This window comes from Taurulus bubalis (genome assembly GCF_910589615.1).
Source record: "Taurulus bubalis genome assembly, chromosome: 14".
NCBI lineage: Eukaryota > Metazoa > Chordata > Actinopteri > Perciformes > Cottidae > Taurulus > Taurulus bubalis.
In genome coordinates, this window is record NC_136602.1 from 23,350,641 (window position 1) to 23,422,729 (window position 72,089).

At 42.4% G+C, this 72,089-nt stretch overlaps 2 protein-coding genes across 2 annotated transcripts in view; one reads left to right on the forward strand and one right to left on the reverse strand.

The window, feature by feature from the left end:
• Positions 1-23,502: 23,502 nt before the first annotated feature.
• LOC306746835 (uncharacterized protein) lies at positions 23,503-51,329 on the forward strand (the record flags this gene model as incomplete). The annotated part of the gene is made up of 6 exons (XM_079229814.1): positions 23,503-23,623; positions 34,384-35,180; positions 43,139-43,300; positions 46,047-46,179; positions 50,593-50,729; positions 51,204-51,329. Exons 1-6 carry the CDS (start codon positions 23,545-23,547, stop codon positions 51,327-51,329), a joined length of 1,434 nt encoding a protein of 477 aa, XP_079085940.1. The 5' UTR covers positions 23,503-23,544.
• Positions 51,330-60,481: 9,152 nt separating this feature from the next.
• Positions 60,482-72,089, reverse strand: part of prkg2l (protein kinase cGMP-dependent 2, like) — a 24,300-nt gene continuing 12,692 nt past the window's right edge. The window contains exons 10-20 of the mRNA XM_079230302.1: positions 71,040-71,108; positions 69,533-69,631; positions 69,131-69,266; positions 67,679-67,815; positions 65,100-65,189; positions 63,868-64,009; positions 63,607-63,770; positions 63,281-63,403; positions 62,815-62,877; positions 61,633-61,699; positions 60,482-60,599 (exon numbers count right to left, since the gene is read on the reverse strand). Of these exons, the coding sequence (XP_079086428.1) occupies positions 60,504-60,599; positions 61,633-61,699; positions 62,815-62,877; positions 63,281-63,403; positions 63,607-63,770; positions 63,868-64,009; positions 65,100-65,189; positions 67,679-67,815; positions 69,131-69,266; positions 69,533-69,631; positions 71,040-71,108 (1,186 nt within the window). The 3' untranslated portion in view covers positions 60,482-60,503. The remainder of the gene's footprint in view (positions 60,600-61,632; positions 61,700-62,814; positions 62,878-63,280; positions 63,404-63,606; positions 63,771-63,867; positions 64,010-65,099; positions 65,190-67,678; positions 67,816-69,130; positions 69,267-69,532; positions 69,632-71,039; positions 71,109-72,089) is intronic.

Here is a 72,089-nt window from a genome sequence, read left to right on the forward strand (position 1 = left end):
AGCTAACTATGTGCTGTAGCATTTAAGGGCTTTTAAGGGATTCCTGCACGGATTAAGAACTCTTTAAGAGGTCAAATATAATAATATATAAATATCAATATCAACCAGGTCGTCATTTAATTTGTACCTTTAATGTAAATCAATGGAGGTTCTGCTTTGGTGGTAAATTAAGAAAAGGAATATGATTTTTAATTGTTTTTGTTGACGATTTAAGAAGTGAAAAGCCCTTAACATTTATGCAAGAGCATGAAAAACATCCATAAGCTTCCACCATATATTATAACAATTGAGGCTCTTGAAAGGCATAACATAGAGAATTACGGTATTTTAATAGAAGCTTTGAGGGGATGAATAGATTAATAATAGATTGACATTTTAAACGAGTGTTTAGAGTTTTCTTGTATAAAGTCTCTGGTTCACACAGTGAACATGAAGTAGACATGAGAGGAATACGTGATGTAGGCTTCAGGTTCGGTGGGAGCTGTGGGACTTGTGATGTGATGATGTCATGTGATGTGATGATGTGATGTGATGATGTCATGTGCTCCATCAGATCCAACCCCTCTCCTCATCAGAGCTGTCGTCCTGCCGCTGACTCTGCTGCTGGTGAACACTGTCCTCTACTGCTTCTGGAAGGTATGACACCCTGTTGTTGAGCCCAGCGGCTGGAATGAAGCTCTCGTGTGTGTTTGTGAACTGAAGACAGAACTGTGCTGTCATGTCTCTCCAGGCCACCAGGGGGCAGAAGCCGAGCAGACGGAAGGACATCAAGCTGGATTATTATAACATGGGTGTTCCTGCTGCAGAAGAAGGAGCTCAGGGAGCAGAGTAGCTCCTCCAAGCAGCTCCTCTCCATCCAGATGATTCATACCACGACCACCAGCAGCTCGCTTTCATACGCATTGAAACCAGAAGGAATATGATATCACTCCATTACAGCCGGTCATCCTTCCTCTCAACAAGGGCTCTCCTCATAGGTTCTGACTTCCTGTCTGTGGCTCTCAGCTCCAAGCACATTGGTTCCTGCTGGAGAACCTTTAACAACACCACCTTTACTTATCTTACTAATCAAGTTTTATTTGTTTCACAAGAATCTTTCTTATTTTTGTACTTAAATTGAATTGATTTGACAACATTTTGTAATTATTTTTATATATTTAAAGATTCTACCTATTTCACAAGAATGTTGTTATTAAGGATTTTTCTTATTTCATAAGAACATTTAATTAATGATTTAGCATATTCCGTAATAAATAATAATAATAGTACTTAAGTCATAAGCATTTTGAGTAATTTTGTAATTAAGGAATTTATTTCATTTTATTCAAATTTGTGTACTTCATGAATTTATTTCATTTTGTCATCAAGAAATTATGTATTTATTATTATTTTTTATAATTAAGAACTTTGCTTATTTCATAAGAATGTTGTTATTAAGGATTTTGCTTGTTTTTTATAATGAAGGATTTTGCTTATTTCATAAGAATGTTGTTATTAAGGATTGTCCTTGTTTTTTATTATTAAGGATTTTGCTTATTTCATAAGAATGTTGTTATTAAGGATTTTCCTTGTTTTTCATTATTCGGGATTTTGCTTATTTCATAAGATTGTTGTTATTAAGGATTTTTCTTCTTTTTCATTATTTAGGGTTGTCCTTGGGGTCAAAATGACCCACGTCCGAGTGTATATGCATGTATGTACGCAGCCTGTTGTCCTGGGGTCAAAATGACCCGCGTCCGAGTGTACGTCTCCCCAACCCTAACTCTTGTCGCGGGCCGTCAACATGACCCAGAGTGTACGTCCACATCCTCTCGCGGTCCTGGGATCAAAATGACCCGCGTTCGAGAGTACGTCTCACATCCTCCCGTTGTCAAAATGACCCGTGTATACGCCTCGCTCGGGGATGCTCGTCACAAGCTTGAATGTCTCCTGGGGGCCCGTCACGCGAATGGGGCCGACCGTGCCCAAGGTGCGAGAAGACAACGATGAGGCTCGCCTCGGCCCCAGAAGGAGTGCAGCCCGGTGAACTGACGGAGCAGATGCATCTAGAGTACGACGTCGCTGTTCACGTGGACACGGACCTAGGTGGATACGCAGCTCTCGAGAGTCTGATCGTCTACAGAAGACGTCAGGAATCCCACGATTGTTGTACTCTGTGAAATAAAGCATGCTCTGTTGTAAACCGCTGATGTGTTTCAACAATTTCATTTTACGATGACGGGATATTCCCAGGATATACCGTGAAGATACAAATCGTGAAAGTTTAACACAAAACCTCTAGGTCACACGAAGCCTCGCGGGCCTCCCAATGATGGACACAGGACACGACCTTGTATTATTTGAAACAGTGATGTATTTGATTTTTTTAGCGACAACACGTGAAAACCCGGTTACACGGGTGCAAACGTCAGGCCGTCGAGAGTGCATTTGAGCACGTCGGTCAGGTCTGGTATTTTCCGGCAACGAGTCGTGATGCTCGGACATGCACCCACACATGTAACACCACGACCCTCATGCAGTGTCACGTATATCCCAACCATCAGCATCACCGAGGGCATATTTCCAGGGGCCGTGATCGCGTTCGGATGCGCGACGAAGTCTCTGCAGAATCTCTTTTGTCCGATCTCGATCTTCAGCTCCTCGGCAATGTAGGCCGCCTTCCGGTACGGACAATCTCCCTCGGTGAAGTAAGCGCGTTGATTCAGAAACGTGTCGTCCGGCACAAAGTGCCAGAATTCCAGGTCGCAGTCGGAACACCGGTTCATAATTATGAAGTCTCAAGTCTTCATATTATGAAAGTCTCAAGTCTTCATATTAAGTCTCAAATCTCAAGTCTTCATATTATGAAAACCTCATAATCCTTTGATAACCTCATAATCCTTTTTGAAAACCAAAAATGAGTATCGCCCTTTCATTCAGTCACGTCTGAGTCTGATCATTCCTGAGTGTCGGGTTTAATGAGTTTTATCATTTAATAAGTTTAACCTGAAACATTGAGCCTAAAAAAATAATTCCAGTGTTGAAGAGAAACCACAATCATATTGTGAGTTATTTTATAATGATGTCACAATCAGAATTTCAAAACATACAAACATAAATAATTAATAAATAAGACAAACGCATTCCGCCGGTAGAAAGCAGGACACAGAACACAGTAATAGCCAAACATCACAAATACAAATTTGCCTCGGAGGGCTTTACAATCTGTACACATAACATTCCTGTCCCAGGACCTCACATCGGATCAGGAAAAACTCCCCAAATAAAGATAGTAAAAACCCTTTCACAGGGAAAAAAGAGAAGAAACCTTCAGGAGAGCAACAGAGGAGGATCCCTCTTCCCGGATGCACAGAAGCAATAGATGTCATGTGGCCAGAATGAATAACGTAACAGAGTTACAGCACATTACATGAATATGACAGGAATGATTCATATAATGAGTAGTAGGCGTGGTCCATGATCCAGATAGCCACAATCTATTAAGCAGAAGGAGGTAGAGAGGAGGGGCATCAGCAGGGCCATGGCAGCAGGCAGGACCGGTTCCAGGCAGCCATGAATCCATGGAAAAAGAAAGTAGAGTTAGTAATGTGCATTGAAGAGACAAAAATGTATCCAGAAGGAGAGAAGGAAGATTGAAGATCACTGACTGACATTTATAGTAGTCCTGTCGTCTCTGCTCACACTCATGGTTTCCACACCCAGCAGGATTTACCACTACTGATCGCGATCTGTATTCACATTCATGGTTTGGATGTTGCTTGCAGGTTTTCAGGATATTCTGCCATTAATTTAATCCAGAACAGCGGCACTTGAAACGTACATTTAAGTTTCATTTTTGGGGTAACGTTATCACGTAGCCTCTTGACATGTGTCAAGACTAATGCCGTGTTCACACCAAAACAGTTGCGAAATATTCGCGCGTCCAGATTACATGTTAAATCCATGCAAATATTTCAACTACAGCGAATAATTCGCATGACGCGGAGTTGCGAAGGCCAATCAGCGTTGAGAAGCTCCGCCCGGCATCACCGCCGTTACTGAATCAAACTGCTGGTCAGCTGAAGGAGCGCTGGAAACGGCTTCATTCGGACACTCGTCCTGGAGGAGTCGGAGCTGTGTGCGACTACGGATAATGTTATGAACCCAGACACGGGGCGGTTGATGTTCCGACGAGTGTGGGACTTCCTCAACAAGTATAAAGCAGAACTAGAGGTTATTTCAATGCTGAATGGCGGAAATAGTAAATGCTTTCACAAACACGGAGATAGAAGCTCCGCCCGGCATCACCGCCGTCTTGCCGTTACTGAATCAAACTGCTGGTCCGCTGAAGGAGCGCTGGAAGCAGCTTCATTCCGACACTCGTCCTGGAGGAGTCGGAGCTGTGTGTGACTACGGATACTATTATGAACCCAGACACGGGGCGGTTGATGTTCCGACGTGTGTGGGTTGAGTTGTGGATACTCAACAAGTATAAAGCAGAACTAGTGGTTCTTTACCTGGTGGATGAAGGAAATAGTAAATGCTTTCAAGACACAGAGATAAGCCCCGCCCCCTTTCCTCAGCGATGGTTGCGAAAAAACGGATCAACCACAGAGCGAATTTTTCACCTGCGGCGTGATATAGGCGAAGTGGCGTTGCGAAAATTCGCAACTGTTTTGGTGTGAACACGACATAAGAGGCTCAGACGCACAGACGGATGTATCCGGTCATTCTTCAAAATAAAACATATTTTTCCATTATTATTATTTTTTTCATTCTTTCTGTGCGGCCCGGTACTAAGGGGATCTTGCGTCACTCGCTCGCAGACGAAGCCGCTTTTGAGTGTAATTCGACAGCATGACACCAACACGTAAATCCTTTAAAGGAGTATACTGATATTGTTTTTATTACCATGTGACTGCACCTAAGCCGGCAGAGTTAGTTTAGGTTTTGTTACTTAACTAATTGTTTTGTTATGCACCTTCAACATCCCTACACCCCTACACACACACACACACACACTGATGCCACTGATGTTCAGACCCCATCATATGTTCTGTTCTACAACACAGTTCATACTAATTCTACCCTCTGATTCCAGTTTCTTTATAGTGTGGTCTTTCTCTGCTGACGTTTATTCCTTAAGGCTCTGTGGTTATACGTATCATCTGATACTGGCCGAGAGTTAAGCATCTTCATCTAGCAAACTATACCTACCTTGGAGTGTTACAATAACCAGTATCATTTTATTTCATGTGTCCATCCAGGCAAATTGGTGGAGCCAAATGCACCAACGTATGTGGCTGCGTGCATGGCAAAATTTTGGTCACCCCCGACAAAATCTCACTCCAAGGTTTTTTGAAAAGTTGGCAGCTCTGCACACACACACACACACACACACACACACACACACACACACACACACGGCGACGCCGTCACACATAAACGATTCCAATTCATTTAGAAGTTACACTAAACACATGCTATGTATCAACTATATGAAGCCAAATGATTTATATCACAATTTAATGAGAAAATACTACATATTGGTAATATTAGTACCGTAAAAGTCGGGTTATACGCCGCTACTACCTTCGATCATTGTCAAATAAAGAGATTGTAAGTAATAACCGAAGACTTTAGTTTCATTTCCTGCTTAGTTTGAGACACTGAGATATGAATGTGACTAAAAAAAAAGATATTTAGTCAAAATATTAAGAGATTATGTCTGAATTATGAAAAACAATTTCATGAATGGGACAAGATGTTATCTTGGTATATTTGGACAGGGAAAAGACCCAGGCTCAAAACTTTACAACTACCTGAAGAAAGGGTAGAATGAGGCCTACATTCTCTTAGAGATTAATATTTTGCGGCATAGATGAGAGCTGCAATATGCTGGTGCAACCCATCGAATAAGGCTCAATGGAAAAACATTGAAGAGAAAATAACCTCCACCCCCATATAGGCAATCCTAGCTGATAACAACCTATAAAGCCACATAAATACTACTGAAAAAGGGGGAGGTGGACTCTTGAAGTATGGAAAACCATTATAAGAGAACACAAATTAGAGGGAGATATTGTAGCACTTAAATGGTGTGCGTATGATTCTGACTTCACACCAAATAAATTGGATACTTGATTTAGGGATTGGACAGCTACAGGAATAACAGCCATATGCAACATAATGAAAGGAGGCAGATTGCTAAGTTTTGAAACTCTTAAAGAGAAACACTCACTAGAAAAACAGGACTTCTATCGATACTTGCAGATGCGACACTTTGTGAATATGAAGATGAAAAATATGACAAAGAATACATACATATATATGATAGAACTGTTTAGAAAAGCATCTAACTCAAATATAGGCAGTACAATTATCTCATATATATATCAATATCTGTTGAATTTTAAAGCACATTCAATGTCTTATATTAAAACAAAATGGGAGGAGGAGGGCGGAATAACTATATCTGTGGAAGAATGGACTGTAATATGTAAAGTTCAATGGAAGTATACCAGATCGCAGACATGGAGAGAGTTTGGGTGGAGAAATGTGATACGGTATTTTTTTACACCCTCTCAGAAACGCCACTATGATGGTAACCCTCCCGTTTGCTGGAGGGGATCTAGGAATCAAAATGCAAACCATTATCATCTTTTCTGGGATTGCCCTGCTATCCCTGCTATCGTAGACCTGTACGGCAGCAGGGCCTCCCTAAAGGGGTTTCTCAGTGGAGGCCTGTATGGCAGCAGGGCCTCCCTAAAGGGGTTTCTCAGTGGAGGTCTGTACGGCAGCAGGGTCTCCACCGCTCTCCCCCCTCTGGGGACCGGATAAGGTGGGCCTTGGTTGAGAGCGGTTAAGTTCCAAAGCTCAAATTAACACCACCCACACCTCCACACGAGCCAGCAGTAAGCGGACGTGTTGTAGGTGTTGCGTTCAAGGTGTTGCATCGCAGGAAGCGGATGCGTTCAAGGAGCTGCATGTTATTAGCTGGAGGGTACACAACCTCAGAACCACCCGGAACACAGCGACATGAGAACGGAGAGCACAGAGGCTCTGATACAGACACCAGCTAGTGGCATGAGATGCCTGAGAGGGATCTGAGAGGGATCTGGAATATCTGTAACTACACTACTACGACACTTCCTGCATGAACAATCTATCACAGAACTCCAATTTGAGTGATTTGAGTGACGTAGCTGCTGGTGCGTAGAAGGAGGGAAGTGGGAAAATGGATGAGACGGAGACGGAGACAGGAGGGTTCAGCCAGTGGCAATATTCTCATTATTTTATTTTAACTTTGTTCTTCGAAAGGGTAAAACTATTAGTGTGAAATGCACTCTATGTCCAGGCGAGAGGTGTCCCAGGTAGCCAGCGGACTCGGCCGTATTGCGGCCGAGTGTCGGCTGACTCGGCTGTGTCCCGGCTCGATGCGGTCGAATGTGAGCTAGCTTTTGCCCAATTCATTGTTGCCATATCTGGCCCGGATGTAGCTGTTACGGACATGGGCCTATTCTTGCTGAGACATGGAAACCGGGTTCATGATGAACTTCATAGGATATAGTACACGTTCTGTTTATTTAGGCAATGATGAAGTGGATTTTCCGTTTATTTAATTGCATTTTCTGTTTCTATTTTTTTGGGTTAAGGACATTTCTGTTTCTATTTTATGGGGAAAAGCGCCATTTATTTTTCTATTTTTCTTAAACCACTACAATGTTTCCTATAACAAGCTGGTTTTGTGCATCTTTGCGGTTAATTTAAACATTTGCTTAAAAAAATGGAAAGTAAAGTAGTGGTGAAGTTACTTTTCAAATGCAGTAACTAGTAAAGTAATCTTGTTACAATTTTCAGAAGTAACTAGTAACTTGTAACTAGTTACTTTTTCTGAGTAACTACCCCAACACTGTCCGTAACTTAAACCTTTAGTCCAGTCTACTCCGTAACTTAGACCTTTAGTCCAGTCTACTCCGTAACTTAAACCTTTAGTCCAGTCTACTCTGTAACTTAAACCTTTAGTCCAGTCTACTCCGTAACTTAAACCTTTAGTCCAGTCTACTCCGTAACTTAAACCTTTAGTCCAGTCTACTCTGTAACTTAAACCATTAGTCCAGTCTACTCTGTAACTTAAACCATTAGTCCAGTCTACTCTGTAACTTAAACCTTTATGTCCAGTCTACTCTGTAACTTAAACCTTTATGTCCAGTCTACTCCTTAACTTAAACCTAATCCAATGAATGTGAATTATTCTGTCAACCCCCCCTCTCTAAATACCAATAACTTAAAAAAAGTGTATTTCTCTCAGACAATGTTTTTGTGTGGTAACCCTAAATCATTTGCACACCCACATACACATATCATCATTTATTCTACTTCTAAACTTTTTGCCATATTCAAGTCAACAATTCATGAATGTGTTTCTGTTCATGAATACCATCTTCCTATTTGATATTTAACCTTTGGCACTGCACAGATCATATTTTACTTAACTTTGTATTTGCTTGCAAAAAAGAAAGATGATTGGTCTAAAAATGAGTCCAAAATGTCATTCACGATTTGTCTAATAAACATGTTAAAATCGAATAAGTTTACTTGCTATTTTCCATCTATAGACGTCATATAAAACAAATTATTTTGAGGAAAACATGTCATTTTAAAGCAGTGTTAGCTGTAGTCCATGATCATGTTTTGTTAAGCTAATAGTAATGACTTGTTGTTATATTATAGTAAGTATAAGCAATTCTGTTTTCAAAGTTATAGATGGTGGTCTAAACTTTGTCATTTTATTCTTTGCCTTTGAGGTCGCTGGTTCCAAAATGATCTGGAAGTGTAAGTTGTGCGCAGCTTCTTTCACCTCCAGAATACAGTTATTTAGACACTATAGGCTGCAGCACAGCCACTATTCCAGAATCAGCCCTGTTCCATGCCTCTACACTGATTGCATTTGCACTTTTCAGACACTTAATGCACTGAGTGCTCATTTGTCAAGATATCATACAGCACAACCTAGCACGTGTACAGAGCAGAGTCAGGGGCCTGTGTTATTTAAATGACATTTATGCAAGTATTTTTTGGAAATTATTTTTTGTTCTATTTATTTTAATTTATAAATGTTTGTTATTTATTTTGTCTATTTAATTTTAATATTGCAGTGTGCATAAAAGGGAGCGGGCCAGAAAATACTGTTCAATAGCAGATTTTTAGATAAATTGAGTTAGTTAAACTCAATGTAATTAAGGCAATCGATTGCCACAAAAAATGTAAGTTTCGAGTGACATCTTTTTAAGTAAACAAACTGAACATATTTGACTAATGTGTACTTAAAACAATGGCAACACAAACTAATAAACATTGAGTTTGGTTAACATGAAATGGTGTGGTTGTGTACTTATTTGTCTGTGAACTTATTCCAGTGGTTTGAAAACTGTACATTTTAAGTCATATTAACTGCAAATATTTGAGTTGAGCTAAATGAGCACTTTAATTTAAATGTTATCAAAAGGTACAAGTAGCTATCCAACCTTTTAAGTTCTGGAAGATTTGACTTTTAAGTTAATCAATTTAAAAAAAGGGGGCAATCGATTGTCTTCTTTTTTTGGAGTTCTGGTAACTTATTCGGGTTTACAGTATATAAAATACTAAACTATCAATTTGGAACTTTGATTAATATTCTAAATATTCATTTAAACCAACAATGACCACATCATCAGTGAATGAAGTGAAGAAGAGTTCCTGACTAGTAGTGGTATAAGTCTCTGTAACTGCTGATGTGAACACATGGAAATGATGAGACTGACAGCATTAATCTACTGGATCATCTCTGCTGGTTGTCATGGAAACAGTTCTGTAATTAGCAATCAGTCAGGAAATTCTTGTCAAATTAGTCATGATTTGTGACTAAAGACAGCTTCCTCAACCCTTCCTTCAGGACGCTTTGCCTTAAGAATGAATAATTAAGCCTTCTTTCTTTAAGCCTTCTGTCTTCAAGCCTTCTGTCTCTAAGTCTTCTGTTTTTAAGCCTTCTGTCTATAAGCTTTCTTTCTGTCTTTAAGCCTTCTGTATTTGTCTTCTGTCTTTAAGCCTTCTGTCTTCTGTCTTTGTCTTCTGTCTTCAAGTCTTCTGTCTTCTGTCTTCAAGTCTTCTGTCTTTGTCTTCTGCCTTCTGTCTTCAAGTCTTCTGTCTTCAAGTCTTCTGTCTTTGTCTTCTGTCTTCAAGTCTTCTGTCTTCTGTCTTTAAGCCTTCTGTCTTCAAGTCTTCTGTCTTTGTCTTCAAGTCTTCTGTCTTTGTCTTTAAGTCTTCTGTTCTGGCTCTGGTTGTATAGAAGTCTATGTTCATGTGTTAAAGCTGCAAAGTTCATGTGTTTTTCGCCTGACTTTATTCGCTCAACTTTATGTGGTTCACTTTTTCGCAAACATTTGCTGGGGAAAGGGGGCGTGGCTTATCTCTGTAGCTTTACTCCATGAAAACAGTTACTATTTCCGCCATTCACTATTGAAATAACCACTAGTTCTGCTTTATACTTGTTGAGGAAGTCCCACAAACGTTGGAACATCAAACGCCCCGTGTCTGGGTTCATAATATTATCCGTAGTCGCACACAGCTCGACTCCTCCAGGACGAGTGTCTGAATGAAGCCGCTTCCAGCGCTCCTTCAGCGGACCAGCAGCAGTTTGATTCAGCGACAGCAGGACGGCGGTGACGACGGGCGCAGCTTCTCAACTGTAATTGGCTTTCGCAACTCCACGTCGGGCGAATTCTTATATTATTTCAACTCCGGCAAAAAAGCAAATATTTGCAACGCCTTATCACCTCTATCGCGGCGCGTCTATGCATTGACTTAACATGTAATTTACTCGCACGAATATTTCGCAACTCTTTGGTGTGAACACGGCATTAGACAAGTTAGAACCAATTAAATGTTAGATGCTCATGACGGAAAACCATGTATTAAAGAGACAATTTTCCGGCTGTTGGGTGTTTTCTGGACGGTCAACCTGCGTATTGACTGGACGACTCCCTGCTATCGCGATTACAGCACTTTTTACTTTGTTTGTGATCAAGGAAAATAAATTCAGCGAACGAGAAAAGTTGTTTGACTAAGTTCTTCCGGAGGCTACACCAGGCATCCAATAATTATGGGGTCGTCCATGTTGTCCATGTTTTCGTCTTAAAGCTTAAACCCTTTCACAGTGTGTTTTCACTTCATGAAAGTTAATTGGAAAATGTGGGCGCTGTAAAATGTCACAGAGTTACCTCAGTTCTGTGGTTCTTAGCTCCACCCTCTTGTGTCACTTCTTTTTGCAAAAAACAAAACAAGATGGGGACGGCCAAAATGACGAACTTGAGGCTTCAAAACTTCAAAGAAGGAAATGTGACGTGTCCTCCTGCATTGAGTCAACAGACTCTGCAGAGCTGCTCTGTCATTGGGATCCCTCCTCCTGGACTCTGTTGTTTAGGGAGCTCTTGCTGAAAACACACTTACTCAGACACCATTTAATGACAGGCTGCTGGGTCAAACAAGCTCACACATGTGAGCATGTGCTTTGCACCGATGTAGCGCTCATGTTCCTTTGATGTTCATCGCTTTTAAAGAGTGGTTATGTACGTGTAGTAGATGTTCCCAGGATACATTTAATTTGAGGTCTTAACTTAAAAGTGTAGCCAAATAGAAGCTTTGAAAGCTGGGACCTTGAAGCCTTCTTTGGTCTTTTTCTTTAGGGTTGTCAATTTGATTGAGTTTTCTTATTTCTATTTTTCCAACACACTTTAGTTATTGTTGAATCCAGAGAGTTAGGCTTTGTTTGTACTCGCGCTCGGCACCGCAGGCTCTCGAGCTCCGAACATGAACAGAGGCATTCATCCTCTGAGCTGTGCGCTGCATTATTCTCTGAAACACCAGATGACATACAAACAAAAAGACAACGAGTGTAACCCGAAAAAAAAAAAAAATCATAAATCAACCTCCACTATGCCGAGGAGGGAATGCAAGTATCTGTAAACTCATCTCATATTCATGGTCTACTTGTACGAGCCCTGTAAAGAAACAATTCACGTATGTATTACGTTAATTATAAAGAAACAAAGACTGCATATCCTGAAAACTATTTGGAAACAGGAAAGGTCTGAGAGAGAGAGAGAGAGAGAGAGAGAGAGAGAGAGAGAGAGAGAGAGAGAGAGAGAGAGAGAGAGAGAGAGAGAGAGAGAGAGAGAGAGAGAGAGAGAGAAGTGTGTTTTTAGCATTTGACACAACCCGACCAACAACAACCAATAATGTAATGGCCTACAATCAAGAAGTCATGTGAAAACAATGACAGCATTGTTATTGTGAATTGTTCACCATTGCCTCACTCAAGCACCACCGCTAGCATTCCACTCCAGACCGGATGCAGACAAACGTTGTATAGTATTTCAGTCAAGACGCATAATTCTAAATGTACCCATGCAGCCTATCACCATTCATTTAATGGTTGCTTTTGCATTATACTACAATATCAACATAAACATCTTAAATGATTTGATCCCTCCCGTTGTCATGAACTGTGGCGGATTTTTAAAAGGGAAGCATTTCTTCTTCTTTTTCATTGACAGTTTGACCCTCATGTGACAGCATTGTGAAAGCAGGACAGAATAAGACATACGGGGCTGGACGCGTAGCCTTATATAGTATTATTAGGGCAGTAATTATGTTATTGGGGCAATGGTTATGCTTTACAATTTTCATGAACTTGCGATTGCCCAACAGGTGGAATTCATCATATGGACGCTGGTCACTGACTCAGTTATCTGAAGTTAGAAGCGTTTGCTGAATCTGACCTGGATCACTTGTACAAGCCTGCCGAACGCAAAAAGGTTCATGCATGATCAGAATCAGAAACCGTTTATTACCAGGTTTTTATCAGATATGAGGAATTTGTCACCGCCAAGACAAATTCCTACATACATTACACAATAAAGAACAGTATCTTTGCTTTGGTGGCTCGACAAACATGTCTCACATGTCATTATCCGTAAGACCGCATCTCTATCTCTAATGTTGTTTCAAACTGTTAGAGACTGTGAGAGAAATGACATAGTCACAGGTCAATACCGGCAGAGAATGTTCCCATTCACATTTGGGAATACGTCTCTTGAAGAGCTTCCAAGCAGCACTGATAGTTTAACTGGCTCTGTCACACTGTATTTTACCCTTACAAGTGCCCTGGCCACAATGCTATTTATGTTGGCAGTCCTATGCATGGTCCAAGATCTGTGCTCTGACCACAACCCCAGATCAGGCCAGAAGGCATTTCTAAAGATGTCAGGAACATCTAACAGGTTTCTTCCTTTGTGAATTGAACTTTGGAAACGAGGCTGCATGGGGGTGTAGTGGCTGCATTGCCACCTCACCATGCCTTCGCCCAAAGTCAGCTGGGATCGGCTCCAGCCTCCCCTCGACCCTGAAGAGGATCAGGTGTTCGGAAAACGGAATGGAGTTTTGGTTTATCATTGGCAAGAAAAATACATCTATCCTCAGGATACATGTCTAAAAGAGTGTTGGTTGCACAATTCTTTCAGCTTTCAATATGTCCATGCAAGACAGTGCTATTCTGATTATCAAGAGGATTCAGATGTTCATTACAGCCACACATTATTCTTACCAGCGGATTGGTATATATCCAATGTGTCTTCACGTCTGTGCTGCTGAAGATAATCTCTTAGTGACCACAGTTACTTCATTCAAAGAAATACTAACATCTGCCAAAAGCAAACAACAACACCATTACTTTGCAAATAGCCGATCAAAATTGCAGCATGGCAACAGGCAATTGGCCCCACTTGGCATCAGATTCGTGCCGTGCCGGCGTGCCCAAAGCCTTCAGTGATGAAAGCCGTTTCATTACCAAAGGCTTTGGACTGTGTGGCTCTCCTCACATAGTGGCCTGTCAAGCTAGGCACATTTAAAACCCCATTTAAAAACATTTCTATCAGCCAAATTGTATAATCAGGATGAGTAACCAAGGATAATCCAGTATTATATTTATTTCTAAAGTCCTCAGTACCACTTAAACCACACTTTGCCCCCAGATGACACATCTCCTCTAGATGCTTGTGGGATTGAGTCAGACCAAACTACAGTTTGTGTGTTCATGGCATTGAAGGAACAAGTCACACCTAGTGCAAAAGTGACTACATTTACATGCACACTGACTATTATTCTCTTCCAAATGTGATATGGGTCATGTAAACAGTGTAATCCCTTTGGATTTTCTTAATTAGGCCTAATGGAGCATTTTCAAAATTAAGACATGTGGGATATTGCCAATACTATTCGGGTCATTAAAATCCGTCCATCAGATATTGATACAAGTGGAAATCTTGGCTTGATGGTGGTGTTAGAGCAGTGGTCACCAAATTTTTTAAGCCCAAGATCCCTGACCTCTGCCTTGGTAACAGGCAAGATCTACCTATTGAGGCGTTGAGAGAAAAAGACTGTCCAGCCTGGACTTACAACGTGAGGCTTTTTGTATGGCCTGATTGTAATTGAATGAAATCAGACACTTTGGTCCAGCTTTCAATGTGATGTGACCAAGAACACACTAAATGACTTAATTTCAGTACAACATAAAAAGGAAATTATTTGTTAACCGCACACCATATGAACAAGAAAAAACACATTTGCAAAGAGCAGGCTATGAACTACAATATTAACTGTTGTATTTATCAACTGTTGTATTTATCAACTGTTTGAGTTGAAGCATAAAAGTTAGAAATGATCCATTTGAAAGATACAAAATCAGTTCAGTTTTTACTTTGTAAAATATCTGAATTGGTAAAGTTAAGATATTTTTATTTGGATGTGGTCAGAAATGTCATGAACTCATAAATAGTCAGATATAATTACATTCATTATCTTTCCATTAACCCTCAAATTAAATAATACACTTCACGCACAATTGAGTTGTATTTTCTCTTTAACTCACTAGTTGAAGGTCACATGTTTTACTTAATGTGAATATAATTAATTTAATCTCATTTCCATATATGCTTGTATACGATTTGTCGATATCTTGTTTTGAAAACCGGATGTTGTGTCACGTGGATCTTTTCGCTAACTTCGCAAAAACCCTCGCTAGCTCTCGGTCTGGGTCGTTTGAATGTGTTTACCGTGAATGTCAGGAAAGAGGTGCAATGACATTTCAGTGTCTGCCGATTTAACTGCGGAGATCCGAGTGTCTGATGAGTTGACCGCCGTTCGCTTTCCACTTTGACATGATTTTAAATCAGTCTGGAGTTGCTTTCCCGTGGCCTGTGGAGTCTATTGATTGTGCACGCACACGTGTCTTCAGTTGCATGCCCTTATAAAGGAGCTGGCGGGGCGTTTCCGTATGCAAATCCAGGGGCACGAGAAATCCTGATTCGGGGAGCACAGCTGAGAACACTTCGGCTGTTTAAGAGCCAATTTTCAGCCATTCATGAATTAGGCAGAGATTTTTGCTGACGTTGGTCTTCCGAAGTCCGTAAGAAAACATTTCAGAATACATTTCAGAAAATGTTCGAGAATGAGGCCCAATGCGTTTCTGAATTTATTTTAATTTAGGAGAGCGACAGGGAAAGTCTCCGAGATCGACCGGGGTTGGCGACCACTGTGTTAGAGGGTCATGCAGGATGAATCCTCTGAGGACCTTGAATATTTTAAAGGCCACTCATTTCGAGTGTAGGTCTAGTTGACATTTTGACCTGATGGCTTCAGGGATGTTTTGGTTTGAGTGATATATCATGAAAGCTAGTGGAGGTTGCATGTTGCACATGGGTTGGATTGCCCTTTGTGTGTGTGCGTGTGTGTGTGTGTGTGTGTGTGTATCTTATTTATTCAGAAGTCTTATGGCCTGGGGGAATAAACTGTTCCTCAGTCTCAGAGATGGGCAAAAATACATCAAAATGTATTTTGTATCAAAATACCCCTCAAATAAATGTATATATATATATATAAAAAAAAACAAACATGTATTTTGTATTTAAAATACAGGAAATACTTATTTTCCGTTTTCTCACATTCACAATTTGGTTTAGCAGAGTGTTCAGGTTTGGGCTATATCATGTACACAAAACTCTGGTGAGCCCCAGAAAAAGGAAGAACAGTCACAGAATATCAATGCAACTAAGCAAAGCTATTAAAAGACAACAACTTGATTATATATATATATTTTTGTAAGCATTTATTTATTTATACATTTATTTAAGCATTTATGTATTCCTGTATTTATTCATGCATTTATTAGCCCTCTCACTCCACCAGAGTGAGAGGGGCCAGGCTCTGGCGGATCAGGCCGTGGTCCAGCAGGACTTGCCTAAAGGAATGCATCGATGTAGTACCACTCACAAGGAGTGAGTTGTATAGGAGTATTAGTTTCCACAACTTGCTTACCACATCTCTGGAGAATGCCGACACAGTCTCCTCCTCACCTGCTGGGCCACCAGTCTGGATAATGTGCGTATGCTTGGTTTTTACTTGCTCCCATGTCCTCTTGATGGCTGGGTTGCAATTACATGGGGGTTGAAAGCACTCATGACAGTGTTATTACTACACCATATATATCATTATTGTAGAAAATTATTAAGGTGGACCCGAGAGAATCACACACACAATTCATTTCACTGCTTCAATTGATTGAATTTCTGATTATGAATGATAAGATAAGTACCGCAGTGGGGAAATTGCAGGATTACAGCAGCAAGAGATAGTAGTAAAATAAAAAACTAATAAATTTAATCCACAATAGCACTATTATATATTATATATACAGACAGAATAAACTAGTATATACTGATCCGTCCATACACAGATTCGTACACAAATATTCAAACTCCTAGTTCTATATGGTAATCATACATGTACATAGACATATATAGTACATGATACATAAGCGCATACAGTACATATATCCTCATAGGTATCTAATAATTCGTATCAATTAGATACTCTTCGGGCTTGTTTTTATTCCATTAAAACTGCCAGCAGGCACATTTAAAGAAACATAAGATGATTGATTGGGGTGATGAGGCACTTAAAATTAGCCGATACATTTCCCCAACACTTACGCATTTCATTTGTCAGTGATTCTTTGCCACGCTTCCCGTCTTGCCCTCGCAGCGGTGGCGGTGTTCGATTTGGTCACGATTATGGTCTTAACTTCCTCATAAGCCGTCATGATGTTCTCCTGCTCCTCAGAGGATCTTATTTGCCATGTTGTAGCGTTAGAAGATCATTGTTTTATTGAGCGACGCTTCCCCCTTTTGAAGATATATTATGGTTCAAATTAAGGAGACTGTTTCATCCGCCTTTGAGAAACAGAGATAGCCTGCCGTCAATCACCGGGGTAATTTAAGCTGGGTAGTAGGACATTTGATCGACTTAGTTGAGTTCCTCAACTATTAAATACAAAACTACTGTCTCTGGCCATGACCTCAGTGTTTACCTACATTCCTATGCTTCTCTTTCTTCCTGGTGTCTCCTCCTCCCCTCCCAGTCACTGTGTCTGTGTCTTGGGGGCGCTAATTACGAATCATCCTCACCTGGCTTACCTGCACACCTGGCTGCAATCACCTCATCACCTCCAGCATGAAGCCTCCAGCGTTCCCGCCACTCGTAGAGTTCCGTCTCCCTCTGTAGTATTGTGGCTTTCGTCCTCTCAAGTATATCCCCAATGAGTTGTTGTGGTTTCCCCTAACGTCTGCTTCCTGTGCTTCGATCTCCGGTCCCTGCCCGGTCTACAGCCACTCTCAGTTCCTGTTGTCCTCAATCCACATTATCGTCACCCTGCATGCCTCCTGCCATCTCCCTTTTTCCTTCGTTACTCATTAAAAACTCTTCTTCATTCAGCCGCTGTTTTAATCCGTCTGCGTTCGGAGTCCAAAACGTAACAACTACTACTTAACCTATACAAAAAGTAATTGATAAATACTTGAAAATAACCCATAAACAAACTCAAATAAGAACCTAAAACCTTCAATTAAATGATGCAAAAGGTCACACTTTTGTTGAGCTCCTGGCATTTTTCTCCCAGTGCTATTTTGCATGAGCGCGATGACAATAATTGGTTTACATTTGTCCACTAACTGTCAGTCCAATACACATCACAAGTCCTTTTAGCTCAGGAAGGTTCTTAACTGAGTCAAATGTCCTAGTTAGGAACTGGGTCATGTTAAAAAGCAAAATATAACCAAACTGTTGAATCTACATTATTGCACAAAGGAAATGTTGATATTGAACAGTTCCATTGATATTGCTTGAGTCTCTACTGAAGCAGTGTTGATTGTTAAGTGTGACAGCAGCAGGAAGGAAGGACCTCTGGTTTCTCTCCTTCACACAATCAGCCTGTCACAGAAGGAGCTATTTATAAAGCCTGCATGCAATAATGGATTTATTTGGGATATGTTTTAGCTGTGCATTTTGTAGTTTGGCAGACCTCCGTCAGTGACATCCGACTTTGCATCGTTTCGTGAAAGCGGAGTAGGATTCTCTATGCACCGCAGTTGTCTTTTCCTAAATCCTCATGAATTCTCTGTTACACCTTTCCTTGACCCCATGACATTTTCCATCGAAGTCAAGGAAAAGTGGTTGCGAATAGACGTTATGAGTTAATTCTTGGACTTTCCGACCGCTGGTGACCTCGGCAAGATTTGAGCTAGTGCCCCCTGATCACAGCCAATTCCACCACCAATCATTTTGTTCATACACTCACACATTAATTGCTTCATGTCTTTTAAAATCAAGCTTAAAAGAAAAATCTCAAAATTATGACGAGGGTTTTTCCCCATACATGATCGCATCGCCGACCTGAGCCGCTACTGAGCTAGAGGCGCACAGCGTGGGACAACAGTTTGCTCACTCTTGTTGGACGGTGAGCTTTGCTAATGGCTAACGGCTAACGGGCTACCAGGACTGCTGGAGCTCTGCTATGCGGGCAGACAGCGTGGTGAGTTTTTATTTTGCTTTTGGTGTTATTGTATACCAAAAGTCTTGTACAATACCCGGTTGCCTGCATACATCGCCGCTTGTTTTTTGTGTGAATGAAATGTGTTTCTCGACGCCTTACACCCCATTGGTGTCTAGACGGGGGATTAGCCTTTTGTGTGTTGTATTCATTTAATTAGCTAACATTACTCTTGTCTAAAGTAAGCTAGTCTCACTCTGCTTCTACAGTAAGGTGATCGGGCCTTTTCCTCTGCAGCTCCGAGGCTGTGGAATACCCTCCCCGACCATCTGAGGGCCCCACAGACTGCAGAGGCTTTTAAACGTGACCTGAAAACTCACCTTTTTAAGAAGGCTTACTGCTAAAATATCTTTTATGGGCTTTGTTTTTAAATATGTTAAAAAATGTTCTTGTTCTATACTGCTCTGTAGCACTTTGAGATTGCTCAAATATAAAGTGCAATACAAATTCAATGTATTATTATTTATTATTATCACATTATCCCTGTCATGTGCATGACCCATTCTGTATGTCTGTACTGTAGTTGGCTGAAGGCAGACTGCCATTAACAGGCTATCAGGCAGGGGGACAGGAGGGAGACCTTTAGCTTCACAGGGATCGTAGAGAGCCGGTTGTGGGTGTGTCTGAATTCCATGACTTAGCTTTGTTTTTCTAGGTAGTGAAGTAAAAACAAGGTGATAATGTTTCAAAAATGCCAGGCAAGGGGATATCCAGGAAAGCGTCAATATTTGGAAGAAATGTGATATTGTACTAACATTGCTAATAGAAATACAGTACAGGACACTGAGGGAAGACAATGTTCAGACACACAGTTGGACCTTTTTTCATGTTTGTTTTCTAAAATGAAGTAATAATGACACTGTCGTGAAATCTTTATCACATCATCTGATACATACTCTGGTATTTCCTGAGTTAATTAAAGACAGCGTTGCTCACTTCCCTCTCGGCTCTGCAGTGTCAAGGCTTTCACTGATGCTGTCGGTCAGTGGTTCAGGAACCACGGACACCTGCAGAAGATAGAAAGCAAAGCTCTCTGCTCAACGCCCAGCCAGATTGTATTTCTGCAAGGGATTTAGCAGAAGGCATGACCTCAGCTTTCCCATAGTTTGAACTCCTAGATTACAGTTAATATTTTGGCTGATACCATTCTGAATAACCTCAGTTCAGATTGTGTATGTAATTATTATGTAACTTTGAAATGGTGTCAGTTATAGGAGGAGATGGTCCTTTAAAAGCTGCTTTGAAGGGAAAGACTTATCTCTTAAGAAATGAAGAGATAATCTCTGTTTCCTGCTAATTAGCAAATATTAGCACATTGGCATGTTCAGTTAAAATGACAAGTGTGAAGGACAATAGCTCACTTGTTGATTTAATGATTTACCAACGTTGGTAAATTATTAAATCCTACTGTATTTTCCTTCATACTTGTACTGACACCGTGGTCAGCACCTCTCCAACACTGGTGTGCGTTCTTACTCTCTCTTCCCAAAACAAGTTGACAATATAATGCCATATTACCCCACGAGGGCAGTACGCTCACTGAATGCAGGGTTACTTGTGGTTCCCAGAGTGTTAAAAAGTAGGTTGGGAGCTAGAGCTTTCAGTTATCGGGCTCCTCTTCTGTGGAATCAGCTTCCACTTTCAGTCCGGGGGGCAGACGGTCACCTCATTTAAGAGTAGACTTAAGACTTTCCTCTTTGATAGCGCTTATAGTTAGGGCTGTTTCAGGCGTATAGTTAGGGCTGGCTCAGGTTTGCCCTGGCCCAGCCCCTAGATATGCTGCTATAGGCCTAGACTGCTGGGGGACATTTTAAGATACACTGAGCTCCTCCTCTCCTTCTCTTCCTCTTTCGCTCCTCCTCTCCTCTTCACCTCTTCTTTCTCCTTCTGGATAAATTATTGTCTCTTCAATGCACATTACTAACTCTACTTTCTTTTTCCATGAATTCGTGGCTGACTGGAACCGGTCCTGCCTGCTGCCATGGCCCTGCTGATGCCCCTCCTCTCTACCTCCTTCTGCTTAATGGATCGTGGTTATCTGGATCATGGACCATGCCTACTACTCATTATTTGAATAATTTCTGTCATATTCATGTAATGTGCTGTAACTCCGTTACGTTATTCATTCTGGCCACATGACATCTATTGCTTCTGTGCATCCGGGGAGAGGGATCCTCCTCTGTTGCTCTCCCTCAGGTTTCTTCCCCGTTTTTCCCTGTGAAACAGATTGTAAAGCCCTCCGAGGCAAACTTGTATTTGTGATGTTGGGATATATAAAATAAACTGAATTGAATTGAATCATTAAGCAATATTATTATCACGAGCATGTTAGCATGCTAATGTTACCGTTTAGTTGAAAACACTGCTGTGTCTTGAAGAAGCATGTTAACACAGGATCCTCTCCAAGACCACTTCCATTCTATCCAGTAGGAATCTTGAGACATCATTTAATTTCCACATCTCTGAATGTGTACAGTTTACACAAATTATAGCTTCTCCAAAATGCAGCAATCAGACTCTTCACCAAAAAAAAAAAGAGAGCACATTATTTATTATCTTCTTTATCATTATATTTATTTTCGAACATTATTGATAACTTTTAAGACCTAATTAAATCTCTTATCTTCTGACTCCTTTTCCTCTCTGACATCCTTTTTAAAAACATATTTCTGTAAGTGTGATTTCACAGAGTGGAGTTTACTGCCATTACAACCGAACAAACGCCATCCACTGAAGAAGACCTAGTCATGTGGTCGAAAGCTCCTAGAGAGTTAGTAGAGGTGTTGAAGTTGTCAAACAACTACTTCAAGTCAAACAAACTGTTTACTGTTGAGGACAAAATGCCTCAAAACTAGATTTTAAAAATAAACTCAACCCTACGTGTTCTGTAAAAAACGTGTGTGGTTGTTTTGACCTATTTAACAATGCAAATGTCAATCATGTTATTGGTATAACATTGCTGTGTTTCTCACAGCTTTAGGGTGGTTCAACACACGAGTCGCTCCATGTGACTGTTTGAAGTTTGACGCTGTGAATCATTGAACCGTTCTTGCACTTCCTCCAACTCTGCAGAGGTTGAAAAATGTGGGATGCACTAGGCTACCCGTTTCAGCTGCATATATGCCCATTTAAAATGATCACATTTTATTACAATGCAAAACCATTAAAGTACCATATGTGTACTACTGAGCATTAACATGCATTTTATGGAGAGGAAGACATGATAACTAGTTGCCTATAAGTATTGTAATAGTGCAAAATAGGCGGCGGCTGCGGCGACTCCGACACAAACACTTAAAGCTGTGGTTCTCAAACTTTTTCTGTAAATAACATAATTGTGTGACTCATCTGTGCTTTTATAAATAACAGAATAAAGACAATTGCAATCACGTTCAAGTAAATCAGATTGCCCCATCAGACAATGTTTTGTGTAAGTTCTATCTGTGCAAAAAATTACTCATATTTAGTTACTACTAAATAGCTCATTGTGGAAAACAATAAGCTTTTAATTTTTTTTGCCAAACAAAACAGAATAAGTGCAGATATGTGAGCCATCACGTTGTATCAGTATTAATGGCTGCAGTGAGCTGCTTTCCTCGACACATGTTATAAACGGGGTTGTAGATTTGATACGGCCTCTCTCAATTCATGCTCAATATTGAGCTTAGATCTGTTTTTTTATTTTGAGTAACGCAACAGCAGGAAAAGACGAGCTCACGGAGCTCACGGCGTCGTGTCAAATCGCGCATGCGCAAGCGTAACCTGTTAACGGCGTACCGTAACCATTTACCCGAAAGTACAGGCATTTGTCCATGTATTTATTAATGACTTAGTTTTATATCCGTGTACTTTGTACTTTTGTAATATGTGAAGCCAGCAGCTCATTGTTGATAGAAGACACGAGCACTTTGGCTCGTTTCACCTGGAGCAGGAGAGCTGCTCCGGTGCGAGGAGAACTCTGGTTGCTCCTCACATGATTGTTACATGATTCTGTTGCCATTTTCACCCTGGGAGCTATTTTTAAAATGTAGAGAGTAGAAAGTACAGATATTTGCGTGAAAATGTAAGGAGTAGAAGTAAAAAGTCGTCTGAAAAATAAATACTCCAGTAAAGTATAGATACCTAAAATGTCTACTTAAGTAAAGTAACGAAGTATTTGTACTTCGTTACTTGACAGCTCTGGTCGCTCCCCGTTCGCCTTCAGGCTGGGTGTAAATCTCAGTCCTCGTCTGAGACTTTTCCCTGCTCTGCCTCTCTGCCTCCAGCCGGCTGCAGCTCCTCCTCTTCCTCCTCCTCCTCCTCCTCTCATCGCCAGCCCTCTTTAACTTTTCTCAGCTGGAGCTCTCTCACACACTCACACTTGGGCCGTCCAGCAGGCGAGGAGGCACAGGTATCATGACCCCGCTCGAGGACAACCTCCACACTGAATTCCCCAACAACAGACCGCTTTTCAACTGAACTTCAAGGCAACCTCTTGAAAAACATGAGGAATCTCTGAGGGGGGGTGCAGGGTGGAGGGGGATTTCATCTTTCTGCAACTTCACCACATTTGAATTGTCCTCAACCTCTGGGATTGTTACGGGAAGATGAGTGTGAAGAGGAAGAAGGCTGGGCTGGTCATCAGCTGGCAGAAGTCGTTCTCCATCCTGGCTCCATGGAGGAAAGGTACGCTCACCTTCTATCTGGTCTTTGCATGGCGGTACGTGTTGTCTAGCCCTCCCACCTGTCTCCTGTGAGATGACATGCAGCAGTCATTTCAGTCATAGGGTGTGTTTTTATTTTTATTTGACCTCTGATGCCATTTTAACGGAGAAGAGATGTGGATCAACCTTAGGAACTGACTTCGCTGTGTGTCTATGGGACACTTTGATGGGAAGCCAGTCTGCAGTTGGTTAAGTGAGACTAGCGGCTCCATCAGATGACTCAGTCTGTTTAATGAACATTTCATTGGATTCTCAGCCAATTCTCTTCTGCTTCTTAAGGGCTATAAACATATAGCTATAAACTTTTAATACCCAAGTCTTCATCTTCTCTGACACCTCGTCATAAAACTTTTTATTTCACTGAAAGACAGGATTTGAATGAAAACTGGGTTTTGTAAATACTGTGTCTGGTTGCCCCCCAACAACACAGACATTGACAACTCAGGTCTGTATACCTCCTCCTCCATCAGGAGACAACTTGAACTTATTGAGCTCCTGTTTCCATTAAAGAAGTGTGTATGTAGAGCTACATAACGTCATAACTGTTGCTGTAGTAGAATAACAAAACTATTCTGATAGTGTGATTCAGCATTTATTTAAAGGCAGCAGAACAAGCGGAAAACAAAATGCATACACCATAGAAGTTATTGGTGAATGTGTGCGTTGAGAGGGTGGACTCTCTCGCTGACGGACCGATTCAAACGCAACGCCAGAGTTCTCCTTCTCATCCCTCTTGCCGTCCTAATCTTGGTGTCAGGTTGCCCGGCATTCCACGAGCCTCTTTCAGATATCACTGTCAGCTCACCGACGGTACGCAGACACACCTGCCGAGCTGCGTTGTTGTTGGGTGTGTGTGTGTGTGTGTGTGTGCGATAAATCTGTTCATTGTTGCGGCGGCGAGGAAGCCCCTACGCTCTGCTTGACAGCGGTCACGTTGTTTGCATGTTACTCAGAGGAGGAAGAAGAGGACCATTGTTGAGATGACGTTACATTGGGCGCAGTGTTGCTGTTCAGGAGAGAGAGAGGAGCTGAAGCTGTGTGTTCTCCACACTAACAACAGAACCACCGGCTGGATGCTGGTGTCCTGCGTTTCATGAGAGTGAGAAAAGAACCCCAAAACATTTGAATAAATGGCCGCCCATGAAACTGCTCTCCCTCTAATCGTCATTTGGTGACTAATACCTGAAATGAGCAACACTGACGCACATTCAGTGGAATTCTTTAATAAGCAGCGTTACATTGTAGAGAGGTATTGTCAGATATTCAGAGATCAGGAATTTGAGTTACTGAGGTGAGTCAAGTAGTAAATATGCCATGTGTGACAGAGTAGGTTTCATCCTGGTGGACATGGAGGGTTGAGGACGTAGTTGAGGTGTTTGGGTTACTCTGCCCTGCATCACTTTTCTGAAGGCAGGGTCCGTGTAGCTGTTGAGCAACATGCTGCCATGTCCATCTGAGGGGCGTCGTGGACACGAGAGAGTTTCACATCCTGCAGGAAAGTTACTTTTGCTCTTGGAAACAGAAGTGTGACCAAAACTATTATGACTTTACATTCAGCACAAGGTGAGGTCATACTTTATCATAGCATATTAATTATCCTGTTTCTTGATATGAACACATGAAAATACCCAAAACTGGAACTCTGAGTCGGTACATTTCTTCATTAAATACTTTGAATGCAGGACTTTAATTGGAGTATCACATCACTGATCATTGTTATGCTTAGCCAACACATTCCCACACTATGACTCTACCTTCCCCTCCAGCCAGTTTCCTCTCGTTTCCCACACAGTCTTTTACTGGTTTGTAGTTCAGCACCTTGTGTCCATCGTAGTGACTGTGGTCGTCCCTCAGTCACGTGCCAGCAAACTAAGAAACATCCTCACCACTCAAACGGGTCAAACGCACTGTAGACCATTCCCTGAGCAAAACAAAAAAAAACATTATATTTTGAAGAGAACATTAATAGCACATTGTTTGCATCTTGCAATAAATATGTATATGTTCTTTATCACTTTGTGTCTATTTTCCTTTTCTGTTGGAGATAACTGAGACTTGTGTTAGCTTTGAGGCTGCTGGCCTTTCAATGTCATTTTAAAATGCTTTCTAAGGCATAGATAGTCCTCACAAAATACTTAACTAATGACTAGTAACTACTGAATTAATCATGACATTTATTAATGCTTTATAAAGCATAGATAGTCCTCACTTTAGATGAGGTCACAGAACATACTTAACTAATACTTAATTAACTGAATTAATCTTAAATTGCAGTATTAAAACACGTTTATAAAGCACATGTTAACCATTAGTGCATCATCTATATGTCCTTAATTGGTTTGTAATATATAATACTTAATTTACAAAGGGGGAATACATAAATTATAAAGTATGAAAGCCTAATCATGAAACGCATAATAGTCAAGCTTATTAATCAAGAATAAAACATTTATAACTGTTTATGAATTGCATACTTATGAGTGTTCGTGTTGGAACAATGCTTTATAAATGATGACTGCAGTGTTTACTCAACCAATGCTAAATAGCGTGTAGTTATTATGAAGTGTTGCCGACATGTAGCGTAAAGCACGTTGAGTTCTCCATTTAGTCCGTTTAGCATTCCCCTCCTCCTCGTGAGGACTTTATTGGTCTTGAGACTCCGTCACCGGACCTCCTTTACTCCCACCTTTACTCCCGCGGTAGAATATCATGGTTTGATGCGTATGTGCCACGGGCTGTGGCATTAATGCTGGCTGGCTCATTAAGCATGTGGAACTGCTGGATATGTTCACATTTTACTCCTTACAAGAATAACCGTAAGAGCTCTAGAGCTCCAGTAGAAGTCTTCATGTGGAAGCAGCTGGAGAGTGTTTTGTATACGTCTCACTGAGAAGACCATGAGGACATCGCTGCTTAAACCCCGTATGTCCTGTGTTTAGGAAGGATGGGAAGTCAAGCAAGAAACTGTCAGAGGAAATTAGTCAAAGGAGTTTTGACTTGAGTTACAGTGCTCCTGCACATTCTTGCCTTATCTTAATGGTTTCTGAGTTGGGGGGCCCCCGTTGGCGATGATAAAGAGGGAGTCTGGGTATTATCCTTAAGGTTGATGACGCCGCGGTCAAGAGGTGGAAAACAGAGCCGGCGTCCCAGCTGGGCCACGTGTTGAGAGACGAGTCCAGAGGAGCGCTGTCTCCTGGGTTAGAGGATGGAGATGGTTCGGTGCAGTATGTTCACCTCACACACGTCTTGTTCAAACTCCTCAGAGGGCACAACATGATGCTGCTGCAGAATAACCATGTGGTCTGAAAATGTATTTTACTGTAAAGATAAGACGAAAAGTGAAAAGAACACGTTACCTGGATCCTTTCCCTTAGCACGTTAAAGTTGGAAGAGTATCTGTTTGGGTCCTCATTATTAAGGAGTCTAAAGAGAGTCTGCATTGATTAACCACAAAAATATTTTAGATTAAAAATTGTGAAATTTTAACAGCACCCATGCCAACCCTCCCCTAACTGACCACTGGTTGACTCTTTTCTGCAGCCCGAGCACACTAGCGGTCAGTCTTGACCACTGACCACCCACAATGCTAACGGGGAAGTACCCATAACCCACCTGGACTGTAAAAATACCCGCCTGTTTATGGCCTCTGGTGCTCAGGAGCTGAGAGGCCCTTTCAGCCCGAGGGCTTCTGGAGGCGCTGCGTCCTGACATCCCTGTCCTGCAGTAAAAGGCCCAGGGAGACGCCTATATCTCCAAAACACATGGCAAGGGGTAACAGAGTGCTTTTCTGATACATGAGCTGTAATCCAGGTCACAAGCCCTCCTCTTAAAATGAATAGTTCCAGCACATGACTCATTAATATCTCATCATCAACTATCATCAACAGATCTAGAGGAGTGAAGTCTACCTGAGCAGAATGAAGTCTCTCCTTCTGTGTGTTGATATCAGAGCTTCTCTCTTTGTTCAGAGCCAAGTGTCCTTTAGTGCATGTGAGCGTGCATGTTGGTGCATGTGAGCGTGCATGTGAGCATGCCCCACTGGTTAGCTCATGGTCTCTTTTTTTTCAGGGCCGTATTGAAAACGTACAAAAAAAAGAGACGAATTTAAGACTCAAATAACATTTGGCTGGCCTTACCTCTATTCAGGATCAACAGGATTATTGCTGGCCTCCATGGCCGCCCCCTAGCAGCTGGACCCAGGAAGATCCCCTGCTCAGAAGTGGAGCTGGATTTGTGTATGATTTTTAAAAAAGTACCAAAATTGATGATGCAGAACGAGAGCTATCTTTTTTATTCAACACGTTCTTCTTTCCAGACAAAACCCAGCACCTAACCACAATGCACTGCGCCCACTGACAGACGGGTGGGAAATGCGAGTGTGTTATTCTGATGGTAGCACATCTAGCATTGAGTGTCTCGCTTCAAGCACAGAGGGGTTTGCTATGGAGCTCTGTGTTGTAGCCCCAGGATGTGGGCTGTGTTTTCCCTCCAGCCTTCCAGGCAGCTTAGAGCTTTGTCTCAAGGTGTCATTAGAGAGGCCAACAGGGCAACCACTTAACCCCTTGAGTCCTGACAACTCTGACTTTAGCAAGGTAAGGAATTCACTTGAATGACAATGCTCGCACCACCTGGAAGGCGAAATGAATATGATGGGAATTGTCTAAAGTAGGTTTTTAGACAGAAAAGAGGCTTTAAGATGGGTGGGGAAAGGGGGCCGTCTGTAATCACATGTTGTGGTTCTTAGTCAAAGCACAGAGGCTGGAAATACGCTGAGTCAGCCAGTGTAGACAATTACAGGATAGAATATCTGTTTGTTGTTTTGGAGGCATGAGGACAGCTGGATCCGCAGGCCGACACCTGTCCGGCTGACGGCATTTCTGAGAGGATTGCATGAAAAGACGGGGATTGTGTCACAGCAGCAAGAAGTCAGAGTACACAGCTGAGCAGGCTGGATGACTTATTACAAAATATACACATTAAAGTCAACCTGCTGGTAATTCAGGAACAGACGGGCACTGAGAAAACAAAAAGGGAGGAGGTGAAAAGTTGAGTAAAAAAACATGTTTGATTCCCAGGGAAACAATCTGTTCTCATTTCATGACTTCAAAACATTCACATTCTCATCTGATTCCACATTTCTTGGAAATAAATAAATCGTAAATAAATGATTGGACTGTTCGGCAGCTGAAAATAGATCGTCTCCTTCTGTTAATTCAGAAAAGATGACACAGCGACACCACATTTGAGTAGGAGTATCCCCATGAATGATGTTCCCACTGGACCAGTCTGCACCTCATGATGAATGTCCAAAGCCAATGTTCAGTGTCCCGCAGGAAGCAGTGCAGCTGGGAGTGTTGAGTGAGGGCTAGTGCGGCCAACGGGCCTCTAGTGTGTCCAACTTTCATGCAGGAGAACACAGAACTTGTTTCGACATCGATCTGCTGTTAACCTTCCAATGAACGTTGTCTCCTGGCATCATAATGTCTGTCAGTTGGTTGGTTTGTCACCACTTTGGTTCAGACTGATATCTCTCAACAACTGTTCAATGGATATCCATGAAACCTGGCTCTGATGTCATCTAGTGCCACCATGAGATTGTCAGTTTGGGTATTGAGTCAAATGTCCCCACAGCGGTTGGATAGATTGTCATGATATTTGGTCACTTTTGTCCAGGAACAGGTTAAATGAGTTGTTTGACCTCCCTGAGCCCCCTTAGTTATAAACATCATCAAACAAATTGGCTCTGATAAGCTAATTCACCTTGTTCATTGACTACAATACAGCTTGGTGTCGGGGATGAGGGGCAGAGTAGAGACGAGACGGCAGATAAACCAAAGCCTTTGCTAATGTCGAGCATTTGGTGGCCCCCATTGGTTTTAATTCATTGCAACCCACGTAAATAATAAAAACATTTTTGTATTGAGAATTTTCACAACAAATAGAATAATAAAACGTGCAGGACTCAGTAAGAATGTGTACTAGATAACTGATTAAAATGCCTATAGTCTTGGTTCATCCATTTTACTGTTGGCACAATCTTTCCCTATTCTAACCTTCTGCTGCCGGGCAGAAGGAAAGAAAGAGTTGGCATTGAATGCTACAAAGTGAAGGCATTTATAGTAACGTTTTATAGATTTGTCTAGTTGCGATGTTCTTGTCTTGCATGGTCCTACTTTACCTTTCCTGTTGAGAGATAACGCTCTGGAAAAGTTATTGTTTGATGGGAACAATAACATCTTATCTGTGAGACCTGAAGCTGCTCGACCTACATTCTCTTTTTTTGTATTTTGCTCTAACACGTGCCTCGTTTCCATTCATACTCCTGGAAAGGTCCGTTCCAATGTCTTACATTATTGAGATTCCAGTCCGCCCAGTGAGTCACTGTTTGATTTCTTTGTTCCCGGAGAGTTCAGTCCACAGGAGGGTTCAGTCCACAGGAGGGTTCAGTCCACAGGAGGGTTCAGTCCACAGGAGAGTTCAGTCCACAGGAGAGTTCAGTCCACAGGAGGGTTCAGTCCACAGGAGGGTTCAGTCCACAGGTTAACGGGATCTTCAGGGCTAGAAAACACAATTCCTTCTATACTTTAACAATGACCCAATACAAATGATCAACCCTTCCTATGTGCTAGACACTGGGCTTGTGTAGCACAGTTTAACAGTCACATGTCATACATTGACCCAAACAGCAACTTCCGAGGCTGAACAATGAGGCTGCAGTTGCTCAAATAGCCACTTGAGGCTCTACATCTTGTCAATGCCCATTGACCTCCATGTTAAAATGCCCACCTTTACAGCAGAAATAAACCCGTCTACCTGGTACAAAACAGCTTTGGTCTAAGGTAATACCCCGTTCACGAAGAACCCGTTTAGATTATATTGAGGCTTAAAGTTATGCAAAAAACTTTGCAAACCTGCTGGATGACATTCGTGCTCGCAATGTTTTCAACGAGTTTCAAGAACTGTCATGTCCGTGAATCCCAAAACCCTGAAACGCCATACAGCGCAGTTCAACCATGACGCTTTTAACAAACAGAGGATTCTGGGAAGAAAGTGTGTGCCTTATTTTGAATAACGTTAATGCTACCTTTTAATAGAAAGACAGGATTGACAAAAGCCGACGGGATTGCAGCTCACTGGTGTTTTATGTTACCTCTGTCTCTGAGGAACTATACGGCTATTAAATAGTGACATATTGCTGAATTACTTCTTTCTATTAAGGTTGACCTTATTTTGAAAATGCGAAACCTATCAGAGTAAAGCTGTTGATTTACTCTCCGTGCCGTCCTCCAGTACAGTTAAAGCACCACATGTTAGCCCTGCTGCCCCGTGACCCTCTTGATTCCTGGGTGTGAACCTCAGCAGCTCTCCTGACAGACCGATTACAACGGACTATCCTGACATGACACGTATACAAACAGCCAATTATGAGAGGATCAGGAGCTACTGCTGGAGACGGCACACGGCTGTTACGTCTCTCTATCTGCCCTCCGTTTACAGTCCTGTCAAAATGTTGAGGTGCAGTTTTTCCTTTGGCAGTACAGTATGAGTCTTTAGTTCATTTCAATCCTACGATACATTGGTTTTGTAGTTCTCCTCAAATTTGGTGCTCTTTCGTTAAATTAGTTGCACCAGCTATTTTAGTCTTGTGATTTTATACCATATTGTGCAGGAAATCCCAAAGTACATATTCATATGAAAGGATTTGTCATCTGTAAGTAAGTAAAATGTATTTATATTGCACTTTTTACAGACAAAGGTCACAAAGTGCTTGATAGGAGTAGAAAAACCCAAATGAACAATGTGACCATACACTTTTTAAATATTAAACTGGATGTTGAATACTTCATGTTCACGATAAATTGGCCAGTTTGTGGTTGTATAAGTGAATATTTACTTTGCCTCTGGGAGCTAATCCTCTGACTGCAGCCTCTGAATGTATGAATTCATTTTGACGTTCTGACACTCATCTAGAAAAACTGAGAAAACATCAGAAATAAATGTCAAGCAGAGGAGTTCTAAGAGTGTTTTTATGAATAGATAATCCATGGATTCTTCATGGCTGTCATTTCATGACCATTGTTTCTTCTCTTTTTACTTCCCACTCCGGTCAGAGCTATTGCTCAACACAGTCAACACTGGTTTAGGTTACCACACAATAGGTTTCACTCAGTACAGTGAGGTCAGTGAGGAAAACAATACGAATCAGACGTGACCTGCTGAGCCAACTAAATAAATAGTTGTAAGCATTCTTCTATTTATCCCAGCGTTGGGCAATAACAGGAAATTAGTTTTCTTCTACAAAGAGCAGTTGTTTTGGGAGTCAACAGCTTGAGTTGAGCTTTCTAAAAAGAACATTCTGCATGTTGCATAATCGGTTTGTGGCAGATTTATAAAACAAGAGCTCACCACACCACCACAGTCACAGGTGGACTATTTAAAAACACACTGAAGTCTTGACTGTACAGTTTTGAAGCCACAGAAACTTCATAGTAGGCAAAGAAAATACACTCAGTGCATCGTCACTTCCTTGATGAGTCACAATGTGATCTAGTGGGAGCGTCAAGAGAGTGGGGATCTCATATATTGTGTGTCAGTGTCTTCCAAAACAGTCTTTACTTAAATCTTACTCTGATTGTGGCTCATGGATTTAAACAAGTCTGTTAAAGTGAGGGAAATATTGTAGTTTGGGTTTTAAAAAATACTAAAAGAATCCATCATTGACATTCTGTCCTAATGCATAAGACAGGTGAATGTGTCATTTTTTATGAAGAACCAATTGTGCACATTCATTATTTGTTGTGTTAATTCTGACCAGATAAACACTGCACTTAAAACAATGGCCAAGCTCTTTTGTTTCTGTGTTGAATTACATACTCTGTTTACCACGGGGAGAGGCCTGGTTCAGAGGCTTGAGAGCTGCTATGGCACAACCTAACACAATATTATCAGTGTTTTGGCAGAGCTGCTCCTTTTCAACATCAGGGCTACAAAAACATTTCATTTTCCAGGAAAATGCTCCATCAACATTGCAAAGGAAATGTGGGTGTGTTGCTGTTTTGTGAGGATTGTGAGCTGAATCTTCTGTATATAAACCTGAGCTTCGTTTATTTTCACCAATTTGATACTTTCATCAAAAGCAAATATTGCATTGTTTTGAATGAGCCTAGTTTAAAGAGATTTTTCATTTTGTGACTCTGTGATAGTCGAAGTTGAAAATCCAATCAGTTCCAATCAGCTAACATCCTGTTTTTAACTAATCACTTGTACATCATTCATCATTCATGTAGGCCTCCACCCTTCAGAGTCACAACATCCCCTCTGGATCACCTAAACCACACAACACATACACAGTGCAGTTCTACTTTTGCTTTTGCTGAGCCTATTGTCAATACACCAAAGTCTTCCACTTCCATTAAAATTCTCACAACATGCTTTGGAAAGAAATCCGCTCCAAGGACTCCCTCCCCCAGCGTTCCCCTCAGAGAGGATAAAAGCATCGGATTTACCACTTCAAAGAACTTTTAATCTCATATTTGCCTCGGCAAGATCTCCAATTCATGCCGCAGGAAGTCGCCCAACCTTCATTATTGTCGAGGTGTGATACACAACTCTGGAATTATATTCCTCCAAAATGGTGCTTAGCTGCAGTTTTATTTCAGGCATTGACTTAACAACCCTTAAACTTAATCAGGGACCCTGCATTTGACTGGGGAACGAGGGAATCCTTTTTATCCTTTCTCTTAATTCAATGGTTAGAAGGCGGGAACACATGTCCATTTGATTGACAGAGAGACATATCAAATGTCCCACAGTGAGAAAGAGGAGAGGACACATATGACTGCTTCGTGTAATGGTCTTAACTGGAGCGTCAGATCAAAGCTGAACCGGTATGGGACACTGACACATTGTATGGGTATTGTGGTATTTGAGTTATAGAATGCACGATTACAGAAACATCCAGTCGTGTCTCCACAGATGCACTTTCATAGTCAAAAGACTGGATCCAGTCCAGAATGAGCCAATTGATGCTGGCAAAATGGTTGGAATACCTGTGCTTCTACAGTCTTTCATTTTGTTCTGACAATGCCCTTAAAATTAATTATAGTTGTACATCAGCCAGGTATTATATAATTTGGCTATTTGGCAATCTCTGGCAGCTCTAAGCTACACTTTGGCTTAACCTCAAGTATTTCAAGGTCTTTCATTTCCTTTGAGGCATATCAGAGACATTTCACACTGTGTGAAAACAAACTGCCGGCCCAGGTATGCAGATGGGGACACTGTTCTCCCAAGAAAAACAGCTGCGTCAGTCCTTTCAGCAAAGGCCCAATAAGTAAGGTAAGATCTGTAGCGGCCGTCGGGTCAATAAACGTGGGACAAAAATGCTGTTTGTTTCATGTTTTATACCGACAGTCAATGCGGGTTTCTTTCAACTCTGACCCAGATTGTTTACAAATCTTAACCAATTCGATGAATGTCCACTAACTTTACTCAAGTAGATATTTCAACCCAAACCCTGATCTTTCCCCAACCAAGTCTGCCGTTGTGCCTAAACCCAACCAAACCTTAACCATCGCTGTGTGTTGGAACAGTTTTGAAGTCAATGTCGTCCTGCCAATAAAGGCTCAGAGATACTTAAGCAATTACAAACACCATATTTTTGAGGGACCTGTTGACATGGGGCTTCTAGAATAAATCTATATTTCCTTGTCTGTTGAACAGGGAAAGGAGACAGAGATGCGGTCCTGGACAGTGAGGTTGTTCTGACCAAAATGAAGCTCTTCAGCAACTTCCACGAGAAGCTCCTGATGGCCGACGACTCAGCCTCCACCATCTCAACAGTCTCGGTTTCAGAGCAGGACATCTCGGACCCCACCAAAGCTTCTGAAGGGAATTCCCATCTTGATGTCAAGTCCGTGCAGCTTCAGATGGAGTCTGGCTCAGACTACCTGTCTGCTATTTTCTCAGACTCTCAGCTGACGAGGTTGTACAAGTTTGAGTCGGAGGACTCTGGAGTGGAGCTGGCCAGTGGCGCTAACTCTCCGTCCACCCAGACAGGCTCTGAGCAGAGCTTCATGGTCCACAGTCGGGAGTCCTCCTGCAACTCCTGTAACCTAAACTCTGATCCTTCCACTCTGCCTGGTGAACAAGACACATATGCACAGAGCTCTGAGATTAAACAGACACAGGATTCAGTGGATAATAGTCTGAGTACAGCAGTGGATACTCGGGACAATGTCTTCATACACTCAGAGGAACTTAGTTCAGCTGTGAGTGTGGAACTGCACATAGATGAGGATGTGGATGGGGACCAGTGCCGGGCTTCAGGAATCAGCCCTGAAGGATATGAGATGTCTGGACAGTTCGAGGAAGACTGTGCTGTGACTGAAAGGACTTGCTTAGAAGGAGGCCACGATGGCATTATGATGGCCAATGACTTTGAGCCGGAACCTATAAGGAGGAGTGGCACCAGTGACAGCCTGGAGGAGTACATGGACGAATGCTGCCGGCTGAGTGAGGTAAGAAGAATGTCCAAACTTCCACCAATCCATCCATCTATGTTTTGCACTTTATATGGGCACAGGCAAAGATGTCCTTCTCCCTAGTTCACATCCTCCAGCTCATTCTTTGGAACCTTCCTTCCTTGTTCCCAGGCAAGATGGGCCAGGTTTTAAAAAAAGCTGTCTATCAAAAAGTTATGCTCAAACATTTGCAAGACACACACACACATGTCACACGAGATGCTCTAAATGAAAAAAAAAATCATTTTAAGGGCCCGAATGTAGAATTTCGGTGGATCTATTTGCATAAATGGAATATATACATATAGGAGAGGACAGAGGGGTATTACATTTGTTGTAATCTGCAGCCACAAGGAGAGACAGTGACATCGTCAGCGTCTGGCTTTAGCCACTACGTTTTTTGTCTAGCTCTGAGTCCTCTTTGATGGAAGAAAAATAATCTTTATTCATCACTAAATGTAAATCCTTCACACTGTCTCTTTAAGAAGTGCTCAGACTGATTGTCAAGCAAATTGCTGCCTGGCTTCAACTGGGCGAATTTGACTGCCGATTGTTTGTCTCTTTGTGGTGAATGAACCTGTACAAACCCTACAGACGTTAGCTAGTAACAGAGGTATGTTGGGTTACGTGTGTGTTCAGATAATAGTCTGACCAATTCTAACCGCATCGACATTTGAGAGACATGTTAGGCAAGACATCCCCTGTGTGAGCTGTGCTTTCAAAACTGTTGAATACGGACAATTCTGGTTCCTCCCTTTTTGGGTGAGCAAAAAATATATTTTATGTCATTATCTCTCACTTCAAACTCTTTCCCTCTGTCGCCAGATAATTATTTCAACATAAATATGGCACACAAGTGCATTTATAGGTATTAACACATGGAAGTCCTGAGAGTTTTGTTCTAACTTCAAAAGAATGCAAAGAGCACTGATGCCGTCCTGTGCTTTAATCCTATCCCAGTGCCAGGAACATGACAAAAGAGCCACTGTACTCATTCAGAAGGAAATGCAAGGGCATGTTTCATTCATGTTACAGGAAAAAAAAGAGTTATCTTCCTGTTCACATCCAAAACGAGAGAACAAAGTGGGCTCTACGGAGAGAGCACCTGACAGCTGTGGAAGCTGCAAAGTCATAATCAGCTGTTTGATGTTGCTGAACTAACTGTCAGGCCTTTAGTCTTTTATAGCTATAGGAGTCAGAACCTGTGAGAGCCTCAAGCTTTGCTTTGAATTCCTTCTGCTGTTTTAAACGTGGAGATGATACTCTCAAGAGGTTCAAAGCACCTAAGTAACAATCTTCTTCTCCAAAAGAGAATATAGTTTTCATTATTAGTGTTAGTTACATTTCTATTGACATTTTTACCAGTTTAAAACAGTAAAACTGCAAAGCATCAGAAGCACTTCTTTGTGGATATATATGTGGGGTTGTAAGGTGAATGATTGTCTATAGATGTTACTATTAAGTGTTCATTGAATATACAATATAATTACAATTATGTTACGAATTGTATAATTAAAATATTACATACTTTATATTAGGCCTTTTTGTTATATTTTCATAATAATAGCATTGACTTGAAACCAACTTTGTCCGGTGTGATGTGAGTGTGGTGGGAAGCTTCATTTATTGGAAAGTAACTCTTAGCTGAGCTCAATACGCTTTCCAAGTAGCTTACTTGGGCGAGTCTTGCCAATAAAAGCAGTAGTCGGTTTCATAATAACTTGACATAATACTTTTCTTGCTATACTAACGTATAACTTTATACCCTAGAAATACCTCCATTCATTGAATCAATACTCTAAAACCGCGATGGCAAGCGACTAATGCGCTGTAAATTAGGCAAAGCCACGGCAAAGTGTATTTCACAGATAATTCTGACTGCGAGTAACCGTGATCTTTTTTCTGATGTAAAGCTACAATGTTTTTCTCTGAAGTAGAAGTACACAGTAAGTAGAACACAGTTGAGTTGCATATTGTTTAAGGGCCCCAGGTTCAGGTTAATAGCAGTAAAGTGTCTATGCAGTGGATGTGACTTGTGTGTGATGCAACTATTTCATGGTTTCTCCAGAAAGCAGCAACACCTCAGGCCAAACGAAATGTTTTTACCGAGCACTGCACCTGTTGTGAAGATGCTAAAGCGGTGCCAGGAGCCCAAGTTCCCTAAAATGAAAAGTCTTTTGTCGTTGTGCCACTGTCTCTGCGCCCGTTGTTTTTCTTACCTCACTTCCATCAGACTTTCTGCGTGTCACTTCGCCCGCTGTGCTCAGATTATGGAAAATAATTGATCATGAGGGATCCTGCGTGTTTAAACATCATTCATACTGTACACAAAATAAAATCAGCATAAGCAGATTTTACCAGAACAAACGACGGTAAAAGTCGGGTTACAAGCCGCTTCTACCTCCGGTGGGTGTCCCCGCTGTAGCAAGCTAGCAGCAGCGCTGGCCAGTAGCTAGTAGCTAGCCAGTAGCAGCAGCAGTGGGGAGCTAGCTGCTGCTACTGCCCGCGTCTCCACTGCCCAAGTCGGGTGTCGAGCCGCGGCTGGTCCCACTTCCTTCAGTGGTTAGCGCCTGCTAGCGCTAGCAGGAGCGCTAGCTGGCTACGGCAGTGATTTATCTTATGTTTTTAAATCATTGCTATCTTTTGCTAGAAACATCTGGCAGGCCAATGGGAACCACATGGTGCGCTGGACCCCGCCCTGGTCCGCCCTGGTCCCAGAGCGCATGGCAATCCATCCAGTAGTGGTCTTCCACATCCTCCCCGTCTCCTCCTCAAAGAGCTTTAAAAACAGAGTCAGGCTCAAAGGCCCTTCTGAAGACGAGGCTGTTATCATCGCTGGCACATCGGGCGCACCGCACCATGAGCGGCGGCTCACCCTGAGGCGGGGAGTGCGTGCGTTACAGTGCCGGCAGCTTCTCCATGGACTCACATGTCATGCAGCACCTGTTCATCTGTGCAGAGGGGCGGGAGATTTTTCGAGCGATACTGTCGCTGACCACCTGCTCTTCTCTCATCCGAACCGCCGCCCCCCTGTTTTCCAAACCCAGAGCTTGGCGGCTTACCTGGATGCATCAAATGCGTGTCAAATATCTCAAATGACTCACATATTTACCCAGATAGAGGCTCTTTGATGGGTCCCTGGAGCCGCTGTGAGGTAATGGTGTGTGGCAGTGGCTCTTAGGGGCCAGCATGACGGACTCTAGGTGTACGTTGCTGACAGGCGGTCGGGTAGGGTGCCCCCCATGGTCATCATCACTTGTCACCACAGCTAATAATGTAATTCCTTACCCTGCTAAATGGGGCTCTGTTGTCCGTGGCGGAGGGATATTGGATTTTTTCTTGGACACTTTCTCTGTGTTTACCCATGAGCCTCGTCTCCTCTGCTCTTTAATTACAACATAACAGATTTTATAAGCTTTGCAAGTCTCAGTGTTCAAATGGTGGAGATTTCAATGAGTGCACAGCTGTCAGATTTCCAACATCTGCCAGTAACCGTGATCATATGGATCTGTTTATCTGCCAACTCATCACACAGCAGCAGTCAGAGCCTCACTCTATTACCTGGAGCGCCTCCTTTCAGTGCTCTTCTTCATTACTGAAGCCTGTAGAATTGTTTTAAATAAATCAATTGAGAAAAGGATTAGAAGTTATTTATGATTTAAATATAACTAATTATTGTTTCTAGAGCAGCAACATTAATGTTTACAACAGCGAAGTCACTTCATAAGCTCCAAGTTAAAAAACACAATCAGATAGTTTCAGTCTGTCCTCCTGTCTTCTGTCCTCTATCCTTCTGTCCTCTATCCTCTGTCCTTCTGTCCTCTATCCACTGTCCTCTATCCTCCTGTCTCCTGTCCTCTATACTCTGTCCTCTAGCCTCCTGTCCTCTATCCTCTGTCCTCCTGTCCTCTATCCTCCTCCCTATATCCTCCTGTCCTCCTCCCTCTGTCCTCTGCTTTGTCTCAGCCAGCAGACAGGTCTACCAGAACAAACGAAGGTAAACAGTCTGACTGCAGACGGACATCTTCAACTTGCTTTTAGCTGAGCTAGCGTTGTGTGCTTCAGTAAACGTAGAGGCTGAGGACAGAGCAGATTGAAATATGTTTCTCTGTTGTTTACATGCACATGAAGAGATGTATTAATACAATATTGGCTTTTTACTCAATGTTTTATTGCAGAGTAAGACGTTTAGTTGTCGTCAACTGGAGTAATCTTCACTTCACCTGGTTTAGAGCAGCGCCTCCATCCGCTCTTTTCAATGTCCAAATTGTCAGATTGAAATAGGTTTAAAACCTGCAGTAGTGCAACCCTGTACCTGTAGCAGCTACACATCCTCACAGGTAAAGTACCTTTTCCACTAAATGGACGGGAACAACAACAAATGAAACTCTGCTAACTGTGCACATCAAGGACGGCATCAGCTGTGCACAGATTAAAAAAGCAAAGATTTGGCCGCAAAAACTAGATTTTTGAAACAACTTAAATGTGACGAAACATAGTCTACTTTTTCATCAAAGGACCAAAACCAAACCATAATCCGCGGCCAGAAGGAGAGCTCCAGCCCAGCGTCCTCATGAGCTTCCTGTGGAAGACGTACAGCAGGGAGGTGAGGCAGGAACCCGATCTGCGTGTTGAGAGACGGCCGGCTGGGAGAAGCAGCCTACGTGCTCGGCTCGTACCTTCCTCCCTATCTGACGCTCCACACATCTGGTGCTTCATTCCTTTCCAACACTGTCATGTTTAGGAAAGCATTACGGGGGCAGATAGTGAGTGGAAGTGAGAGTCAGAAGGCCTGAGTTTACACATAGACCGTGGATGTTGTTGTTTTATCATGCTCTTATTTTGAATATGGGAGGAACCGATTTTGCCCAACAAGTCTAGTCCTATCAACTAAGCACCTTTAGTAAATAAAATGCTCACTCATTCAAACACATGTGTGCAGCTCTGGCTCTCAGTCAGTGGGTCCGTCCACCACTTTGGTTAAGACTGAAACATCTTAACAAATATCTGCATTAACTGTCATAAAAGGCACCTTCAAAAATACAGAGCAGGTGATTGCATGAACCATCTGTCAATCAAACTCTTCCTAAAGCGACTCAGGAGAGGAGAGAAAACATATTTTCCACCAAGAGAATCCTTCAGTGTCGTTCCTTTCTCTTCTTTCAATGAAGAAACACTCTCCAGTTCTGATAGAACTGATCTCACTACAGCATCTGGCTAATCTTCAGGAACTGAGGCTGTAGTTTGTGTTTAGTGCTAATTAATACATGTTTGATGTACGCTCCAGCACTCACTTATGAGGTAACATCCAGACATGAACGAGACTGGATGGTGCCTGAAGACTTGAGCGCTCCTTTGAGCCTGGACTCTCTGAAGGTGTTTCTGGGGATTCCCAACTGGGAAGCGATGAGTTGGCCTCTCCAAAAGTTACTGGAGAGATTATGTAACCCATCTGGACTGGGGTTGCCTTGGCATAGTCCAGATGGAGGACATGGCCAGAGGAAATGATGCAACCCTAGCTGAGCCTGCTGTCGCCAAGACATAAGTTGCAGGTTATGTAATTGTGACCATGTTGACATGCAGAAGAGCCTATAAGCAGCTTCCCAGCACTGCAACATGGTTGACTCTTTTTGTAGAACGTTTAGTTCTCACTAATTATCTGGAATTTTGTGAAATCCTGGAACGATGTTGAGACATTGCCATTGGTCAACTAACCTATGAGTTGATGTAGATCTTCCACAGTGACGGGAGTTATTTTCCCTTCCTTCCCTCCTTCCTGTACCTTCTTTCTTTTCAGTGACCCGTACTGTCACTTTTAGCCCCACTTCCAGGTTCTTCTCAAACTGTATTTTTCCGTGATAAGATCTTGATGTTTAGGCTTCAGATATCCCTGAGCTGCAGCATATACATGACCCTCAGATGGAAACACAGATATGCATTCCTCCTGGCTTTCTTCCACTCACAAGGCTTCATATATCTTCCTCCTCAGACCAGTGGGACAAATGGGATTCTTGATCCGACTCGACCACTAATGATCACCTCAGAAAACCAGCATTATCAAAACTTCATTGCTTTTCCCATCGTCCTGACCTCAGTCAGTTCCATGTGTGAGACAATATTTGCCCTTTATCGCGGAAACTCAGAGGAAGTGCAGCAGGGTGTGGGCGTGTTTGTTTGCATTTTAAAATGAGGTTGTGCACGCACAAGTGGGCATTCCCAAACCCCAGTCCCTATTCTGGGCTTTGGATCACTCAGTGGTCTCTGGGGGGCCGTGGATAAGATCTAGCCCCGGCCTGATAGCGTGCATGTCTCAGCAGGAACGGATTCTGGTTACAGACCCTCCCCCTCATCATCATACCCCTGAGGAAGTGAGGGTCATCTCGTGGAAGGAATACCCTTCCTTATCTTAATTAGCCACCAAAAAAACACGAGAGGTCTGGTAGCTAAAGAGGCTCTGTGGAGTCAACAAAAGAGGAAAACCAACTGATATTACATTAACCCTTTGAACCTGATAACAGCATTTGGTGTCCAACACCGAGCAGAGAGAGTGAACCAAACCCAATGTGTGAATAGATGCTAAAACTCTGAGTAGACATGAGGAGGATTGCAGAGTTGGTCTATTTCTCCTTGTGACGCATTGTTAATGGGAACATATTGATTAGTTCAGCTTTATAAATACATATGTTTCCTTTTACCTGCAGTGCAGGTGTAGCTTAGATTTTACAATCAAGATTGTTTTGGAGATATTAGCCGTACAGTCAACAGACATTGTTGTGAGGAGTTTCTTGATCTCATTGCTGTTGAGTATTTCAATGTATTTTTTGCCGCTTTTAGTCAAGTGGCACCTAGTTTATTTAAATTGGAGATAAAACAGACATCTCTAAGGGTGATATCTTTAAAACCAGGCAACTATGAGGGGGAAATAATTCATATTTTGTTCAGGGGTGAAATATTCCTTTTTTAAATATTGATTTCAGATCATTTCAAGACATTGCTGAGCAATAAATTATGCTTCAACTATGATGAATCTCCTATTATGTACAATGACATAATGACAGCTTAGTGTTTCATGGGAACGGGTTCATGGTCAACAGCCTGTGATCAGGGTTTGTCCAATACAGGAAATGAGTGATGTCAGTCCTCCAGCCTGTTATGGCTGCCGGCCCATTGTTTGGCCAGAGTTTCCACCAGGAAAAGAGGAGGTAAAGACCCGACCCAAGCTCACATCCTGCTTTTGTTGGGACACTTTCAGGAATATTGATCATTGGATAGACGTTTGCTCAACATTCCTGTTTGTATAGTGCTGAAAGCGTGTAGCTCCTGGGTAAGCAGACACACAAACACAACATCCTGGTCTGGGTTCCTGGTGATGTAGCAGGTTTGATTATTTTCCTCTTTGCAGCTGTATGTGTACCAGAGACATCTGAGCATATATGTCCAAGATGTTCGAGATGAATTTCAAACCAGGCTGGAAGAACCAAAAAAAAGCCGTACTCATGTCAAATCATCAACATTCTAATCTGGATTATCCCTGTACAAAGAACTGGACCAGGAGACGGTACGTTCAAATGCAGACCCGGTACAAATTGAAGTGAAAAGTAGTGTTGTTCATTCACTTTTACAGCAAATATCGGACAAGGGTCATTCTGAAATGACATGATCAGTGCCATCTCGTTCAAAATGGGTTGGAACGAGCACTAACCGATGGCTGATCATCGGTTTCTCTTGCTCTTTGATTGGTGCAGTACAGGTCCTCCTGCTCCACAGCGCTGCTCGACCTTTGGATTTAGATTCATAGTTGTAGATTCATAATCTCAGAGGCTTTTCCATCATGACAAGAATAACAAAATGTTGTACAGTGTGAATCCATCTTGATGTCTCATCAATGCGATTGGATCTTTCGCCTATCTTACTCCCGGTGTCCTGGTTAACCTGCACATCCTCTGTTTGTCCAGGCCCATCAGGCGAGGGCCAACCCTCTGGGCTCAGGCCTGGGTTACCTGGATCACATCTGCCAGCTCATCGAGAAGATTGGCCAGCTGCAGGAGACCAACCTGCAGCTGCAGAGGCAGATCTGCAGCCTGCAGAAGGACGGCAGGATGGCAAAGACCAAAGAGGTATGTGTGTTATTCTTATTTGGGGGAATGTGGAGGTTAAAGTAAAGGCTGTATGAGAAGAACAAGGTTGAGAAAAAGATGCTTTGCTTGCATCATGGGAAATGTAGGATTTAGCCTTTGTGGAGCTCAACCCATACTACAGCCTTTTATCAGGAGTACAGTCACAAAGACAGTGTTTGGTTTTGGTTAAATTCATACCAGCAATGTCGCAACATAGACATCAAACACATCAAACACTTGACTAAAACAGACATTTTCCACAAAATACACAAATTATTTACAACATAATAATAATGAAGTACAGTACATATGTGTCAGGCAAGTGAGACGTGTTGAGAGTTCTTATCGCAGTGAGGGAAAACATCGTGCTAAGGGTCAGAGGGCCTCTTCGTCTTAACCTCTGTTCAATCCAATCGTATCCATACAGCCCAATATCACAAATCACCTCAGAGGGTTTTGCTGTTGTCGCTGTAGGCAAACTGATAAATATCCATCAGAAGGGTGTTGATGGATTTCCAATAAGATAGGATGATGCATTTAAACGTGTCATCATCACAGAGGTTAAGGCAATGGGTCTGAAGTTGTTGATCCATGAGCTCTTGAGTGCTTGTAGCATGTTTTATTATTATTATTATTATTAGCAGGGGGAGGTTGAACATGTCCGGCCGCTTCTTTCCTCTTGAGGAGACGAACAGGATCTTCACCTGGAAATCTGCTGCTATAAGAATTTATCTTAAAAAAAAAAAAAAAATTTCATATCTGAGTATGTGATGCTATATTTTAGAAGCTTTTTCATCACTCCTTTCCCACGTCAGGGTTCACTAAAGAAGGGGAATGCTGAGTTCTAGGCTTGGCACAATATTGCGTAACAAGGGTATTCAGGGATCCTGGACTGACACTAGAGCAGTCAGTTTGGGCTCAGAGGCCAGAGCAGCTTTCCACTTGGGCATAGCTGAAGCCAGCAGGAGTCAAGGACTTCAAAGCTTTCAGAGAAACCAAGTGAGGAGAGAGAAGAAAAGCTCTTTGTCACACATTTAATTCATACAACCACCATTTTAGAGTTCATGAACCATCATACCTTTACATTTTTAACTAATATTACGATATCCACCTCAAGACTGAACATATACATATCTAGATATTGCCTCCTGCTGTGATATTCTCAGCTCGAACACTTTGAATAGACCCTGAATGACGTGTTCACAGCATAAATGAAGGCTGGCAGCGGACAAACTCAAAGCAGTTAATACCTCCTACCCCCAGGCCATTATTCATAAAAAAGAATAAACAATGACTCCTGACAGTCGAACCTGACTGGCCTCTCTTGACATGACATGGCAAACTTCAGGATGTGACAAAGTACGAACTAATCTGTCCAATGATCATGACACATGAAACAATAAACACAACTTGTCATTACAAAAGAATGACTGCTTCAGTTAATTAACTTTGCATGACCTAGAAGAGCTTTCCGGGTAACACTGACAATATGAAGTATCAAAGTGAATGTTAGTGTTTCTGGTGAGTGTTGTGTTGCAGCTGTACTTGCTGACAGTCAGGCATGTCAGACTTCTATGGGCTTGGAGAAAATCACGATGCAAAATTAACAAATCCCTGTTTTTGTTTTGGTCTGCCATCTTGACTGCCATTATATATAAAACACATTGATCTTTTTCTTTTTTTATACTTCATATTTTATTTAGACAGTTTTACAGTTTAATAAGAAAACAACCTTCAAAAGTAAGAAAGAATATAAGAAATGAACCATGCATCTGGCCAAGTGGGCCATAAAGAAAGAGAACTAATAAACAAATATTTAAACAGGTAAATAAGTAAAATTGAGAAAATAAAGCAATCAAAACAACCATGCAGCACTTCAAAAGCATCGTCAGTCAATCGTGTCAACCATAAATTTATTCCAACATATATTACAAAAAAATATATTCAAAGAGTTCTATTCACCGGGTTTCATTAGCTTAGTTTTAAACTTCTTTTTAAGAGATATTGAGCCTCTAGCGCAAAACACAATCCAGAAACATTGATCTTTTTCATGCTATTTATTGTGTTACCTCATTCCGCAATCAGAAGCTTCATGAATAAATACTGGAGCATCTGCAGGCCGGATCCGGTCGAATCCTGAATACCAAAAACGACGAGTCGTGGAATATAAATGCAGTCGTTATGTAATGAAGCTGAGAGGGTTCTTTGTGTTGATATCAGGAGGGAAATGTGTGTGTAGGCGGACGTGCTCTTGGATGTGTTGCTCTAAAGGCCCACTGGAACCTTTACTCTACAATAGGAGAAGAACGGTTACTGTTGAGCAGGGAAAGAGATTATGTGGGAAAAATCAGGAATTGACTTGCAGGTGGTGTGTGCATCTGTACACGTACACTAAAACATTATTCTATACACAAGAGCAGAAGAAACACATCTCAACCCTTGGCTTTAATCTCCTCCAAGTGATGTTGCATGCATGTTATTTTACCTGGAAGGATGTGAACCTCAACTAGACCGATGCTCTGGGATGACTCACATGTTTGTATTGTTTGTTTTTGGAACGAGAGTCATAGAATAGAATGAGCATCTCTATACTGACTGCAAGTGTGTGTATAATGGTGACACAGTAACACGCTCTCTTAAATATTTATTTTACTTTCTTTGTGATTTTCCATTAAAAGAAAACCTGTCCAGTAAATCCCATCACAGAGACATGTTTGTGTCTTCTTCCTGCTGTCTCTCTGAACAGGACTTTTTCCAGCATCACTGCAGCTGCGGTGCAGCCAGCATGGCTCTCCAGGACATCCAGAAGAGACAGTCCAGAAGTGACCTCTCCACCATCCACGAGGTCACCCGGCCCCCACTCCTACCGACCAGAGGAGGTACGGTTATGGCATATTTTACTTCATTTGCTGGAAAAAGGAAGGAAATTATACAGAAATAATACACTGACACTGAAGAAACAGGAAAAGAGAGAGGGGTATGATGAGGGGTATGCAACAAAGGTCCCAAGGACAAGTAACACAAGCAGTGAAACAATCAGATTGTAAATACATCCAAACTGACCATTTGTATATAAGGTCCAAGGTTAATTTATTGTCAATGTACAACAGGGTATTGCAAAGAAATGCAGTTTGTAGTCCTATCTTGTCATCTCTTACAAGATGGCCGCTGGGTGGACCGGCTGGGTTGGTTTGGGCTTTGGTCTTTCTGCAGGCACCTCTTGTCACTAATATCACTGATATTCTGTAGATTGGTACCAACGATATTCATCCCACTTCCTGCTTCATCTTTGACCTATAGTACATAAATAAATACTAAGTGCCTGCCTGAATAAGTAGATCTTTCGTGGAATTTAATAAATGTCAACAGAGCAGCGTATCTAATGTAGCTGTAGAGTCAGGGAGGGAAGCAGCGAGAAGAATGTTCCCACTTACTTGTGAGCTACTGTAGGAACAGTTCAAATACCAGATTCGGGACGTAATAGTTGGTTGATAAGGAGTTTCAAAGTCTGAAATGTGGAGGAGGATGCTCGATGCAGTGTGGCTGTAGCTCAAAGCTAGAGTCGGTCCTCCTCCAGTCCGCATGTCACGGTGTACTGAGGCCAGATACTGAACCCTGAGTGTGCATCAGTCAAGATCCTGATGAGCAGGCGACCTCTTGCATGGCAGCCTCTAACCTGATATATAAATCCATTTATAGGCATTTACTATTTGCTGGGAAGCCAGTGCAGAGCAACAACAGGAGTCTTTCTTCCGTCTTTGTTCAACATCTGTTGAGAGACCAGCTGAAGTTTTCCTTTCACTGTCTGGTGCAGAACTCCTAAAATCCGGCATATAGGAGGTTTCAATCATTTCTAGACCAACGGACAATTCTACGCTGTAATGACAGAGTTCAAGTGTGCTCATTGCGGCTTTACCTCCATGAGGAGGGTGAGGCCCTCTGGCTAAGTTGGCCCCTTGTGATAGAAGAAGACAAGTGAGTACAAGTACCTCGTTGTATGTAACTTCATCTTCTACAGCGAAAGCATTGGGCTTCATTCTTTAGTGGACAGTTTCTCTGAGACAGAGAGACGTTGTTTTCTCTGGAGGTCACTGAAACACCCCTATTTAACCTTTAGCGTTTAATTACCAGCAGGATCAGCTCTTAATAACCTGCCCCAGTGGGATGTGTCAACAAACACATGTGCACAACTGCGTATTAATGTTTTAATTTCAGTGTTTTTCTGACATGTTCCTCTATTGGATCTATTACTGTAGGTATGTTATTAAAAGTCTGGAGCCGTGCTTAAGTTTCATGCTGTCATTATTGTTTTCGGAGCCGGTCCCGGTGGCTGACAGCTGGGTGGTCCCGTGGGGAAAATGAAATTATGACTCGAATGGGACACGGGCGGAATTCCCGGCATCCTGCTCATGGCAGGAACATACAATGTCCTGTGGAATCTGGAATGCTTTGGTTCTTCCTCTCATAGGCAGGAAACTGGATCTGGAGAAGAGGTTGAGAAGTCAGGAGAGAAAGGGGCCCAGCTTAGGTGGAGTGGATGGCTCTGACTGTGCCAAGGTTAGGAGTACAACCATATAGGGTTAATTGTCTTGTTGCCATAGGATAACGCGTTATGGTTCCTGGTAAAACCTTTTGTAAAGGTTCCACATGGAACCCTTTCAGAAGGTTCTTCCAGGACTCAGGGTAATGCTTAGGGTTAGCTTAAGGGTTACATTGTTGTTGGATTTTGGGTCGTTGCATTCAATGACAAATAGGAAAAAGACGATGGTAAATGGACAGATATGTTGCATCTTTCTAGTCTTCAGACCACTCAACGGGCTGCACACTATAAGTCAACATTCACCCACTCACACACTGATTCAGGAGACATGTGGGGTCAGTATCTTGCCAAAGGACACTTCCACATTCAGACTGGAGGAGCCGGAGATCGAACTGTCGATTAAAAACCGGCTCTACCAGAGAGTCACAGCCCTCCCAAAGCAAAAGTTCACTCTGAATTATTAAATATGTATTAACTGACTTTCATGTACTAAAGCTGCACTCACACCAAATCAGGTTTTATAGCGAAGAGTTCACTTAACGTGACGCCATGCTAGTATGCTGGCTCCTGTGAGTGACTCTGCATCCATAGAGTGAAATAAACACATGTACTTTCAATAACTAACCAGGATGCGAGCCTTTCAAAACGGTGGGTCATGCACTGGAGCTCAGACTGAGTGGCTCAACAGGAAACCTAAGGTTACACTCCATTGGGTTTTGCGTTTGGTTCTGTTTGACTGGCGTTTCACTGCAATGCCTTATTTGATGTGAATGCAGCATTTCGCACAAAACACCCGACACAGCTGGAGACGTAGTTGGCAGTTTGATCCTTTTCCTTGTCTAGCAGAGGGGAAGGATGAGTAAAAACTGCGAGGCCGTGTGATAAGGGGAGGTGTGTTTATATGGACGTGGGAGAAGTGGGGGGTGGGACGAACAGAGGCAAAAACAGGCCTGCACTGAGTTCCATCCCCATTTGTCATAACAGTCTTCACTCCCTTCCCAATGTGCAAGCAAAGGAAAAACTAATTAATATTTAATTGTGTTTATATTCCTACGGTGGAAAGAAACACAACTCTAAGTACCCTTTCTCCTAAAATATACTCTAGGTGTACCGATACATTTCCAAAGAGATGTTAAGAGTAATTTGTCAAGAAGTGTTTTTTATTAACATGTCTGCAACAATTGCAAAGTGTTCATACTGAACACATCTGCTGTTCCCCAACCATGTGTGATGTACTCATCTCAACAAAAGCATGAGTAACGTATTCATGGTTAGGTTAGGCAACTGAAGACACTTGTTTATGTGGAGGGGGAAATGGTAGAAAGGGTAAGTGGTTACATGAGACACGCCGTGTTTGTCTAATATTTAATCAAAACCACAATCTTTTCTCTGACCTAAGCCGAACTGCTCTTGGCCATAGAAAACAAAAATTCCAGTCTCTGGTGTCAAATTCCTGTGCTTTGTACTCCCACTGTCCTCATCGCCGCCTCCTTCAGGCCTCTTTGGGCTCAATAAGATGCGAGCCTCATGAACTGGATACTAATTGCCACTAAACATAACCCAATGGCAAAAGCATTTTGGAAAACGTAATGCAAACTCCCCCAGGAGTATATAAATGTAATTTTAACGACACTGGCCCGGACTCAAAACTCAAAATGCAGTGTAGGTCTTCTGCTGATTGTGTAAATAACAGGCCATTCTTTGTTAATATGCCACTAACAACTTTATAAGGTGATAATACGTCAGATGTTTTCCACTTGCTCCATCGACCCCAGGTGGCCCGACAACAGCAACAGTAACAACAACAACAACGACAACAATGCAGCTTTAATGCTTTAAAGCTGCTCTACGTGTAGAATTAGAGCATGAGGGACTTTACTTTCTGTCTTTAAGGCCCTGTTCATGCGTCACATCACAAGGAGACAGCTCTAAGTACCTGGCATTAGAATCCGTCTCCACATTCATCTCCATGTGTTTTGATCCCACTTCTCTGCTCTACGTGCAAATAAACAAGTACATGGTTTCTGTTTGTGAAGACCAGTGTTGTTGTTTTGAAGCTACTAGTACCGTAAAAGTCGGGTTACAAGTCGCTCCTGGTCAGTGTCCCCGCTGTAGCAAGCTAGGAGCAGCGCTGCTGCTAGCGCTGCTGCTACTGCCCGCGTTCCCTGGTTGTCGGGAGCTAGCGGAAGTTAGCGGGGAACTAGCGGAGCGCTAGCAGGAGCGCTAGCTGGCTACAGCGGGGAACTAAAGGGGACACTGACCGAGAGTAGCAGCGGCTTGTAACACGACTTTTACGGAAATATCCTACATATTGTGAAACATATATGTATATATACATATATATCTTTATTTAAAAGGGACCATTTAAAAGGGACCATGTACAGTTAAAACATAAATGTCACCATTTGATACACTGTACCAGATTTTAGCTACAGCTAATTCACATCTGTAGTCCCTTGACAGACCATAACACACATAAAACAAGAGCAAACATTACAGGATAAAAGACACAATACAACATTATATGTGGGGAGAAGGGCACACAATACAAAGCTACAGGACATTAAAAAGAAGTAATACAAACCATTAAAAGTAAGTAATACAAACCATTAAAAGTAAGTAAAAAACATGAACATGTTATGACCAGTGGTCCCCGGGGATGAGAGCAGGTATCAGATCAGTGCAGAGCACCACACACACACACACACACACACACACTGTGACAACCTTCTGTTTGTGGTTTGTGTTTCAGACGTGAGTGGTGCGGGTTTGACGGGTTTGACCCCCGCCCCCCTGTGGAGGAGAGGCCTGTACCGAAGGAGTTACACTGAGGGGGAGGTCTCCTTCCTCGGGGCAAGCACCGAACACCTCTCCATCGCCCAGCGCCGGGTGAGTCACATGCTCATGCTGTAGGCCACTGCGAGAATCACACTCTGCAATGTCTGGGTAGTATTTAACCTTTCCATGTGAAGACATATGAGGCGAATCAGTCCGCACAAGTGGAAAATGCAATGAAAGATGTCTCGAGGTTTTAGGAATCAGCTTAAAAAATGTAGAAAGACAAGAGGACAAAAACAGTTTGTGATGAGCGGACACAAACAGACACACAGTCAGGTTATCCATTGCTAGCTAGTTTACAGCTCATTTGTCATTTGTGGTACATTTGTCGATTTGGGACAAAACAACATAGCTCCAGCAGGCTTTGTACGAATGACCCTCACTTCTTGTCTGAACTCACCTTAGTTAACATCGAGGCCTGTGGGCGCTGCTGGCAGGTCTCTAGAACTTCTGTCTAGAAGTCACTTTCTACTGCTGAAAGTCCATTGGTATTAAATTGTCGTCCTTGTGTGTCTTTGTGTTCAGCTGAGTGAAAACTACACATGGGGAAGAGTCAAAGACCTGGTGAGGAAAACTAAGACGAGGAACCAAAGCCGGCTGGGACTGACTTCCCACTCCCTGAAGATGTCCTGCCCACAACTCTACATGTGAGGAATACCTCCAGATGTCTTTGTGCTGTAGTATTATGGTCCATACACAGTTTATAGAGATTACACATCAGCACAACCCATGACCTCTGTCCACATACTTTCATTTCAGTTTCATAGGGAACATGTTTTTTATGCTTTGGTGTAGGCCACTTGCATCCAGTGCAGGAAAGTCTTTTCAATCAATTATATTTAATTTATTTTTCATTTGACCGTTCTTTCAATGTTGAGTGAATGTTTGTGAGAAGGCACAAAGCCAGGCCCATAAAGAAATTATTCTGTGTGGAAGAACTTGACGGGCCATCACACACCTTCTGGGATGAACCGGAACACTGACTGCTTTGTGTCAATCAAAACAGCAGTTGGACCGAACAGGTGGGTGTTACTACCTGCTGGACATTTCTACCTGTCCACTTCAGCGTTGGAGTGTTGGAGGTGGCACGGTTGTTGTCTGCTGTACTTCAGCCAGCTTCCTCAGGACCTGGTCATGCCACCATCTGCAGCATTCTGACACAAATTGTTTATTACTGAACCACTGATGGCGGTTTCAGGGCCAGCGCAGGGTGTCATAGGTTCCCAGAGAATGAAGCTGAGCCGGATTTCCTCAGGTCGGCCCAGTGAACTGACCCAGTGTCCTCCCATGTCTCCCAGCCTCCCTTTGATCGTGTGACACTGCTTTGATGTTGTATCCCGAGCCACAGCTGCCCCTGTATGCCTGCCACTTCCGGCCTGTTCAGACGGGGACATCTGCACATCTCTCTTCCGGGTCGGGGACCCCCTTCACTCCAGGATCTTGCCTTCCCCTGCTTGTAGGGTGATGGATTGGTTCAGCAGCTGGTGAGTCGCAGAGGCGAACTCACTCCAGCTGGGTGTTAGAGAAGCATTTGGGGATTCGGTCCATTCTGTTGGCGGCTGATGAGGCTATTAAGTACATCTTCAGCGGCTCACCCTTTCACAGTGACGGTGTGACACCACATTTTTACTCTCCCGGGAGTCGTCTCCGGTCGATTCTCTTTTGGTGTTCCAACCCTCAAATTCTACCCTCATTATTTCTTGAATTTTATCCTTGACCAAGAAGACAGCTAACTGATAGATATGCTTATGATAATTCTGGATCACATGATTTATACTTTAAGTGTATACCACGCTGTTTGGTGGCTTATTTAGAATTACTCTAAACAGAAAGGACGTGTCATATTAATAGTATATTTAGAACTCAGCCAAACTGCAGTTTTCATTCCTACTGCATGAAGACATTCACGACAAAACTTTATTCTGACACACCAGTTTGATCTTAAATGTCTATACCTCCTTAAAAAATACATATTCTCATATTTGATTAATTTTAAGGGAAAAGATATGACGTATAAGTATAACCATTTCATCCTGATTCCCCTTCATTTTAGATTTGTCAAAGAAGTATGGAACATTAAAAAAGTCTTAAATCTGTGACCAGATGTTTCCCTGACAAAGGCCTAACTTGAGTGTCCCTTGTTTCAGTGGGGATGGCTCATCCTTTTGGATTGAAATGGCACCGGGGTAAAACCCTTGAAAAGGAGCTGTGCCTGTTTCCTTCGTTTCTTAAAGAAAACCTAAAAAAAAGCAAGGAGGGAAAGAAAGGCATTTTTGGGGGGGTGGAAAAGTGGTGACAGCTTCAGTGACTGTTGAGCAAGAAGATGAGTGTGACAGGTTCCTGGCAGGTCGACATACAGGGAACTATTATTTTGTGGCTTTTCTGTTTTTGAGAGGTTGAGCGGTGTATAAATCTGTTGGGGGGTGGAGGGCAGCTGGCCCTTCAGCCTCCCCTCGGTCCGGCCCGGGGCTTGGCACGGACCCAGCGGACAGACGAGGGGCTTGGAGAGTCAGGCCGGAGGTATGCCTGGAGGAGTGGGAGAATTACTCTGTGGGTTTAAGCTCAGTCATGGTGAGATATGGCTGCAGTCCAGGATTCATTAGAAAGAACACCACCCTCCCGCGGAGACACGTCAGCCAACTGCAGCGCTTCTGACTATGTAATGTGGCAATGATGGACAATATATGTTCTCTCACACTCCCAGGCTGAAGAATGCCCTGATGTGGACCAGAAACCTGGTAAAAAGCCTGTAGCTCCCAGTAATAGCTGTCTCCTCTTCTTTACAGGCCTGATCTGGAACCCGTAGAACCTGCTTGCAGAAACAGGAACTCCATGATATCCTTGGACCACCAGAGCAGACTGGACTTCCCGTGGCTACAATAAACATTCAGGAGGTGCAGACGAGGAGTGCTGTACCCAAAGTTCTGGTCTCCCAGATCTGGGAGAATACCCAGCATGCGTAATCCACCAATCCTCATTTATTTGTTTTTATTCCTGCAAAAGCTGTCAAACCGGGAAAATATAGGAGGACAGGGTCCAGGCCAAACAAAGAGTATTGAAGCAAAGAGACAAAACTCTGGCGCTTCTTTGTAAATCACCACTACGTGGCGCTGCTGTAGCACGGCTGCCATTTTGAACTGACAACCCAATGAGTCTGTGACCATGGAGTTATTAAGATGCATGTGTAAATCACAGGATAATGTCTTCTGGTAAGTCAACTTCCCAGCACAAACACTGAAAAAGCCCTCATTCAAATGTTGATGCTCTAAAAGTTTTGTGAAACTCATTAATATGTTGCAGTGTACATGAAGGCATAAGAGATGTTGTCATGAATAAGACGATGAGTCCACTATATGCATAGAATGATCTACACGGTGACATAATTGACCTGCATTATACATTCTCTGCTGATACTCTTTACACTTCTATAGTTTACATTAGGATGCTGGAAAATCTGTAACAATCCAACTAATGTGAAACATTTCATAACTGTCATATGTTGTTTTAAATGTGTTATAGACAAATGACAGATTTTTTGCATGCAATGTTGCATAACCAGAGTGCAAGCAGAGATAATGTACACTTCAACATCTTCGGATGTTATGGAGAAACATCCGTCTTGTGATCTGATAGAAGTAGAGAATATACAGTATAAGTGGTTTGTTCAATGACATGCACAGCTTGTGTTTGACACATTAAGCGCTGTGCTACATCTGTGGCAGTGAAACTCTGTCATCTTCCAGACAAGATGCAGGATCCACAAGTCATAGTATCAGAAAGGAAGAGGCTGACGACTAGTAATACTTTTATACAGACGCTGTAAAGGCCACACATACTGGAGCCTAAAAGGTCCACGTTCTGTCCCTGGTGGCTGAATCCCAGAGGCAGTCACCACAGAACAGATAACCCAACACATGCTTTTGCTGACAAGCAAAGGTTCCCGTCGGCCAGTGTGCAGACGTTAGCTAGTGAGCATCGCTTGTTCTCAAAACTGATCATGAACTTTGGTTCTTCCTGCTGTTTTACTCCTGATTGACTGTCTCAGATGGTTCAATAACTGAAATCAGGATTGTTCAGAATGAGCTCAAAGTTAAAACATTTCAGTCCACGCAATCAATCAAATCATGTACTTGTGTCTTTGCATTGACTTGATATCCAGTCAAGCCATAGTGGGCCTTAGATTCAGTCTGAACACTTAAAGCCAAACCAGTTTGTATATTTAGTTGGTGACGAAGACAGTGTGTGTGTGTGTGTGTGTGTGTGTGTGTGTGTGTGTGTGTGTGTGTATATATATATATGTATATATGTATATGTATCTTTGGCAAACAGAGAGAAAAAGGTGCAAAATTAATATTGCAAAGTTACTTCACTCTTGAAAGATCGCAAGATCACTAAATCACACTATCGTCCTTGGTTCGCACAATGGATGTACAAAAGAAAATTATAAAATGAACAATCTTCCAACTCACAAACACCACAACAGAGCGTTCCATTTCCACCATTTTGTACTCTGAAAAGGAAAAACTATGTATTTACTGTAAACCGTACGAAGTAAAAGAGGATATAAGTAACATTCTGTAAGACAACTGTTTATGTATTATATGTTGCAGTATGCATATTGCATTAATTTTAAAATGTATTTTTCAATTAAAATGAAATCAAAAGAATATACTTGTGTGATATGATTTTGTTTACTGAATTGATTTGACTGACGAGGGGTCCAGGTCCTATTGGCCATACAATAATGCTGTCACAAACACATTGACGGCAGTGAGTGCAACACTGTTCCTTCTCTAGTTAGTTGACCGTAGTGTGACACAATCTGGAGCTGTCGGACCTCAGCTGTTCATTCAGCCACAGATGTATTCATCAGACGAGGAGGCTGGTATCGTCTTTAGATATGCAGACAATACTGTGTATTAAATCAATAAGACATGATTTGCTTCAGGATCAATACAGAACAAATAACTGCATTGTATAGCAGGTAGCAGCAGAGACATACAGGATGCACATGGAGACTCAGATGTGCATATAAAATAAAATATCATAACTAAGCAAAAAGCGAACAAGACCAGAGTCTAAAAAGCAGGTGAACAAAACCTTCACGTGACAACAAAGACCAACCGACAAAAGACATTGGAGCACAAAGACTATACCAAAAAGGAGGCTGGCACCAGGAGGCTGACACCAGGAGGCTGCCACCAGGAGGCTGCCACCAGGATGCTGACACCTGGAGGTTGGCACCATGAGGCTGGCACCAGGAGGCTGACACCTGGAGGTTGGCACCAGTAGGCTGGCACCAGGAGGCTGGCACCAGGAGGTTGACACCAGGAGGTTGGCACCAGGAGTTTGGCACCAAGAGGCTGGCACCAGAAGGTTGGCACCAGGAGGCTGGCACCAGGAGGCTGCCACCAGGAGGTTGGCACCAGGAGGCTGGCGCCAGGAGGCTGACACCAGGAGGTTGGCACCAGGAGGCTGGCACCAGGAGGCTGACACCTGGAGGTTGGCACCAGGAGGCTGGCACCAGGAGGCTGACACCAGGAGGTTGGCACCAGGAGGCTGGCACCAGGAGGTTGGCACCAAGAGGCTGGCACCAGGAGGCTGGCACCAGGAGGCTGGCACCAGGAGGCTGACACCAGGAGGTTGGCACCAAGAGGCTGGCACCAGGAGGCTGGCACCAGGAGGCTGGCACCAGGAGGTTGGCACCAGGAGGCTGACACCAGGAGTTTGACACCAGGAGGCTGACACCAGGAGGTTGGCACCAGGAGGCTGACACCAGGAGGCTGACACCTGGAGGTTGGCACCAGGAGGCTGGCACCAGGAGGCTGGCACCAGGAGGTTGGCACCAGGAGGTTGGCACCAGGAGGTTGACACCAGGAGGTTGGCACCAGGAGGCTGGCACCAGGAGGCTGCCTCCTTTATAATTCACTGACACACCTGAATAAAGCCAATATTAGTTACCTGTGCTTTTTCTGATAAGTCAAACAGAAGTCATACATAATAGTAATCGTAGAAGTCGGTTTTCATGACTCAGTTATGATTTCATTATAAATACCAAGTGCCATAAATGCTGATCCTGTTGTTAAATGGTTGCTTACAGAAAAGAGCATCAGTCTTGACTGGCCTCAGGTGGTCACAGCGAGTAAGCACACCCAAAAAACTGATGACAGACGTGGATCTTCTTGAGGAACTTGCTGCTGGAGGTTGGAGCTGTCCTACAGTAGCTAGTACCTAATAATAGAATACAACTAAACAATTGCCTTTTTATGAATATGATGAATATGTACTGCCACATGCTCTGTGTGTGCAGCATGGAGGGGATCTCAGTGTGCTATCTCCTGTACTGCACACTGGCAATAAAGCTGAAACACTTGAACCTTGACAACAATGAGCTGATTGTTTTCTAGAATCCACCTCCACAGAAATTGAAGGGCAAATGTGAGTGAGTTGCTTACAATTGTGTTCACCCACTGGGTTATTACACCCACCGCAGCACATAACATGGTGAGCAGGCAAAAGGCAAAAAGTGCACTGTGTTACAAGTTCTGATTATTTTTTTGTTTCGGCTGGAGGGCCCAGAGAGATCACAGAAACAGGCTTCATCTGGCACACATGAAATGTGTGTGTGGGTTTGGGTAACTTAAATGTGACCATAGATGTGTTAATGACGCTCACAATCTCGTAAAGCACATTAACACATGCCAAGAGGTCACGTGATACGTTACCCCAAAAATGAACCTTAAAAGTCTGCATTAAAATCCAGGAAGAATATCCTGAGATTGCCCAAAAGCTCTGAAAACCTGCTTCCATTTCAACATCCTGTCTTTGTGAAGCGGGGTTTAAGTTACGGAGTAGACTGGATATAAAGAACACCCGTCTGGTGTCTCCCATCACCCTGAGATGGGACCGGCTCCTTGCAGAGAAACAAGCTCAGGGCTCCCACTAATTCGGCATAATGGTGAGTTGTATTTTTATGGACTTTATTATTGTCTTTATGCTGGTCGTATCATTTTATTATTATATTACACCGTGAAGGCCGGTGAAAATATTGTCTTACATGAAACCGGTCCGTGGTGCAAAAAAGGTTGGGGACCGCTGACGTAAGGCCCAATGAAGAGAGGGGACACTTTCTTGCACACAGATTTGATGATCAGGAGAAGGGGCCCGGTGGCGATCGGTGAGAGCCCTGTTCTGGACCAGAGCTGTACGGGCATCCATACCAGATGTTCAGGCAGCGACGGAGGTGAGACTGGACGGAGAGAACTGTGATTTAGCTTTCCTGAGAGGGAAAAAGAGGAGGTAAGTAGCTCAATGAACACTCAAATGGATTGGCCGTACTGGTGAGGGCGTTATAGGCGTATAGCAGGTAAGTGCTCCGGGAGGATGGGAAAACACCGAAGAGTCGCTTCCAGATCCTGGTTCACCTGCTTTGTCTGAACGTTTGTCTGTGGATGATTGCCAGAAGACAAACGAGGGGCAAAACAAAAAGCCTTCCAGACTTGGGAGATGAACATTATGTCCAGATGGGTGCCATGAAGCCGGAGCACATGTTGCACAAGGAGGTCCGCTGTCTCTGATGCAGATGGGAGTTTAGGGAGAGCCACAAAATGTCCAGGGCGATGTGGGACCACGGTCGGCCAGGAACCGGCAAGGGCCAGAGCAGACCAGTGGGTAGTTGGTGGGTGTCTTTGAGAAAGTGGACACGTAGACTCAGCGGTCCGTGTTCATAGGGGGCCACCAAAAATGTCTCTTTAACTGAGACACGGGGCGACTGACTCTTGGATGACCGGCATGGGCCCCTGAAGCACTTGAGAGAGAACTGGGTTGGGGACGAAGACGCGGTCAGGTGGACCAGAACCACAATACAGGAAGGACGGTGTCCGGGACAGACAGAGCCTCAGCAGGGACAAACCCATGACACTGTGCTCACTGCAGGCCAATTTAACATCTCTGCTGGTACATCCTGAGTGGACAGTATGACGTCATCATGACATCACATGTGACACCTTACATCAGTGAAACATTACGAGCTCTGGACAACAATGTCTCCCTCAACTCCATAAGCCCAACAGTGACTTAGTGTTCCACCTCCATGATGTTCAGAGACAGAAAGAAAGGTCAAAACTGAAGCAGTAAAAACACATTTACAACTGAAAAGCCTGTGTTTTATATGAATAGTCATTTATCATACAAAACTTTTAGCATAATAAATCACATGACTGTACAGATCACAAACAGAGCGTTGTTATGCTTGAATGGCCCTGACATGCTGACTAAAGGCATGAACACATTATTTAGAGGAAGTTTACTGAATGTCTGGCTGTCACTCACACTGCGTCCCGATGGAAGACGGAATCTTTAAAGTCGTCATTATACTCCAGATTTAACAGACAGTACATTAATCATTGGCATGAGGCATTTGCAGTCAATCAATCCTTTGTGTTGATGAAAGTCACGACAAGGAGGCTGCAGTTAAATCTGCAGGAGGGCAACACGTTGATGACAAGGACTTAAAGACACGTGGAACACTTCTATACTGTCTTATTTTGAACTGACCAGTTCGCTCTCACCACATGGCGTATGAATGATACATTAAGTCAAATGTTTTTAATCATTTCTACACCAAGTAGTTCATGTTGACTGCAGTGTAAATGCATCTGCGTAACTGATACGCTCTCAACTAGTGAGCTACGTTAGTGACGTATTTTCTGTAGTTTTACTGCGTTCACATAGATTTTTTAAAGCTCAACCACAATGTTTTTTTGAATACTAACGTAATGATGATGTTGCCTAAACTTAACTAGAGCGTCATAGTTTGAAGATTAGAGTCCACAGCTGCTGTATCTAAGGAGTTGGGAGTGAGAATGTGTTGTTTGGTAACAAACATAGCGAGAACAAGTTGCATTTTCACTTTGTGTAACAGCCCTTATATTTTAACTATGCTTGATTAATTTAGATGTAGAATAACCTGCTGTTACTCTCTGACTCCCCACACTCATGCATCGCTTTCTTCCGCTATTCATTCATTTAAGTAAGTAAGTAAGTACATATTTTGTCAGTACTTGATTCACACAACAAAATTACACTATACATTGTGTTTAGATTAGGTGTTACCAGTGCTTCACTTGTGTATTCATACGGAATCTTTTTCTCTTACGTTTGCTGGAATTTCTTATTTTATTGGCACTAAATTGAGTACACAGTAAATAAATAAAGGGTTACTGAAGTTAATGATATGTCATCAGTCTGGAGCGCCACATTCTATAATCCAAATATTTCAGATGAATTTGATCAGTAATTGTTTGGCTTTCCTGACGTCCAATAGTCATTCATTTGAACCAGGGTGAATTATAATTTAGATGTTTGAGTCAGAGGTTAGTAACCAAAAGGTAGACTAGAATATTCCTCAGTGATACAACTCACAGCCAAACGGTCCAGGAAAACATAACAAAATATTCAACATTATCACATTAACAAGGGATCACATTATATACTCAGCGGATGGAGTTCAATTGTGCTTGGCTCTTTTTAGATCACTAATGAAAAAAGAAATGACACATTTGGTCCCACCATATCCTTTTCATGGCATACATCTGAAACATATTAGTCTGTAAAATACTGTAAAAACTGGAGGAAGTACTTCCTCACTTAGGAGATGAGAAGCTTGTTCAGTTCCTGCTGTGGTACCGAGCTGAATGAGGTCGTGGAAGGTTTACTAGATCACACAGCCATGTTGCTCAGGGCTGGAACATCGTACTTGCTAACCCACTGGAGTCTCGTGAGCTGGGTCCATGCTGGAGCTTAGGCTCGATAGAATCAGAGTCTTCAGAAGTCTTTATCCCAGCCAGACAGCTCATCAGGAGGCTCCTCTGTGTCGGGAGGAAACATGTCAAAGTGACTGTGATCCATCGGCCCCTTCAGCTGCAGAAACAAGGCAAATCATCATGAAACTATCATATTTATTCAGCATGGGATCATTCACAACTTGCTTATGGGCAGTCAGAGCGCAGTTTCTCCCACTTCTATTTGCATAATGACAAGTATACTGTCAAGTAGAGTTGAGATCCCAGAGGAGCTGCCCTGAGTGAACGGCATATAGACTAGACTATAAGATCAGGCCAACAGAGCGTATGAGTAAAAACCAGTGGTGGGCCATCAGGGCCTGCTAAGCCTTCACTGCTGGCCTAAACAGAATCACAAAGTTATAGCTATTTTATAATTTACATTTTTTTCACAAATACACTACATGTATTATAATTATTTTTCCCTATTAGCTTATTTTGTATGACGCACTGAATGCGCAGGTAGAAAATCCTCGGCCTGCCACTGGTATAACCTAAGAGTTGATGTTGTATTCGTGTATTGTGATTTATGAAGCACAAGGCAAAGGTGAAATAAATTTGGCCACAATAACAAAAGGTATGTTCGGAGCAGGAAAGGTGTGAAGGCGCTGGCGTTCAACCTAAACGGCACTGAACCCACTGACGGGCATGGTGGTGGTGGTCTAACCCAACATCAACAATCTACAGTCCCAAAAGTGTTCATATTGACCAACTCTGCTCTGTCAATTCTTTCTTAACCTCTTCCCTATAATATCCGTTCATGGCTCAACATGGTAAATGGTCTGCAGTAAAGGATCTGAATACTTCTTCAACATATATAATCTCTGATCTGATGCATCTACAGCCAGACCACCCCCAGCTGATGCAAACCAAACATGTTTGTCCAATTAGAATTATTCCTTTCATTCAACCCTCTCCAGATCTCTATAGCATGTTGTCACAAACCGTCATAATCAGCACGCCTCTATTCTCCATTAGGGAGATAAAAGCAGGCGATCACATTTTTCTATTGAAGTCTATTGAACTGAAATGTGTTTCTAGAGGTCTGTTGTGGGACTTGTTGTGTATGCATGTGCTTGTTCATTGTGAGAGAACAAAAGTCCTAGTTTCACCTCTCTCCACAATGGAGACAGCAGCTTGTGACGCCTCAAACCTTCCCAGTTGAAGCCCTGGAACCACCTAGAAAACAAAGAAAAGAAAGCAAACATCAATATTGGACCTCTGTGAAATTGCAACTGCCATTTTGTACTGGGCTCGATGAACGCACACTGCGAGCCACTCTGTCAAAATAAAGATGCACAGCCCTCAATCGGCAATTGCAAAAAACGACTCAGATGATGCGGCCCAGACCCTGGGGGTTGTCCACTCTGGGCCATGCTCTCCATGCTTGGCTCCTGAGAGGGACAGGCTGAGAAGAGCTGGTTTGTCTGTGCAAGTGGTACAGACAGAGTTGTAGATCATCCAGGCGTCAAGAGCGGGATCCAGCGTTGCCTGTCACAAGGCAAAGGGGTCAGAGGGTCAAGTGGTCAAGGCAAAGTGGTGGCAATGCCTGGTGATGCGATTGTTACTCAAGGTCTTGGTGACGAGTCCCTCTGAGCCTCTGGAGCACTCGTTTCTGAAGGCGTTGTCATTTAAGACAGCTTTGCTATTTACATTGACCTCAGCTGAGAGAGTGTGAACTACCACCCCAGTTTCCTGCTGCTCCGTGTGAGGTTACCTTCAGACCAAATCCCTCCTTTGTTCCCAAGACTTGAAGACGTTCTTTCAGGGCGAGGGTTTTTCAGCGGGATGCTTTTGTTTTCCACCCCATGCGACGGTCAGAGAGGCAAAGTTTGTGCGTGGCCATGAATGCACGACCCCATAAGAAAACAGCTGTTTGTGATCAGACGGTCGGATGAGCGTTGAGGATGTCCCCTTGGGTATGATACACCTACATGTTCTCTTTCTCCTTGATGCACTGGGTAATGTGGTGTGCAGGGTGCTTATCACTTGTCATTTAGACCCCTGCAGGGTTCGGCCATGGCTCTGCTCAGTACATGCAACCTGGGTTGGCTAGGACCCGTACTGATCCGCTTTGGCAGCCTAGGTTATAAAGAAGTACTTGTGGCAACCTTTAGCTGGTCAGGAGCAGCGTGGTTGGGTCCATGTTATGTTGTAGCAGGTGTTGTTATAGTTAACATTAAAGTTTAAGATAAAATAAGAGGGAAATTATCACTAGTCGTGTGGAAGTTTCTATACCTTGTGCAGTTGTCCAAAAGAAATAAAGAATTATATCATTTGGGAAGTACACTTACTTGTGTTTCTTGATTTCAATGATGCCATTCTTTTTGTTCCCCAGCCTGTCTACAGGGTTTAGCCTGAGAGTGAAAGAAAGTTAGAGTTGTTTAATGTCAGGATATTAACCTGTAGATGATTAAAAATAAACAGGCAGGACATATAACACTCACATGGTGAAACAAGTCTAACACCTGTCTAAATAAACCCGGCTGCAGCAGCATGTGTTGAGAATACCACCCACATTGGTGTGACTGCAACGTCATCATTTGACTCATCTTTCCCAATGTCTTGACACGGAAATCAAAATAATTAGTGTGTCATGAAAAACAGGCAACAGTTAGCTGGGTACATTCTCACCCATAAAGTAGGCTACTAAGACACCTCAGATAAACAACTCAATCCTCCTCATAATATATGATCATGCATCACCTAGTTGGTATTATTATATCCTCATATCTGTTCATGCTTTTTGAGAAACCGTACTTGCAGAGTCTCCTGATGAGGTCGTCTGGACGCTTCCCAATTCTTTTAGGGAAGTCCACCTTCTCAATGCCGTGGAGGACCATGGTGTAAATCTTTATGGGATCTGAGCCAGCAAAGGGCGGACTGGAAGAAAAACAGGTTTTCAGATTTGTTGCAAATGTAAACATTCAGACTACTTTTCAATTACTTCTAGCATGTGTGCTAAACTAGCAGAGATTGGCAGTAAGGGTTGCCAGGTTGCCAACACGTTTGAGGAATTGGCAAACAATTCTTGGCCTTTTGTTGCCATCAGTGGCAACAAAAGGCATTCTACCTCACTAACTTACTTTCCAGTGAGAAGTTCAAATATGAGGATTCCCAAGGACCAGCAATCAGCTCCAAAGTCATGGCCCTTGTTCATAATGACCTCTGGGGCCACATACTCTGGAGTGCCACAGAAGGTCCAGGTCTTCTTTCCAAGGCCAATCTTTTTAGCAAAGCCAAAGTCTGCCTGAGGACAGACCGGCAACATATACTATGTTAAAAAATAATACAGACACATGATGAATAACACTCAAGGACGTCACAGGAACACGAGACAGGCTCACCATTTTGACATAGCCCTCAGCATCCAGGAGCAGGTTCTCAGGTTTGAGGTCCCTGTAGACGATGCCCATAGTGTGGAGGTAATCAAAGGCCTCTAAGACACAACCGGTACAGAACCTGGCTGTGGGCTCATCAAAATAACTCCTGATAGGTGAAGAAAACATCAACAACTTAATGGAATTCTATGAACATACATACATTACCTACCGATGCACTTTGAAAGGACTGTCATGAGACATATCATTCTTTAGTCTCTGACAGAGTTAATGTAACCACGGCTCCTAAAAAACAATCTTGAATTGAATTCAGGTAAAAGATCTGAATGCAAATGCACGAAATTATTATTATCATTATTTAAAATGAAGCAAGATGCTTAACCTCATGCTTAGCTGCGATGGAAAAGTTGGTGTATTGATAAAAAATAAATGTCCCAAAGTGCAATGGAACTAAAATCATGGCGCACCAAAGCTAAGGCTCCACTAAAGAGAGGAACACTTCAGACTTCAAATGTTTACCTTCCTCACATTAACACACAGAAATGTAACAGCTCCATAATCTTTTACATGGTTTTCCATTGTTCAAGTTTTGACTGTCCTCTTTTTCTCCAATGGTATATATCGTTACATAGTGTGTGTGTGTGTGTGTGTGTGTGTGTGTGTGTGTGTGTGTGTGTGTGTGTGTGTGTGTGTGTGTGTGTGTGTGAGATCGGTTCAGCTACACACCTGCTCCAAGCCACACATGTGCTGTCCATGGACTCATCTCCTCTGTCGGAGCAACTTGGTGCCATGGGCAAGATTTTAGCTGGTGACCCTTCTATTTATCAAAATGATGTTGTCAATTAATCCCCAAACACTGGAATAGTCTTTCCAAATTTCCATAATGAATTTAGGTGGGAGTAACGACATGAACAATACGCTATTTATTAGCGATCAAGGTGATGCGCTGGGCGATGCTGCGGGCGGAGACACTGACTAAAGAATGCTTGTGCAGCATTATCCAATGCATAGGCACAATTACACAATTATTATTTTTACTAAACTATTGCTAATGCATGCCACCACCCTTCTAAACGCTATTCGATAGAACCATTTCCTTGGGATCAGAGAGGAGGTGAGTAACACATACAATTTTAATTGTTTTTGAGGGAATATTCCTTAAAATATATGTTTTAAATATGAATCTCTGGATGTTATTTGCAGGTTGTTATGAATGTGAGAAAAGGACCTACACTCACATGTCCCGCAACACAGTCCACAGCTCTCCACCGAGACACGCCTCCAGCAGCAGGTAGACAAACTTATCATCCCGAAATGTTCGGAATAACCTGAAATACACGCACAGACAGCCAAGAGACTCTTTGTTAACGACCGGCTTGCATTAACACTTATTCCTAAAGTGCCTGCAAGAATGAACTAAATTTCCGACCCCTAACAAACAATGACACATGCTGTACTTTGGGGTGCACGCCTCATGGAAACTCATGTTTTGCATTGAAGTCTTGTTCTGGTAATGCAGTGCTGAAATTATCAGCAAATTGATCATATTCCCTCAGCATAGCGATGAAGCACTTCCCTAAAAAGTGAGGCCCTGCAGACTACCATAGATGCTGCTACAGCTCTTCAGAGGAAAATACTCTTTGTCCACATCTCTGAACTTTCATTCAACCCTCAGTGTTTTCCCTAGAAACCCTCTGCACTAGGAAGGAAGACACTGAGGGTAGGAGTGAGCATCACATTCTGGCTGGACTTTCCCCTTTGCATGACAGTCAACAGAATGTTTGCACAAGGCCTTTGTTCTTTAAAGTCACAGTCAGATAAATGTCAGCAGCAGCAGTGGTGGGAGCCGGTCAGCAGCATTCTCCCAGCAAGTCTCTTAGCAACACAGAGGAACCCACTCAGCAGCCCGATTGGATCGTGTCCTTAACCCTAGAACACTAGCGTTAAAAATAGTCACACTATCACTAACGTCGGGTGAATTTCACCCAATATAATGTACCTGATAAAATATACTTCTCATCGAAATATATTCAAATACAACAATACAAGGCAAGTTGTAAGTTCTTTTATTTTACCCTATAGAACTTCTTATAAAACGATAAACAGGCATCATGGGGGGACCCTGAAAAAAGACTCAAAATCCGGTGAAAAATTAGGGAATCGTCAATAAAAAATTATAAAAAATATAAATAAAGGAGCTATGAACTTGTTATTTGGTCTAGGGGCGGACTGGCCATGGGTAACACCGGTAGGCCGACGGCGTTGGGCCGGCCCACCTCCGTCATCAAGCGGCCCCGCCTCTGACATCACTGGCCACGACTATATTCTATGCCTCACAGAACACGTTAAAATTACTCTAATACATGATGTTGATGATCACTGACTGACATTTATAGTACTCCTAGCGATCTGTATTCACTCATGGTTTGGATATTGCTTGCAGGTTTTCAGAGCTTTTTGAGGATTTGAGGATATTCTGCTTTATTTTAATCCAGAACACCGGCACACCGGCAGAGTTGAAACGTACATTTAAGTTTCATTTTCAGGGTAACGTTACCACACAGCCTCTAAACATGTGTCAAGACTAAGAGGTTCAGACGCACAGACGGATGTATCCGGTCATTCTTCAAAATATATATATTTTTTTCATTCTTTCTGTGCGGCCCGGTACCAAGGGGACGTTGCGTCATTCGCTCACAGACGAAGCCGTTTTTGAGTGTGATTCGACAGCATGGCACCAACACGTAAACCCTTAAAAGGAGTATACTGATATTGTTTTTATTACCATGTGACTATAATGCACCTGGGTCGCCAGAGTTAGTTTAGGTTCTGTTACTTAACTTATTGTTTTGTTATGCACCTTTAACACCCCGTTTCACACACACCGTTACACACCATTTCTTTATAGTGTGGTCTTTCTCTGCTGACGTTTATTCCTTAAGGCTCTGTAGTTATACGTATCATCTGATACTAGCCCAGAGTTAAGCATCTTCATCTAGCAAACTATACCTATCTTGGAGTGTTACAATAGCTGGTATCATTTTATTTCATGTAAATTGGTGGAGCCAAATGTTATTAGACACGCCTACCTTCAATAAGCCACACACACCTTTAATAAGACACGCCTACCTTCAATAAGACACGCCCACCTTCAAAAAGACATGACTACCTTCAATAAGACATGCCTACCTTCAATAAGACACGTCTACCTTCAATAAGACACACACCTTCAATAAGACACACACCTTCAACAAGACACGTCTACCTTCAATAAGACACACACCTTCAATAAGACACACACCTTCAATAAGACACGCCTACCTTCAATAAGACACACCTACCTTCAATAAGACATGCACACCTTCAATAAGACACACACCTTCAATAAGACACGCCTACCTTCAATAAGACACGCCTACCTTCAATAACACATGCACACCTTCAATAAAACACGCCTACCTTCAATAAGACACGCCTACCTTCAATAAGACACACCTACCTTCAATAAGACACGACTAACTTCAATAAGACACGCCTACCTTCACTAACGTCAGTGAGCAGCATGAAGCTACACAAGGACCCACGCAACTCAGACAAAAGCAACACAATGAAAATAACAAAAACACACAATCACTCGGCTGAAAATCATCCGAAGTTAGTGGTCTAGGGTTAAAGAATTAAAGAGGGGACATGCCCGTACTCTCGCCTCCTCTGATCAACATCTACATGCTCAGGTTACAGAAAACAACTAAATATTCTGTCATAATAGAAACATAGAAAACCCATCGTGCTCTTTATGAAACAAAGTGCGTCCCACCTGACGATGAACACTGAGTTGGTTTGCTGGAGGATGTTCTTCTCCGAGTAGATGTGCTCCTGCTGTCTGGTGTCCACGATGTGCTTCTTCTTGATGCACTTCAGAGCAAACGTGCTGTTCTCGTTCTTCAGCTTCACCTGAGACAAAGCACCACATTGCTTGACAATGATGTATATGTATATGTAAATGTATATATTTATCTTTAATTTTGTGGTTCATGTTTTTATTAGTTGCTTGATTAAGTTATACTAGAATACAGAATAAACAAAAAGACAAACTGCGTGGACTCTAAATCTGGCCTCTAAGTAATCTGGCTGCCCTGGAGCTTTCACTTTTGCATTTTTCAAAATAAAAGAAAAAAGAAAAAAAATGTCTAACACTTAAGGTGGAGTTTGCAATTAGAATAAATTAATTATTAATTAATCTTGTATACTTGAATTTTTATTTATTTAAAATTTGTGGTAAAAGCTTCTCCTCAAGACACTGATTGTTTTTCATAGTTCAGCGTTGGTCATAGATTCAGTGAGTGAGTATTCTCAGCTAAAGCTACATCATTTGAGTCTTTTTTTAAAACTATTTCTCAGTAGTTGGACTTTTTTATTTCATGTTTGTGCATGAAAACTGTTGAGTCTGTTTACTGAAGTTACTGAAATGTTATGTGTGTTGTATTATTATATATATTATATATTACCTTGTGTCCTTAAGATGCACTTTGGGGTTTTTAATCGACTATAAAAGGGAATATTTTTTTCATGCATATTATATTCTGTACTATCTCAGGTTCAAACTGCAGCATCTTTTCATTAAATAAATTTGAGAAGTTAAAATGTTTTCCTCGGTTTGTCATCAGGGGTGACGGTGGGTCAGCAGCCAGACCAGTTGAACAGTCTCTGAACGACAAATATGAACTGATGTTTACATTAACCATACTCGCTGTATGTTGCAGCTGCAGACGTATTCACTGCAGTCACTCAGCGGCCCGATACGAGCGATACTCTGATCAGCGTATCTTCATACAACGTTTCATACGGAATCTCCTGAAAAGTTATTTAGTTGTTTTTAATTTTCTTAAGAATGTCAAGCAACATGAGCGTTGAGAGACATGTTGAGGCAACAAAGCTACAAAGTTAAGTTTAGAAAAGATCATTGTTTGGGTTAAAATAACTACACAAGTGCCGTTACTGAAGTTACGTGACAAATAAGTCACCTGTGCTCATGATTACATACACATTGATTACATGGATTATATGAATTACTGCATTTTTTTAGAGGTATCACTACAAACAGTTCATGAGAACAAGCTGCTCTGATTGAAGGGAAGAGACTCGGGGAAATCTCAGGCTTTACTCATGATTTTCGAGAATGAAAGCTGCGTGTCACGTGACTCTTGGTCCCTGGCTCCAGATGTTTCATCCGGGGATAGTCGAGCTTCACGGTGTCACTGCAGCTCACCAGCTCCACTCGTCCAAATCCTCCCGTTCCCAATGTCGCGATGACCTCCAGCTCCTGGAAAGGCAGGAGAGACATCTTGTCCCTCAGCCTTCTCAGCTCCTGGGCCTCTGCAGAGTCAATCTGAGGAGAGTGCGGCCTGACGGAGGAATAACACGGGACATGAGCACATCTGGACTCATGAGCACATCTGAACTCATGAGCACATCTGGGCCCTTTTGGCTTTCTCCGCCTCGAAAGACTCATTTGCAAACTAAAGCAGAAAGTGCATTGCCATGCAATACGCTGCTACGATTGTCACCTCAGAAGGAGTCTGGATTAACATTTACACAGCTATCATATGTGTTGTGCGATTGTGTCATTGTGTCAGTGTGTCATTGTGTCATTGTGTCATTGTGCACGTACAGAGCATGTCTCCTCTCATCGCTCCTGGAAAGCTCCTCCACGTATTCCTTCAGGTACGCCTGCAGCTCCTCGTAGGTTCCCACCATTTGGTTGAAATTGCTGGAGAGGAGGAGGCAGAGGGCAAAGACGTGAACGGCTTTAATGGTCACGGTGTGTGTGTGTGTGTGTGTGTGTGTGTTTGTGTCATCTCTCGACACATTATTGGTTATCACTGCTACGCAGAAAACTAGCTCTACATAGCAGTATATAGATTTAGTTTTGTTTGATTTTGTTCTTGTATATAAATGCGTTTATGAACTTGGCACTGAGCACATGTGATATGATGACACATCTTTATATATATATATACACAGTATATAATCACTTTCTTATCATAGTTATGAAACAGTGAACAAGAGTAACACAAACAACTGTTAATCTTATTGGAAATGTACTTATTTAGTTTTGAGGTATTACTATTCTCTACATAGTCATCTGGTGTTTCTCGGTTATTATGTCATGTTTCTAGGTTAATTTAACTAAAGGGTTTGGCATTAGGGTTAATACATGGGTTAGGGTTAATACATGGGTTAGGGTTAATACATCATTAGGGTTATTACATGCATTAGGGTTATTACATGGGTTAGGTTTATTACATGCATTAGGGTTAATACATGGGTTAGGGTTAATACATGGGTTAGGGTTAATACATGCATTAGGGTTAATACATGGGTTAGGGTTAATACATGGGTTAGGTTTATTACATGCATTAGGGTTAATACATGCATTAGGGTTAATACATCATTAGGGTTAATACATGCATTAGGGTTACTACATGCGTTAGGGTTATTACATGCATTAGGGTTAATACATGCATTAGGGTTAATACATCATTAGGGTTAATACATGCATTAGGGTTAATACATGCATTAGGGTTAATACATGCATTAGGGTTAATACATCATTAGGGTTAATACATCATTAGGGTTAATACATGCGTTAGGGTTATTACATGCATTAGGGTTAATACATGGGTTAGGTTTATTACATGCATTAGGGTTAATACATGCATTAGGGTTAATACATGCGTTAGGGTTATTACATGCATTAGGGTTAATACATCATTAGGGTTAATACATGCATTAGGGTTAATACATGCGTTAGGGTTAATACATGCGTTAGGGTTATTACATCACTAGAGTTAATACATGCGTTAGGGTTATTACATCACTAGGGTTAATACATGCGTTAGGGTTATTACATGCATTAGGGTTAATACATGGGTTAGGTTTATTACATGCATTAGGGTTAATACATCATTAGGGTTAATACATGCGTTAGGGTTAATACATGCGTTAGGGTTATTACATCATTAGGGTTATTACATCATTAGGGTTATTACATGCATTAGGGTTATTACACCATTAGGGTTATTACATGGGTTAGGGTTATTACATGGGTTAGGGTTATTACATGGGTTAGGTTATTACATGTTAACATGCCGCGTAAACAGCATCCAGCTACTCACTCTCTGTCCACCACCAGGCAGTGTGTGTCGTTCTCATTGCAGATGATGTTGGCCGAGCGAACGTCCTCACTGTGAACACGATGTACTGTTCAGTAAACAAACACACCAGTAAACACATGTACACTGCAGCGGGATGCCAGCAGCACCACACATAAACTGCTGAGTGTTCATATCACAGCTGTGAGGACGACATGGAGGACCCTCTGTTTGTCGGTATTGTTTGCTGTGGGATGAGCTCAGTATGTTCTGAAGGAAGTGTTTTCTTCTTTGTCTCATCAGTGGTAAAATACTACAATAAACATGGTGCTGTTTCAGCTTTTCCGATGTCATATAAACGTTAGACTCTGAAGGACTCTTCTTGTCACGGATCTCTCTGACTTGTCTTTTTGACCGTACATGACTCATACTAGATAAGCAGTTATGTTCCCATGTTTCCACTGAGTCTATACCCGCATTCACACCAGATTCAAGACATTTCCCTTTCATGAATTGTGGCCACTACAGTGTAGAGATTGTTAGGAGTTCATTAGTTATTATAACATGTGACTAGACACACAAGTGATGTTGGATTGTTTCACGAAAAACCCGAGCAACATGTCTCTTTATAGTAGTGACAGTGGAGCTGAAATGACTGAGGATGTTGATGATGATGATGATGATGACAATGATGATGATGATGATGATGTTGACTTGTCTGAAGATATTTCAGATAGCTGAAGATTCTGAGTATATTGAACATTTGGAGGATGTTTAGCATTTTGAGGATGCCGAGGATTTTGAGAATGTTAATGTTGAGGATTATGAGGATGCTAAGCCTGTTGAGGATGCCCAGGATTTTGAGAATATTGAGGATGTGGAAGTTGATGAGGATGTTGAGGAGGCGTGAAGGAAGCTGAAAACCGTTAGTATGCTGAGGATGCTGTTCTTGATCATCATACTACTGGTTAATAACTTGAATACCTCTGCATGTGTCTCACTCGTTAAAATATAAAGATATCTGTTTTGTAATTGTCTTCCAGTGATGGAAGTCGAAAAGGCTGAAAGCAACGG